At 40.3% G+C, this 72,089-nt stretch overlaps 3 protein-coding genes across 7 annotated transcripts in view; 1 reads left to right on the top strand and 2 right to left on the bottom strand.

Annotated features, from left to right (window-relative positions):
- Positions 1–1,744: 1,744 nt before the first annotated feature.
- Positions 1,745–5,082, top strand: nkx2.4b (NK2 homeobox 4b). Of its 2 annotated transcripts, XM_039782188.1 has the most exons (3): positions 1,745–1,984; positions 2,114–2,314; positions 3,880–5,082. In XM_039782188.1, the coding sequence occupies exons 1-3, from the start codon at positions 1,825–1,827 to the stop codon at positions 4,536–4,538; spliced, it is 1,020 nt and encodes a 339-aa protein (XP_039638122.1). In that variant the 5' UTR covers positions 1,745–1,824; the 3' UTR covers positions 4,539–5,082. The 2 variants fall into 2 exon arrangements, with proteins under 2 accessions (XP_039638122.1, XP_039638121.1); XM_039782187.1 differs by having other exon boundaries at positions 1,745–2,314.
- A 406-nt stretch (positions 5,083–5,488) lies between these two features.
- Positions 5,489–54,914, bottom strand: xrn2 (5'-3' exoribonuclease 2). Of its 4 annotated transcripts, none has more exons than XR_005636999.1 (32): positions 54,691–54,914; positions 53,934–54,061; positions 52,354–52,465; positions 51,064–51,175; positions 50,481–50,539; positions 50,206–50,295; positions 49,780–49,852; positions 49,340–49,390; positions 48,998–49,155; positions 48,527–48,601; positions 48,209–48,342; positions 47,532–47,589; positions 47,316–47,423; positions 46,050–46,094; positions 45,682–45,813; positions 45,282–45,326; positions 42,197–42,291; positions 39,229–39,364; positions 33,680–33,787; positions 32,450–32,539; positions 32,158–32,230; positions 30,808–30,891; positions 29,558–29,655; positions 27,191–27,270; positions 26,993–27,049; positions 25,744–25,812; positions 24,322–24,450; positions 20,426–20,541; positions 11,282–11,342; positions 8,959–9,177; positions 6,197–6,218; positions 5,489–5,889 (listed from the first exon to the last, which is right to left on the bottom strand). XR_005636999.1 is itself a non-coding variant. In XM_039782186.1 (32 exons), exons 1-32 carry the CDS (start codon positions 54,763–54,765, stop codon positions 5,827–5,829), a joined length of 2,925 nt encoding a protein of 974 aa, XP_039638120.1. In that variant the 5' UTR covers positions 54,766–54,914; the 3' UTR covers positions 5,489–5,826. The 4 variants fall into 4 exon arrangements, 1 of the variants encoding a protein (XP_039638120.1); XR_005637001.1 differs by having other exon boundaries at positions 6,197–6,221; XM_039782186.1 differs by lacking the exon at positions 6,197–6,218 and adding an exon at positions 9,413–9,417 and having other exon boundaries at positions 8,959–9,164.
- A 10,998-nt stretch (positions 54,915–65,912) lies between these two features.
- Positions 65,913–72,089, bottom strand: part of LOC120546256 (bifunctional protein GlmU-like) — a 14,807-nt gene continuing 8,630 nt past the window's right edge. Inside the window, exon 4 of the mRNA XM_039781076.1 lies at positions 65,913–66,238. The gene's annotated coding sequence lies outside the window, so the exon portion shown is untranslated. The remainder of the gene's footprint in view (positions 66,239–72,089) is intronic.

Here is a 72,089-nt window from a genome sequence, read left to right on the forward strand (position 1 = left end):
TGTCTAATGGGGATTTTACACTTTAAATACATTTGATTGATTGATTGATTGATTGATTGATTGATTAATAACCTTGGATCTCATTTTACACAGTGGAGCCTGTCGTTTTCCTTTACTCCATTTTCCCCCTGTACAGTTAAAGGTCTGCTGTTGATGAACTTTTGGAGTTATTTTAAGTATTTGATTTCAGACTTGTTTTCTGTGAATCTGTTTATATATATATAAAAAGATTATTTTAAGGGCATTTCAGCCTTTAATGGAAAAGACAGACAGATATGAAAGGGGAGAGAGGGGAAGACATGCAGGAAATAGTCACAGGAATCGAACCCAGGACCTTCTGCGTCGAGGCATTAACCTCTATATAGGTGCGCCTGCTCTACCCACTGAGGTAACCAGGCCACTGAATTAAAAAAGTTTTTTTAACCTTCTCAGCAGTCAGCAACTCTGCGTCTTGACCTGAAAACAGAACGTTTTTTTCTTTTCTTTACTAATTCGGAGGATAAATAGTTTAAAACATTTTAATTATCTTGTCATTTATTTTCTTCCGAGCACAGTCTATTTTTTTTTTGATGTCACACAAATTAGTGTTTAATAATTTCCAAAATATATTTATGACTATTTATTTAGCCTGTATTAATTGCTGGATGGAAAACAAGACAAGTTGTAGTGTTTACTTTGACAACGTGCCACCGTTAACATACTTCTGTTTTTTTTAAGGCTTCTTCACATTAGTTCTTTCATTATTTTTAGGATAGTTTGTTATGAAAATTATTGGCTACAGATTTATTTTCCATATGTCTGTCAGTCTGATTCTAACAAAAGTTTAATAACAGTTTTAAACATTCGTAACATTTCGATTTAAAAAAAAAAAGTAAGACATGATTTAAATAGAGTTTAACCTCAAAACTCTTATTTTGTAATTATGATTTATTGATTTAGAGAACATTTTGGGACGGTGTTGGATGTCTGTCGGCCACAGAGACATAAAGAAATGACTGATATATATTCAAACACTATTACATTATTAAGAGTAAAATCCATTTTAAAAAAAATACAGAAAATTCAGTCTTTGTTTCGCTGCATTTCGACTTTGTCTGCTGATCTTTTACATGAATTATTGATTTAATGACTTTAATAGTCTGTTCTCCTCAGAATGATTCAGATCCAGTCGTGCGTAATTGGAAATGAAACCGAGACAAAACGCCCACGCGCAAATACACAAAAACAACAGGTGTCGGTGTTACAGCCTAAAGTTACGTCAGAGGGAAAAGTCCAAGTTAAAAGTCGTGGACAGCCAGTTCGAAACCATAACCTGCGTTTCTAAACAATAGAAGACAAATGTTATAACTATTTATAGTTATTTACTCATATTAAACTGGGATAATACATTGTTGTAATGTCAGGGTTCTAACAAAGTAAATCCCCGGAGAGTGATGCTCTCGTGTGGCTTCAAAAGAATTTGTGCCTCCGCGTTTTTGTTTTGGGTCAAACCTCGCAAACCAAAAAAACAGCAGCAGCAGCAGCAGCAGCAGAAGTAAGCAGGTCCAAACCATTTTCTCCACTTACCTCTGAAATGTCAATTGCCATTGTTGGCGGCTGTGTCCGCGTCGCTCCGCCCATCTCCTCCAGTCTCTCCCTGTGCGATGGGAGTCGGAGTCCGGCGGAGTAAGGGCAACTCGTCTCCTCCTGCCTGCAGCCGAACAGCTGGACTTCTTCCCAGGGAGACAGAAGACGCAAAAAAAGCCGGGAGGGAGGGAGGGAGGGGGACGCAGGCAGGCAGACCCGACCACATCCAGCCAGAGCACGGGGTGTCCACTCCGCAACATGTCCTTCAGCCCAAAGCACTCCACCCCCTTCTCAGTCACCGACATTTTGAGCCCAATGGAGGACAGCTACCGGAGGTTTGGAGGCGTGGATCCCGCTGCGGGGAGCCTCGGCTCCCATCTGGGCTCCTACCGGCAGCAGCAAGTCTCCCATCAGCCCGGTATGCAGCATCATCAGCACCCGGCGCAGCAGCAGCAGCATCAGCCGCCTCATCTCCATCACCATCACCATCATCATCACCATCACCACCTGTCCTCCTCTTCATCCACATCCTCCTCCTCTTCCTCAGCCGCAGCAGCAGCCATGGGACCCGCCGGGCCCTACCACCATGTGCCCCACCACGGGGTCCCGCAGTTCTCCGGGGCCGTAGGAGGGTTCTGTAACGGCGGCATCGGCAACGTGGGTGAGCTGCCGTCCTACCAGGAGACGGTGAGGGGCGGAGGGGCGGCGGCAGCGTGGTACAGCAACCCCGAGCCCAGATACCCGACAAGTAAGAGGAGCGTCGTTTTTTTTTTTTTAATCTGAGAATTTTTAGAAAGTAGGTAGAAAATGTGACGGACTCACTTTTACGCACGATGGAATTTTGTTGTTTGACCGGAGACCTTTTACTGTTCATTTTATGGGAAATAAATTCCTGCTTTCATCTCCCTCTAGTTGGTCTTCAAACTGCATGGCCTTTTCAGAATTTACTTTTTAAACACTTAGTTTTAAAGTTTATTAATTACGCGTGTGCTTTTACGCACGATCGAACGAAAATGTGCCAAAATGTGTGAACTAAATAGACTAAAGTGAGCTTTTTGTTTTTTTATGTCATGGCACTGGAATTTCTACGATTATCTCCCTCTATTAGAACTTAAACTGGCCTTCTCAGTAAGAGAAGAGTCAATTAAAAGTTTTATTTTTTTATCTGAAAAATGTGACCTGGATACTCTGGCCTGCAGCTTTTACGCACGATGGAAAAATGATCCAAAATGTGTCTGAACTAAAAAGAACTCCGTGAGATTAAAGTGACCCTTTACTATTTATTTTATGGCATCTAAAAATTAAACTTTTCCATCTATTTATACTTCAATCTGGCCTTTCTCAGAATACACTTTAAAACACTAAGTGTCAAAGTTAATAGTAATTTATTAATTTCGCGTGGGCTTTTATGCACGATAGAAAGATGTTCCAAAATGTCTGAACTAAAAGAGAACTCCGTGAGATTACGGTGCCATTTTACGGTGTATTTTATGGCACCGAAACGTCTTCTCATATCTCCCTGATAGGACATTAGACTGGCCTTCTCAGTCAGAGAAGCTTTAATTACATTTTTATAAATCTGAGAAGTTTGAAAAAAAAAAAAAAAAAAAAAAAGTCATTCTACTCTTTATTTTATGGCACCGAAATGTCTTTAATCTCCCCATATTAGGATTCAAACTGGCCTTGTCAGAATTCAGTTAAGTCACGTTAAAACAATTACTTTTCAAAGTTTATCGACTTAATAACATTTTTAATCATTATATAATGACTACAAAGTGTTTATGGTGCGCCATCGTGACTTTAAATGTTTTAAATCGTTAAATATAGTCTATATAACGATTACTTTTAACTCCCTTAATTAGAACTTCAAACTGACCTCAGAGTTCCGTTTAGCGACTTTAAAACATTTTAAGTTACTTAAAGTTTCTGTGTGTTTAATAATGTAAGTATAATTTTTAATCATATAACACCGCAACGTGTTTATGGCCAAATTAACTCTTTAAATTCATAAGTTTTGTTTTGATATTGGGATTATATCCTAAATGGATTCGAAGCTTTTACAGTAAAACGCAAAAACGCTTACTTTTGTTCTACTTCGGCTTATTTCATTCTCAAATTTAATAGTTTTAAATAAAAAAAAATGTTTTTCAACAAGTCAACAAATTATCAGCATTTCGATAAAGACCATGTTTGCTGATAGATTTAAAGATGAGATCAAAGATGTTTTCTTGGATTAAATGTCGACACTTAACTTCAGCAGTGAGCGGTTGTATATTTTTTTCTTCTCAAAACGTTGATCATTTGTTCGCCAAGTTTCCAGATTCATGGGCCCCCCCGGCGGGATGAACATGTCCGGGATGGTGGGCAGCTTGGCCGGGATGGACTCCGGCGCCAAGTCCATGGTGACGCTGCACGCGGCGCCGCGGAGGAAGCGCCGGGTGCTCTTCTCGCAGGCGCAGGTGTACGAGCTGGAGCGGCGCTTCAAGCAGCAGAAGTACCTGTCCGCCCCGGAGAGAGAGCACCTGGCCGGGCTGATCCACCTCACCCCGAACCAGGTCAAGATCTGGTTCCAGAACCACCGCTACAAGCTGAAGCGGCAGGCCAAGGACAAGGCCGGGCACGCACAGCAGCAGCAGGAGGGAAGCGGCGCTGGGGGAGGCGGAGGTCTGTGCTCAACGAGCCACCGCGCCTCCTCCGTATCCCCGGTTCTCTCCAAGAACGGTAAGGGCTGCCGGAACGACTCCAGCGGCTCCAACCAGACCGGAAACCGACAGAGCAGCGCGGGGGAGGCCATGACGGCGACCCCGCAGCAGGTGAACCAGCTGTCGTCCACGGAGGAGCTGGAGGATTTGTCCCCAAGTCCACCGATGGGACTGCACGGTCAGATTAACATGACGCAGGCGGACGCGGCGCTAATCGAGTACACAAACAGCATGATCGGCTCCAATTTACTGTACGGGAGAACTTGGTAGGAATACCGGGAGGACAGACGGGGGCGGGCCTGTGGGGAGGCATTCTCGGATGGAATTTTGAAAGAACCGGCTGGAGGACAAAAACGAGCACCAGACGTTTTTCCTTCTTCTTTCCGTGCGTAAAGTTCTGGTTCCTTTACGCACACAGGGACTCAAAGAACACAAGAGTGGTTTTGAGCAACAAGGCGCAAAGATAAACTGTATATTAGAGCTTTGAGCCTGGTCTGAATGTTAATGTATTTTCTCACTCTTCATTAAAATGTTTTTTTGTTTTTGTAACGGACAGATGTGTCTGCTGCTGCGTTTAAACCATCACATCTGATTTGAGGGGATTCAGGATGGAGGCACGCGCACTGTGCTTCCCATTCATTTCCAGACAAATTAAATTATTGCGGGTTTATATATGAAGTTAATACAAAGTGAAGCAATAGAGGCCGGTTTGAAAAAAAATAAAATTATAATTCCAGGCGGGTTCGGGATTTAACAAATGGAGAAATATTTTTGATTGAAAGTAAATCAGCAAATCTTCATTGTCACAATTTGTTTCCAGTATTGAATAAATGACATTTTCATTTTGGACATTTTAAATGCTTTTTTGTGGAGCCTGAAGCCCAAAAAAAAAGAAAAAAAAGGGGGTTCTAAAATGCATTTGGAGCAACAGCACAATTACAGTTTATAGTCCGAGTGAATGGTATAAAGACTGCATTTGGATATTTAAACCGTGCTATTTTTGGCCCCTTTGACACTTCTATGTACCAGAATATTCATCAGAAAATGCTTCAGATCATATGCAGTTTAATCTAAAATATCCCTTTTCATTTTGTGATAACATTTTGATTCTATTGGGAGTTTTTTTTTTTCACTTCTTTTAAATTGAAGTACATTTTAAGTGCAAAAAAATAAATAAAAAGGCATTTCCTTTATAGACTACCATTCCTGTCAGACAAATATAACCCAAACATTATGGTTATTGTTTTATTACACATGTTTGTTACCTTTTTAAACACATGAACCACTTTTGGAGAGATTTATCTCAAAAAATAAACACAGCGGGACACTTTGTCCTTGACTTACTTGTATTTGACAAGTTTTACAGGCCGTTTGTCTTAAAAATCACAAGTTACATATTACGATTTTTTTGTGTAAGAATAAAAAGGAAAAAATAAAAACACAATTTCATTGTTCAAGAAGACAATACACTGGAAAAAAGAAAAGAAAAAAAAGGGACATGTCTCCCCTAAAAATATCCGGGCCCACACCCTGAAAGTCCCAAAGTCAAACTTTGAGTTTAGTTCCAGTTGTATCTTCTGGATGGAGGAGGCGCGGGGTAACCTCTGCCAGAGCTGTAGGCCTGAAACACAACAGCATCACAACGTTACAACAACGTTACAACAACGTAACCGACTAAAGACACATTCTGAATAACACCACTGCTGCAAAAGCTGCCAATAAAATCTAAATTAAAACAGTTCCAGGCATAGCCAAGTTGGAGCAGTGTAATTAAAATCAATTCATTTTTATCTGCAACAGTGATTTTGATATTATGTTTGTCCTCTTCTTAGCTGGAAAAGTCACATTTTGCTTCACATCAAATAAAAAAAATAAATAAAAATAAATAAAAACATATCATTCAAAGCCATAAAAACCAAAAAACAAACCTTGAATTCACTGACTTTAATTCTGCTTTCATGGTGACAAGGGGGGAAAAAAATGGCGACATTTAGTATTTCATTTGTGCTTTGATTAAAACTTTTCATGCAATGTGGCGGCGGAGTTTCACAAAGCGCCGCGTTTTAAAAACATAACGATCCTTTAAAGGAATTAACACGTTTGTCAAACTTAGCAACGTAAATATATCTTTTTCCAATTGTTTGGTTTTTGGCCGCAGCTTCATCAAAAAAGGGTCAGTTTACACCGATTACACTCATCCAGTGCAGAAATAATCCTTTTTAAAAAGCCAGGAGACCCGCTGCCGTTATGTTGGGAAAGGCATTTTAACCCTGGCGCCGTCTTCCCGTCCACCACGAATCGGTCGTCCTTCAGGGTCAACATTGAAAACAAACTTCCTTTTTTTTTTTTTTTTTAAAACAATGTTTTTGAGACTTCACACGTTTGACACTTTTCTCAACGCTTTTTTTAAATTCATGGTCATTAAACCTAATTTAAATGACATTCTACTTAATTTCTGAGTAAAAAAAAAAAAAAAAAAGCAGAAATTCTGAATTGTTTTGACTACTAGATGAGATCAGAGGATGTTGAGTGAATCAAAACTTTAGTCAGGATATACGGTTTTGAAATTTTTTTTTTTTTTTCCAAATGCTATAAAATTGAATAAAACACCCCAAATTCAACGAATGTTATATAGGTTCCATACAACGTACATTATGCATACATGTTATTTTTGGGTAATTTGGTTGTTAAGAAACCCATATTTCTGATATAAACTTTGGAAACGGGTCAAATTTGACCCAAGGACAACCCCAACCTAAAAAACCTGGACAGAAAAACCCTACACAAGTCATATTAAATGTGTGAACTGGCCCTTTAATGCTGCCGTGTCACTGGTTGAACTCCAACAGACTGGGTTTTAGCCAAATAAACCAAAAAAAAAAAAAAAAAAAAGGTTTTTAAATTTGAGATTTTAAACACTGAACTTCCTCTAAAGTCTCGTCAGTTATTTTCAAAGTTTGAACCAAAGCAGAGAAGTTGGGGGAGAAACTGACAACCTCCACATTTGAATGTTCAAACTTTCTTCAAAAAAAATAACAGAGGAAGTAGCCGTTGACCAATCAGAGCACAGTCTGCATGTGTGTTTCTGGGTCTCATGAAGGTCTGTTTGAAATATCTTCATCAGTTAGTAGATTTTTGGATTCGATTCTTTCCTCATTTTACTGTAAGCCGAATATTCTTTAGACCGTCAGTAGGACAAAACAAGCATTATTTTACAATTTCCTCACACTCTCTTATAGACTAAATATTTAACGAATCCTCGAAAAAATTTACAGATTCATCATTTGTATCGTTCAAAAGATAAATAAAACCATAGGAAAAACAATATTCGGCGTAAATCGAGCGCTTCTTAAGCCATCAGCAACATTTAACATCTTCCAAAGAATAAATCACGAATCAAAAAATGTAAAACACACGATTAAAAAGTTAAGATTACGAGAAAAAAAAAAAAAAAAAAATGCTTTCAAAAAAAATTCACACTAACCAATCGCAACGATCACCTCAAAAAGGAGTTTCATTAATTTCACAACAAGTTGAGTGGACTGGCGTCACCATCCAATCACATTAGTTTTTGCTCTGTCCGTAACGGGACGGCTGCCAAACTTCCGCTTTTCACACCTTTTATTAAAGCGTAACTCTCGCCAAAATGAAACCTAGGGTCTTTTTGTGTGTATGTACCAGAGTACAATTTTCGTTTTAAAAGCATAACTGGGCCGGAAGCAGCACTTAAGATTTTAGCGTATTCTCGTTTTGGGTCAAATGGCCTTTTGAATGGGAGTGGTAGGGGCACTACTACGATCACATCAAAATCACTATTTTTAAAACACTAAGAAGGCTCGACACAACATGATGTATCACCAGGGACTCTAGCTACACATTAACTCCAGCATTGAGAATATTGTGTACAGAGTTTACTGAAAATAAGTGTTTTGAACAACTCACTTTAGCAGTTGGCTTTTCCGCTCGCCGCCATCAAAAGTAGTTGATCTCCGAATGCAACGTAACAGGGAGCAGAGTAAAGACGGAAAGCTCCTAAAGCTTAGCGCCATATAAATGCACGGATTATTTGTTGTTTTGTCGTTAGTGGAAAAAAAATATTGACCTTGTAGCTGTACAAGGAGCCTCCTATAAGAATGACATTTCCTCCTATGGAGTCCGTTCATTCCTATTCGGAGATCGCCTATTTTTGACTGCCGAGGTGGTAGCGAGCGGAAAAACCAACAGCTGCAGTGAGTCGTTAAAACCTTTTTTAGTAAACTCTGTGAACACAACCAATGTTGTCTATGCTGAGTTCATGTGTAGAGGCCCTGGTGATGCTTGGAGCAACGTCTCATGTTGTGTCGAGCCTTCTTAGTGGTTTTAAAATGTTGATTTTGATGCGATCATAGCAGCGCCCCTAGCTCTCCCATTCAAAAGGCCATTTGACCCAAAACGAGAATACGGTAATCCTAAAAGTGGCGCTTCCGTCCTAAGTATGCTTTTAAACGAAAGTCTGACTCGGGAACAGTCACACAAAGACCCCAGGTTGCATTTTGGAGAGAGTTGCGCTTTAATAAGCGGACAGGAAAATCAAAGTTGTCTTACTCAACGTATCGAGTTTAATCGCCGCGTGTTGATGATGAAACTCCGCCCCCCCCCCCCCCCAGCTCGTCAGCACGGACGAGCTGTTGGTTTGATTTCAAGTGGTTACCTGATGCTGTGGTCCCCGGGTGTCCCTGCGACCGCGCCAGTCGTCTTGGCGGTCGTGGTAGCGCTGCTGGTAGGTGCCCCCCGCCGGCGCCCCTCCCTGCCCACGGCTCATGTTCTGCTGGTAGGCCGACTGCTGCGACTGCGCGGCCCGATCCCAACCGTGACCCCGGCTGGCCCCGTACTGCTGCTGCTGCTGCTGCTGCTGCGCTGCGGCTGCTGCCTGGAGACCGCCACACATCAAACGTGTTTAAGCAGACTTTCACCAAGGATTCAATCAATACAAATATTTTAGTTTTCTGTCAGAAGAGGATAAAGAAAAGACCTTGGAAGAAGAATTACCTGAAATTTAAAACATCTCTGAATCTGTTAATGCAGTTAAAAACACGTCACCTTTGGTTGAAAAGCACGAAATAAAAAACTATTATGGCACATTTCTCAGGTAGTCTCAGAAATACGTTGCCTTTTAATTGATTTCTCACGACTTTATGCTTTACTTAAAAAAAAGTGACACAATGGACACTTGTATCCAACGAGGATTAAAAGAGCAAGGGGGGCATCGATCAAAACCAGAGACCGTCTTTTGACTCATGACTCGTCCAGATTGTAGTTCAAAATTAAAAGCTCTACTGGCTTTATTGGCAGGGCTGAGTATCATCCAACAGGAGTTCTGGTACTAAAATTAGACTCTTCAATATCTTCCTTTGAGTAAAATCAACATATTGTTCCAAGTAATAAAACCGACCTACGCCTTCAGTTATTTAATCATGATTCATGACAAACTATTTTGATAATCGATTAACCGGTTCAGTGATTTTTCAAGCAAGAACAGAGCTTCGATCAATATTTGGTTGTGGCTTCCCTGAGGTGTTCATTCTCCCACTTTTTATATTATTAAAATCTGAATCTGACTTTTAAAATTTGTTTGACTGTTGGTCAAACAAAAAGATGAACATTTTCCTTGATTTTCTGACATCATGTGCAGTCATTAATAAAAACAATAGTTATGAGTTGCAGCTCATAAAAAGAAATGTTATTTAAAAAAAAGAAATAGAGTTTAAAGTTATGGTTTAGATCAGGAAGTGTTTGACCATAAAGTAGAGGAGATCAACTTTCCCTAATTGATTCTTTAACATTTGTCTTTCACTCAGCATGTCTTATTTTATTCCTTAAGAGACAAAAACAAGTCTGATTTTACCACTGAAAAAGTTTACATCTATCGGTGTTACAGGGATGAAATTATGGACCTTGTGCTCAAAAAAAAAAAAAATGAGGCGACCTTTAACTCCGCTTTAAAAGTGACCTCGCTAAAATCCCCCTCGACTGGCGTTTACCGAGGGATCGAGCTCTCGAAGAGATAAAACAGCCTCTCCTCTCAGATGACTTAGCAAAGATGCACATGAAAGAACAGAGCATGAAATAAACCATATTCACATATGGCTCGGATCGTCCTCATCCCTGAAATGAGGCGAGCCGCATTGCTTCCGTGGGACCGAGAGTAAAGTCGGCACGCCACGGCCCTCCAAACCGCCGGCTGGACAATGTGTCCATGCAACAGTGATATTAAAAGTCTCTTCTAAGTAACAATGAAGAGAGAAGAAGCTAAGAGCAACAGCCCCATCCCTCATTACTGAACCATGTCACACTCTGGCCAGCGCCAGACTTAACTTAGATAATCCCCTCTTCTCCAAGTTCCTCCTGCATTTCATTTGGTCCGGTCCCGAGTAGTTAAAGAAACTGTTTTCAGTCGCCGCTAATAACTACTGACCCGAGGTGACACGGAGCCACAATGGGCCTGAAAAGTTGAACTAGAGAACCTGATTGGGACTTTGGAGAGGGTCTGGATCCAGACTCAATAGCTGGACTGAGCGGGCAGCGACGTCGGCAGCACAGGGAACGACGCAGCCTCCTACAGCATTAGTGATGCCTCATTAAGTTGCACAAACCTCCTCAAGAGAAATTTGTTTTTGAGCGTCAGGGAAAAATCTTAATTCAGTAGCAGCAAAGCCCCCGATGGAAGGAAGGCAGAGCGCTGGTGTAGAAAGGCTGGAAATCTGCTACAAAGACCCCAAACCAAGGCCTTGACATGATGTTCAATGCACTATTATTGTTAAAAGGAAACACAGAGGGAAGTTTAATGAAAAGGATGAGGAAATCTTCTTGCTATATTTCTTTTAATATATATAAAAATAAAAAGGGAGGCAAAATGTCTTTCACAAGAATGAGGAAGACGTACATGCCAGCACGCTAACCATGAACTTTACTTGCAACGACGAGAAGAAAACGCAGATTTACAACAAAAAAAGCAGACAAACCGGCCGACTCACCTTGGATACTGGGGCTGGTGGTAAGAGGGAGGCGCTCCCAGCAAACTGTTCTGCCTGGAATCTGCGGAGAACAAAAGACGACATGTTCAGAAGTGGTTCCGCTGAGCTAGGCTTGAAGTTTGGGAAGAAAGAGAGGAGAAGGAAGGGGACTGACGACAGTTTATCCTAAATTTGATCTTTAAATACACTATTAAAAGCAGCAGCGGCGGTACGGAGCAGTTTGTTTATATTACGTCCGCCAAGGAGGTTATGTTTTCGGCTTAGATTGTTTGTCAGCAGGATTATGAAAAAAAAAAAAAATAAATAAATAAATAAATAAAGCTACTGGCCCGGGGTGGATATACAATTTGTCACTTTTCGTTAACATTGCTTGTTGGAGGTCTGCGCTCTCCGAGTGCCCTTCTAGTTCTTTTAGGTTTTACCTAAAACTTTAACATGTGATTCACTTTAAATACTAAACTGGATCATTAAAAAAAAAATAAAAAAAGGGAGAAACCCTTCACATTTACATTATCCGAGTTGACGAAATGCGACGAAACCTGAAAAAAATCCTGTAGTTTAATTGTTAAGAAGCCAAAACTTGAAAGATTTGACATTAAACATGGAAACTAATTAACCCAACTGAAATCAGCTTTAATCTTTAATCTAAAATAAAACCAAAACAGAGTAAACACCAAAATATTTAATTTCTGTCATTGACACCGAACAAAATCAGTTGTCATGACAAAATTAAGGTTTTTCAAACGCCGACTCACGGCCGGCTCTGGAGAGGAGCGGTGGAGGAGGAGGGGGTGGCAGGAGGCGAGGGAAAGCAGCGGCGCCACATTTGCATTTTTTGTTCAGAAAATGAAATAAGCATTCAGCCGGCAGCATTGTGGACACCTCAAGTACCCTGGTTCCATCGCTGCAAGCCCTTCACAAAGACACACTTAAAAAAAAAAAAAAAAAGAAAAAAAAAAAAAGGAGCTAACGGCTTCTTCCAGATTCACTGTTGCCAAGGCGATGACCAGCTGCGAGCCACGGACTTGTTTGTTTATAGGGGGCAGGACTGCTGAGTGGCTCAGCTCAGGGTGGGTGAAGGGTGCCATGAAAAGGACCCAGAGGCCCAGATTCACGAACCTGGGAAGAAGTCGGTCTAAAAATTTGGACAAATACGAGTTCACAGAAGTCGAATCTGACGATTTAGGATTGAAGTATGAAGCGAGTGTAGATATTAGAGCTGGAGCAGGACGCGTTGTTTAGAAGTTAGACGACGTCTCACCGTCGAAGCCTTATGTCCCATCAGGGACCAAGAGGATTTTGAGAGAATGTTTGTTTATCAAACACATCACAATAACTTTACATATTTACAACTAGGGGATGCGACTAATTATTCATTTCAATATTGATGAATCGGTTTAGAGCTGAAACAATTAATCAATTAGTCCATCCACAGAAAAATAATTACTATAACTTGAAGGGCTTTTTCTTGAAATTCAGAAGATTAATATAGCAGTAAACAAATGTGACTTGGGTTGTGATCTGAGCTCCTCTGTGCTGTGTTTCACGTGTGCATGCGAGTGCCTCGTGCATCGGTATCCGTGACAAAGTGTTCGGTGTTTGACGAGCGGGGAGCGGCCAGCGAGAGCCGCGTGGAGGCAATCCCAGACCACTTGGTTTTCTGAATCGAGTACAGCCCCTTTGAGCAAATATTACAAAAGGTTCTCTCGTTACAGCTTCTCAAATGTGAATATTTGCGAATGTAGCGTAAATTTTAAAATAAATATCGGAACCTGAAAAGTTGTTTCCCAGCTAGAACCAAAAATAAAATAAAAATAGCAGGTTTTCATTGACCTGAGGTGCGAACCGTGGCGACATTAGGGTCATATTCCACAGGTTGAATAGAAAGGATGGAGAATGCAACAATGAGTATATTTTCCACTATTATTCCGAATATGACAATATTCCTAATATGATACAGGTCAGTTAAACAGCATATCCCTGTTCTGGTATTATTCAGGTTTTAGAGGCATTCTTTGGACATGTATACAGCGATCCGAATACGTGTCTCAATGTGGGTTTTTAGCCACAGTTTACGGCCTCCTGCCTGTTCACGGCTTAAGGTCAGCTCTGTGCGTTGCTGTGGTTGTTGTACACAAACCAACCAGCCAATAGTTTGCAGGGCTGCAGACCGGATATGAAGGAGAAACACAGCTACTTTTAAACATGATCAAAGACTTGGATATCAACAGGTTTTTGGATATGCGCACACATCGCTACGCCGACCTTTTCAAGAAGCTGGTTGAAGGAATGAAATAGGGACGCTGTGTTCGCACGGTCCAACAAGTCCGCCACTGCTGGAAAAATTTGAAGAAAAATTTTTTTTTTTTAAAATTTCTCATTTTCCATGGCTACATATCAAGGGGAATATTCAATTTCATTAGCCATATAAACATCTTAGTCGGAATATCGTCTTTTTCAGAATAAGGGCAAAAAACTGAATATTATGTGCATGTAAACGTAGTCAGTGAAGATTTCAAGTGAGAAAAAAAAAAAAAAAAAAGTGTGTAGTGGTCTCATGAATAGTTGGTCCATTCTTGTTTTTGGATGACATCTGTAATAACTGAACAAAAGCCAGCAGGTAATCAATGCGATATCTTGCTACTACTGTTGACTTCCATTGCAACACCCTTAAATTACAATGTTCCACTCATAATTGGTGGAAAAGCGGGCTTGTTTGCTAGATAGCAAAGCTCAACTCTTTTGGCTTTCCATTAGCAAGTTGCGGATAGTAGCTGGTACCAACTCAAGACATCCTGCACAAACCTGCCATTTTTAAATAGCTGACCTACTGTCAATAGCAACTGCAACTTCTTTATTCACTCACGGAATAAAAACAAGGATTTAAATATAATAAATAAAAAGGCAACCTGCAAAACTATGCCATACCCTACGTATACTAGCCGTACAATCGATGTGTAGATGTTCCTCTTTGGTTGCTGATAAAAGGATTTAATCAGAAAAGTCTTTACTGCCACACTAAGTTAAGGCTGATTTATACTTCTGCGTAAAATCTACGCCATTGCTACGTACGTAGGTACGTGAAGACACAAATCTACGGCGTAGCCTGACGTGCACCTCTAAAAATTTAACTACACGTCGTGGCGACGCACGTCGCTCGGCCGTGGCGTGGTAGCATTGCATTCCCCCCCCACCCCACCGACTCATTTCCTGGTTCTCTTTATCCATAAACAACATGAAATCAAGGAGCGAGTTAACTTTTCCTGGTACACATTTGGTCAGAAAGAACAGGGGAGACACTTTGTTTCTCTCACTAGGACTCTAGAGTCACTACTCTCTCACTTCTCCCTCGCTCTACCACACACACACACACACACAGGCTCGACGCACACACCAGCGCACAAGTCTAAACATCAGGCCACTTACGTAGGCTACGGCGAGAGCTCCGTGTGGAGCCTCCGCAGAACCAAAAAACAGCCTTTACACTTACGTGGAATTTGCCTTGGTATTTGGTGCATACATAAAAACAAACCAACAAGCATGTTGAACAGTAATAAGAATAAACAAAAATAGCTGTTCAGCACAGAAAAAGGAGGACGAATAGGTTGAGTGCAGAATGTAAAAAATATACAGCATATAGTATGTATAGTCCAGGAAGAAGGTCAGTGCAAAGTGTGGTGACTAGGGTTGGGGGGGGGGGGTTTGAGAGTCCTTGACAGTGGCGGTCCAGGGCCTTGTTGGTGAGAATAGGTGTTCAAGATGTCAAGGCAGTTTCACACCGCGTTGCTATGACGATCAGCCGAGATTACCGCCTACCCTGAGGGAGTACTATCTACAGTGGAGGACGCAAAGAGAAAAGAACTGGTACAAAAAAAATAAAGAGTCGATCAGAGGAGCAATGCAGTGGAAACACGCCATTAATGTAGTGCTAATTAGCTAACGTCAGCGTGCTAACAAACTACACTAAGATGGTGAACATGGTAAACTTCAGCATGTTAGCATTTAGCTCAAAGCACAGCCGAAGGACAGCCTCACAGAGCTGCTGGCATGACTTGTTTTTCTCTTATTGCCCTCGCCGACATACTGCGTATTTGAAGTCAACCCTTTAAAGCTAAAAAAAACAGCTGATTTGTCATTTGTACAGACATTCAAAATCCGTAAATTCTTAAATAAAATTTGTTTGCTCCATGAACACGAAGTTTCCAACATAACGTGCTTTTGAGAGAACATAAAGCCTAAACAGCTAGAAGCATCGTGGGACACAAAAATGTGCCAATCAAACTTGTTGAGATTGACAACACTTGACAATCAAAGACAAACTCTGGGCTACATTAGTATCCTATTGTACATTATTAACCTTAACCATTTAATAGAAATGTAATGAAAAAAAGAATGATATAAAATGTCACAGTAGGTTTTACCGATCTTTTGTGAGAAAGGAACCTCGATCATGTTGGACAATCTGATAATTGATAGTTATAAAAGGCTAACTATCAGGAGAGTAAAATGTCGGCACACTAATGGCAAACAGTTAAGCATTTTGGAACTCCTAAAAAAATCATTAAAATGAAAGAAAATACTGAAATAATGACCTGATCACTGAAAGGGAAGTCATGCAGGAAATATTCCACCGGTTTTCTGCTGCAAAAAGTAGTCAAAAAGGTACAATTACCAGCCAGCAGGCAGACTGCTGTCGGCGCATTATCATTTTGTCTTTGTCATTCAGTTTTCATGTTTGATTATCTCCTCCACCAACAAACTTTAAGTGGACCACCCAGTTGGGCTCCAATTATAACTCCACAACACTCTGGTCTTCTTTTCCTCATCGCCTGCGATGACTCAAAAGAGAGAATTACAAGTGGACACCTGTCAATCTCCTTAATTAACAATGATCTGAAAGTGTATAGACCTCCAGTCTGCGCCGGACAAAAGCCAACAAAGGATTACGCTTTAAATCCTTAAAACACGCTGTGGCCACTGTATTAATGCAGGGATTACAACCGCGCTAAACAACTAAACGTCTCTCTCCGCCTCTTTTCAATTAGCTCAGCGACTATTTGACTCAGCTCCCGTCCAGCCGGCTCAGATCTGACAACAGAAGCAGGACAGTAACTTTTCGGACTCCCAACACTTCATCTGCCACGGTTGCTTCACAAGCTGAGAATACATTTTAGAAAAGATTAAAACCTCTGAGGAAACCGCAGCTGAGGGCGCTTGGATTAAATTCAGAAGAAGATTTTTCTGGTATCACCATATATTAAAAAAATAAAAAATAAAAAAAATAAATAAATAAAATCGTACGAAACTGGACTTCCAGTACAAAATAAGCCAAACTTCAAAAAGGCACTAAAGTTAAGTAACGACGCAGCTGTACAAGACGTCGGTTTAAAGTTGTATTTTTCCAATCAAAGAATAAGCCAAAACAACACATAATGTGACAAGGAATTTGGGTATCAAAAAGTATATAATAGTCAAGTAAATAATTTGATGTGCAAAGCATTCAACGTTGTTCCACTCTTACGATTTCAACCCAACAAAATTCATACCAAGGTTAGATGCTTATATTTTAAGCACTGGCCCCACAGGCCACTCAGCCCCTAAATTTGGTGGCCAAAGTAAATTTTTGGTGGCCCAAATGTAAACCAAAAAGACAATTCTACCCAACTTAACACAGCCTTCCTTAACTGTAACACTTCCTTAAATGAAAAAGAGATTAACAGAATGAAAGTATACAATTCTTTAAAGTTCTTTGTAAACGGATGTATTCTCTCAGTCTCTTAATTAAGTGTGTTTCAATACATACATCTGAACTCATTTGTTAGCTTTTAATTACAATATCCTTGGTGTCATAAATATTAAGTTATTGTCAAGTCCTTGAATACCTTCTAGCCTCCAACAGTAAAAGTTTCTGATGAACCGTTTTGAGGCTGCAGATCTTAAATCCATGTGGCAGTATCAACACCAAGCACCATTCTGACTTGTGTGAATGTTTTTAAAAGACACATTCCCAAGTTTTATGAAAACTAAGAATACAAACCCTGTTACCACCAAGGCTACATGTATCTGGTGACTATTGTTGAAGTTGGTCTACCCGCCAGTGTGAGCAGCCATTATGTGCAGTTGTTATTCTCAAGTGGCTGGGGAGTTTGGAGGCTTATCAGCCACTGTGGCCGCTGGATGAATGTGTTACTTTGCTGCCCTGGTTAAAATTTGGTGTCACTGCGTGTCAAAGACAATAATGGCCACCAGCAGAGACTCCCCGGTTGGTTGTTAAACACCAGCTGGTCTGGCTGCAGCGCACAAAGCCTTGCGGTATGTTTCAGAGGCAGCGTGTTGATACATCACCACAGGAGGTAGCAACACCGTCAAAGGGGGAAGTTAACTTTGGTTTCAACCCTCTTCAGAGCGCATCACACACCCAATCAAACAGGATCCTCCCGGATGCTTTTATCAGAGGGGGCCACTGTGTCCAGCGGAGCCACTCGACAGTCTCATTACTGGCCCAGGTCTCCCACAACGCTAATCAGGAACCAACCCCCCCCCCCAACACACACAAAAAAAAAATATTCACAAAAGCACAGAGCAGCAAAGCCTGCAGTGATTACTGGCCAGGCAGAGGATTGGCCCTGAGAAAGGGTTATCTGGACAAAAGCTAGGCTCCGGCCTCCTGCTGCAGAATAAGGCCTACTTGTCCGCATAATCACATTCCTAGGGATGCCAATATTTTAGTTGGTCAAGTCCAGATTTTACCACCAATGTTAAACCGAATTCAGAAAGTTACCCGAGTCACTTGTGTTGTTGCAAAAAGTTGAATAACTCCAGCTGTTGGTAGCTTAAAATCTTATTTTAGACCGAAGCTGAACATGTGACTCACCGCCATAGAAAAAAAAGTCACAGATTTACAACATTAAACCGACAAAAATCAGAAGAAATTAAATCCGACATAAGCCCTACCTTCGACAACACCAATGCCTTGGCCATTCACAACAGAATGTAAGCTCCAGGTGCTTGATTTAACCAACCTGATTGTCAACGATGATGATCAAAAAATCCCCAGGATCAGGCTGGGAATCAGAGACGAACCATGCTGAACATTTACAAAGATTCCTATTTGTTAAAGTAATCATTTCGCAAACGATGATGGGAAAAATATAGAGATTAAAAAAAAAAAAAAAAATAGAATATCCTGGATGGCTAATTGGCAAGTTTAACATTAAGAACGAGCAACAGAGGCCAGGGGAGGTGCTACTGCAATCCGGAGGAGCCAAAAAAACAAAACATTTGCATCAAGTGCCACCAGAATAGCTGCGACTCCCCCGCACGCCATCAGTGGGCAGATGAGATTATTCATCTACTTGCAAATTGGCACATCAAAGTCCAACTGGAGAAGCGCTGGCAGAGGGCTGCGGGGCCAAGGCCGAGCACACACCGTGATTAGAAGCCGGAGGAGAGATTCTGCATCCATATGTGACGACGTTCAACCAATCCCTCACGTGATGAACAAAAGGCAGCTTTTTAAAAATCATATGGCAATTTGGCAGCTGTGTATACAAAGTGATGTATACGTTTGTCCTTATTGCGTTTTAGGCGTTTAGACGATGCCGGTTATAAAGAGGCAGGTTCTGTGTATTGGCTCGAGGACACTTCGGAAGGTCACAAAACAGCTGATGAGAGGAGAGAAAGGGGGATGCTTCAGTGCTTGTATACTAGTGGAGCAGTTTGCTGGAGTTTATATTCAATAGTTTTCCTGCTTGATATAGTTGATAAAACTTGTTCGGAGGAAGAAAGCTGCATTTTATCCGATATGAACATGACAAAAGATGCGCCAACTTTGTCCCACATCCTTTAGAGTACGATAAGTACTATATTTTAGTTTCTGTTGTATGTGCTTTATCAATTATGGGACAAAAGAAAAACTACTGAAAGACAGGGAACTGACTGAAAGAACCACATCACAATACCCGCTCTGATTTATCACTCTAAGCAGTAATACTTTCATAGCTTCAAAGTGACCTCCCTTTCCATGACCGGTAGAACATTTCAAAGAGGCAGAAATTGTGAAAAGGAAACGTTATAGCTGCTTCTAACGGGACTGGTATAATAAGTATAGTTGTAATAAAAATAAAGAACATCACACTGCATTGTTCAGTACAAGGCTACAGGTGCGAATCCAACAAGTCGCACAATTTTAGAGTTCGTTCACAGTCTTGGAAGCAGAAGTTTAACAAGGTCTACCACGCTTTTTACAAAACTTTTAACCAATAAGTTTGTTTTCTTTTTGTCAAAGTCTCCAATGTCCGTTCAAAGCTGATTATGATAAACCGTTTCTGTCACCACATCTGAATCTGTCCGGCTCATCGGAATACGTTTGTTACATTGTAAAGTTGTGTTGGTTTTGCCATTTACTCCTCTGACCAGAACAAACAGGTGTGGCAAAATCTCGAATATCACACTTCTATAAAGTTGCATGGTTTGTTTTTGACATCATTTGATGAAAGACAATGTGATAAAAGAGATGCAGAAAGAGTGGGCAAGGTCCAGTAGCCTTTTGAGTGAGTGCAGCAGCCGCAAAACGGGCCGCAATGTAATCCATTAGAGCATGGTGCAACGTCAATGTACGCCCACTAAAGGTTTCTGCCGCTGACAGGCTCAGATCGTTATTATAAGCGTCAGACTACATTCTGAAAGGGACCCTACAGAGATATGGGAAGATTTTTCTGTACCGGTCGCTTGATCCGGTTGGTTTTTTATCATATCTAACCAACTCTCACTCATGGAGAAGTCCCATTCTTAAACCTTGTGAGAGGTATCTTGTTGCCATAAAACAGCAGTTAAAAACAGTGAGTGAGAGTTAGAGAGAGAAATGGCAGGAAGTGTTTGTTGTGGTGGGGAAAGTGTAGCTTAATTTTATCTAAAAGATTTTCAATGTCATGCGTAAATATTTAGCTAATAGACAATGTGTAGAGGCCACACAAGATTTTCGAACCAATAAAATGAATCCCATGTTAATCTGTGGTTCAAATACAGCAGAGTATGAATTCAAAGTGTGAGTGTATGTAAGTAGTGTGTGTGTGTGTGTGTGTGTGTGTGTGTGTGTGTGTGTGTGTGTGTGTGTGTGTGTGTGTGTGTGTGTGCATTTCTTACGTTGGAAAGGTTGGTGGCCGCCCCTATGTGAAGAACGGTAGTTTCCTTGTTGGTAGTTGCTCGGCGGCGGGGCGTTGCTGTACTGTCCGCCGTGCTGGTTTCTGTTCAGACTGTGGCTGAAGGAACAGAGAGAAGAAGTTGTGCTGTAAGAATCAAACTCACAGCAACAAAAGATTTTTCACGTTTTTAATCATCTTTATACACAAACGTGTTTATAGTAGTCAGTGTTTGCACTTCTGGTCAGGGCAGAAAATCCTCTAAAATCGGTTTTCATTTTTGTTTTTTGTTTGAAATAACTGCGAACTGTAAATATATTTTAAAAATATATATTTATTGTATTTAATTAAAGTGCATCAACATGAACAAAATTGCAAAGGCAAACCCTTTCTCTAACTGAAAAGTCATTGTGCAGTGTGCAACAAAGATTGTTAAACATCCAAGGTGCTGCGCCACAGGGAGCGTGCTACGGAAAACATGAAGGAAGATCTGGCGAATGCAAAATGTATGTACTATACTATATACTATACTGAAGAGGGGGAGAAAAAAAAAAAAAAATCGATTTGACCTACCAACTCGATTTTTAAATCAAATCGATTTTTTTCCCAGCACTACGTTGAAGCTTCTTTTATGCTTCAACGGGTGGACGGTTTAAACCGTGTGTTCAGACTGAAAACTAGTATTGTGAGGATCGTGAGGTAAAGAGTAGTAATACTAATACATTCAAGTTACACAGTAATCTACCAGGAATGAGCGCTTGCATGTATCCGAGTGATCACAGCAGCGCCCTGCCAGATGACACAAGATACATGCCTAGACTTTATTTTTTAATTGTCAGGGGTCAGCAGGTCAAGGTCCGCGCAACTGGCAACACACCCTGAGACCTAAACGCCAAATAGGGAGAAGATTTCTGACAAACTTGTAAGGAAATGTTTTGACATTTAAAAGGGTAACTACCGTTTTTTTCAACCTATTTTCCTATGTATTTGTGTCTAAGTGACTGAGGGAAACAACAATCTTTGACATTGGTCCAGTATTAAGCGAGATCGCAGCAGTCGAAGCGGCGAAACAAGCTACAATGTAAGTTAACAGGGTAATTGTCCAGCTTGTATTTACCTTCACAAAAGTGCTCGTTTTGCCGCTGACAGACTCAGATTATTATTCTAAGTGTCTGACAACATTATGAAAAGGATCCCTTCATAGATAGACCTTTAAAACCTCTTTGAGTCCTTTCTGTTTAACCAGAAACAGCTCTGAGGTTGCTAGCACTAAACCCACCAGACTCCATTTAAAAAAACAATACTTTAAGCGTGTATAGAGCAACCATATTTTCACATGTAAATCAGTAAACTATGTGTTTATTTCAACCAAAACTAGAGTTGTGATGGTTGGAAAAGTGGAAAGATGACCAAAAACAACTTTTCACAGTTTTATTTTGTTTCTGTTGACTTTAAATGAAGTGTATTTTACGATGTTAAAATTACTTTGAGTACATGGAGTCTGGTGTGTTTTTATGGTTAAAAAAAGGATCTTACTCTTTAACAGAAAGATCGACCTCCTTAGAAATCCTTTCCATAATGTTGTCAGACTCTTAGAATAATAATCGGAGTCTGTCAGCGGCAAAACGAGCACTTTTGTGAAGGTAAATACAAGCTGGACAATTGCCCTATTAACTTACATTGTAGCTTGTTTCGCTGCTGCCGACTGCAGTGATCCCTCTTAATACTGGACCAAGATCAAAGATTGTTGCTCCCATCAGTCACTTACAGTCCAGGTTGGACTGGATATTTGTTGAACTAATGACATTGTGATATTTTTTTAGATTGTTTAAGGATACTGACAGCCCGGAACAAATAAACTGGTGCAGATCTTACAATAGGATATTCTTAATATTCTTCTTAAACTACTATGAAATTTCAAATTCAAAGTTATTGATGTTTGTATTAATCCTAAACACAGTCCTGCAGATTTATACGATTTGACATAGAAGGATGGCTGTTTGATTTCCAGCTCTACATGTCCACATGTCGTTGTGTCCTTGTACAAGACACTGAATCCCAAATTGCTCCTGATGCTCAGGCCCGCAGCTGATAAAAGCGCTTTATAAAAAAGGCAGTCCATTTACCATTTAGTTTACGATACTTAATTACAAATATATACAAAAGATAACTGCAAAACTTGTGTTTCTTCAGTAGCTGTTTCCAGACAGAAGTCTCCATCATATCCGAGGTGTACAAAGCTGGCTTATTGCCTCAGACTGGACTTAACACTCATCCCTCAGTCAATTGTTTGAAATCAAAGAATTAAAAAAAATAAAAAATAAAAAAAATGATCTTTTTCTTAACAGGTTCTTTCTCCAGGTTTTTCTGCTCACCATCCTCTGAGCACCTGCCTGTTTGGCCCCATCAAGGCACATAACTGCCTGAATTACTGAATTAACGACTTAGTTTTGCAGGAAAAAAAAATAAAAAATTGGAATACATTCTGTTTCTTCAAATCCCTGCATAATTAATTCCCAAACACGCCACAGTCGGACCGAGCCAGATGTTCAATTATTCGCATTTCCTTAATGATAATATCAATGTGTGGAGGAGAGAGCTTAGATCATAATCAAGGATGGCTGGTTAATGGGGAGCGTTCGGAGGGTGGGGGTGCAAACATTTCAACACATTTTCCATTTTAAAACACTGTACTCTTCTCCCAGATATGAATACTGAGTTGTTTAACACTTACTATCAAATATCATCATACCCTGCAGGCTGGTTTAGAAGCAGGTGTGTGTTTGTGAAAGCCATTTTCTATATAAACTACTGGGTTTCTTTGGATGCATTTCATAAGCGTGAAATCATCACAGGTGACATTTCAACTGTGGATGGACAAAGGAATACCTTCAAAATCTGCTTTTTGTGGAGATTATTTTCTGTGTTCAAGATGTTTCACATAGGGTTGTGCAATTGAGCGAATTTTGATCGCGTTTTTGGCTCCTCAGGATAACAAAAACAACCTAATCGAGAAAAACAATAATTTTGCACATTATGTTTTGCAAGTAAAGCTGCAGACACACCGACCAGAAGGCCGACCCTCAGCAGAAAAGGCAGTGTGACTGATCGGTCTCCCCGAGTTGGTCAAAAAGTTCCTCAGAACACACCAAAGAGACGTAATACGTCTCAATAACAGCAGGCGGCGCTAATCTGTATTGTCGCCCCAAAAATGAACACTGGCAGCTGATTGGATGAACGCGTCACATTGGTCTTATTTCTCCGGAAATTCAAAGCCAGACTGTCATGGCGGCTCGTTCAGAATACGATCTCCTATTGTACTAAAATAGTTCACCGAAACGTGTTTCTGAAAACATTTTAAGAGAGAAATAGGCCGTGCAGTTGCTGAATCTGTCTTCATTTCAAATCGACAAAGGTCAGTTTAAAAGATTTGTCAGATTTTGAGAGACTCTAGTCACGCTCATCCCGCTCCCCGTTTCGGGGTTAGAGCTCTACCAATCAGATGGGTCATTTGAGTCCGACTGCCGGCAGTGCCCACCCCGCCGATTATACATGTCAAATCTGCCAGAATGAAGGCTGACGGCCCCTCGGACGGACGACGGCACGGAACACACTCGAGTCACCGACCTCACCAGCCTGTCCGACGGCCGATTATCGGCTCGGTATGTCAGCGCCTTTTACTCTCATTTTGATTCGTCTTCTGAATGATGTGCACTTCTGCCCCTCCAAAAAGGCTAAACTCACTCAGCTATCATACATTCATGTATGTATGTATGTATGTATGTATGTATGTATGTATGTATGTATGTATGTATGTATGTATAAATAAATATACATACATATTTTTTTTTTTTACTTCCGCAATGTTTTAATGGCTGTAAAAGTAGCAGAGAAACTTACCCCAGAGCACGGAATCCGGACTGGTCCAGGTGAGCCTGCTGCCTGTGTTGGTTGAAGCCCAGCTGGGGCCTCCATGGTTCCCTGTTCCCCTTCTCCCAGTCCCCTGGCTTCAGGACCTTATTGGGCATCCTGAAACAAAAACAGAGTTAAGATGCACAGAGAAAGATTTTTATTTTTTTTTTTTAAGTGAAAATACTTTAAAATCACAGAGAGAAGAGCGCCGTCATCTCTAACTGAAATCCTGCAGACTCTTGTTTGGCTAAAGCGGATCTTTCTCAATATACCAATAAATGTCAATTCATTGAAAAAGAAAATTCATTCAAATTATGATGAATAATGAATATGAAATTATTATCCCACAAACAACGTGTTGGTGTACTTTTGTCCCACCCCGGTTATTTTAAACGAAAGACTATTTTAGGTAAAAATACACAATAGGCATTTTGAAGACATCACTGTGGGCTCTTCTAACTTATTATTTAGACCAGAGGTCTTTAACAGGGGGTCCGGGACCCCTAGAGGGTCCTCAGAATTATTGCACGGGGGCCGCCAAATTATTTATATTTTTTATTAAAAAAAATAAAAATGTCTTCACATGAATCAAGCATATTATCAGCAAATATAAATCAACCTATTTGTGAAAAAAGCTCACTGATGATAGGCTTACTATCCACAGATACAGTTCATCCTAAGGATTCACTGTGCTAGCTAGCGAGAGAGATTTTTTTGAAAATATATAATATATATATATATATATATATATGATGACAAGTTATTGTAGTTTAATATGCAACTTAATTTTATACAATATGTAATAGGGGGTCCCTGCTCCGTCTCGCTTTCAGTTAAGTGGTCCTTGGCTAAAACAAATGTTGAAGACCCCTGATTTAGACATCTACATGGAATAAACAATTATCAAAAAACAACAACAACTGATGGACTATTAAGTAATAAAAACAAAAATTAATAATAGTGACAATACCATTAGATGAAAATTGTCCAAAGGAAATGATGCAAAAAACCTTCAAACTGAAATTCACAACTGCCTCTTAGAACAGCAGCAGGTGAGTAAAACTGGACACTAACTTTTTCACTGTCCCTTGTATAAAAGATAACCATCTAGTTAAGAGTAGCAGCAGTAGGAGTGTACTGCAGGTACTGTTTGGCGATATATTATTCTATACTCTAGTATTGTCAACAAATCCCATAAAAAGACCCAAAACCCACAATTATTGTATCCAACAAATGGATTTGCTCCAGTTTGTTTGATAAAACTGACATTACTGAGACTTTTAAATATCTCCAGCCTTTAATAACGATGGGTGCAAAATGAAAACCTCTTTCCACAGCTGAAAAAAAAAGTGGCTTAATATTTGGATGAAGCATTACTGAGATAAAGTTTAACAAAGAAAAATCCCTCACTTGGCTCCAGAAAGGAGGACCGCCTTGAACACAAAGCCATCTGCAAAGTGGGGATCCTTGAACTTCACGCTGGAAAGCAGAAGAAAATCATTTTCAACCGAGGAAAAAAAGAGCTCCATGAGCTCACATTTCTAAAAAGGAAGAATCTTCCCTTTCAACACAGAGAGCTGGAGTTTGTGATGTTCGATGTAGTGGATTATTCTCGTGATGAGGGGTTATCTTTCTCAGCCTGCCTCATCTACTTCACCTCGTCATTTTCCACGTTCCTAAATTTCTTTTCTCTCTCAGAGAAAGGCTGCACACTTGTATAAGACCCCGTCTAGCTGTGTGCCAATTGGTGATGGGATCTATGATTGAACCAACTTACTATCAAAACTTAAATGTTAGTTGTTTTTTATGTTTTTTATTATTTCAGCAGTTTTATCAAGACAAAATGCCAAAAATGTCTCTGGTTTAAGCGTGTCAAATGTAAAGATTTGCTGCTTTGCTCCTTTTTATAAATCAAAATATTTTTGAGTGTCAGACTTCTGGTCGGACAAAACAAGACATTTTAAGACATCATGTTGACCTTAAACATTTACACCAATAATTGAAAAATAAAGAACAGATCAACCTATAATGACTCGTTGCATCGCCAATTATAAGCTTAAAAAAATAAAGGATTTGCTGTGTTCCTTTTTATCATGTCCACCTCCTGTCATATTTCACATCAGCTTTATACTAACACTATACTTTAAGCACTAGTTATTCCAGTCAGACGACCGCATGCAGAGTTGGCGTTCAAGTAGGAAAAAAAACAGCCCAACTTTAAGCATAATGTACACTACCGGTCAAAAGTTTGGGGTCACTTAGAAATGTCCATTCCACTCCATTACACACAGAATACCAGCTGAGATCAGCTGCATTGGTTTTTCAGTTTTCAGATTACTTTATGTGCTTACATAATTGCAAAAGGCTTCGACTGAATGGAAATTTCTAAGTGACCCCAAACTTTTGACAGGTAGTGCATGTATAAATACAACAGGATCCAGCCTGACAAGCTGCAACAGTATCAGTGAATTAACCCCAAACTGACATGATTACTATCTGTTTAAACATATAAATCAATTTATGATGTCTGAGAAGTGTGTTCAAATGTTGATTATTTCAACCTGGAACAAAAGTACTACAAATAAGACACATTGTTCCACTCCTAAGACTTTAACGGTCACAAACCGTGGAACTAATGTGGATGATAGACGGTGCTTACCCGATCGCAGTGTTCTGTGAAATGTCACGCAGCATTGGGATGGGTGAAGTGACTGGCCTGAGGAATAAATCAGAAAACAAGTAAATAAACAAGTCGGTGTGGTCACACTTGAACCGGATCACCTTCAGTGTGTAAACGTTTGTCAAAAAACATAAGACTGAATGTACAAAAGTGAGAATAAAGCAGTCGTTTCCTTACTTATCTGGTAAAATAGGGTTGTCATCAAGATTTAATGTACCTAGGATTCCATGGCACAGCTCTGCGGGGATCTCAGTGTCCTAACGGAGGGAAAAGTGGAGTTTGTTTCAAGTAATAAATGGTAATTAGATTTACTGACTAGCAGAATATCCAGCCACTTTAGCTTCAACACTAAACTATTACTCATCCTCACACTTCATTAGATAATGTGCATCATAGAGAATTACTTCATGGTGATTTTGTCCTGCTAACAAGAACATACTTGTCATGAAATTTACTGATCACATTTAGGATCCCCAGAGGATGAACTCTTTCGGACAATGTGTCAGCTTTGCACAGAAGATATCAATAATGGAACGTCGTGTACACAACAGGTGTTTCAGTCACGTTTTTTGTTGTTGTACAGGCTGTGTAAGGTCGGCCACACGCTGCCTGCGTGGCGTGAGCGTGGCGTTTCTGTTGCGTGGATTTTTCTATGTCTTTGCACACCAGAAACGTGTCTGACGCGGCGCTGCTGCTAGCCTCGTCTGTACACATACGTTTCTCATCGATTTACTGCACTCAAGCAGTAGTGTACTTCATGTTAAATCATAAATACATACTGATCTGATTACAGCTAAGACAACGTCGGCAGTATTGACGGCAAAACAGGTTGCAGAATATTTCGTTTTGTATTGACAGGTGCAATATTTGAAAATCGATAATTATTTTAAATGACATTTATATCTGCATTTATTTCAAATGTCGGTTCTATTTCTAGCATGCATGCGTTTTCGGCGCTGCTCGAGCCGCGCGTCACGCAGGCAGTGTGCAACCTGTTAACATGGGAGCCGAAATATAAACAGACAAGCCGTGCAGCTGACCCGCTCGCGCCATGCAGACAGCGTGAAGCCGGCCTAAGAGCGCGTATTTTCTGTGTAATCGTGACCCAACATGTGTTCTTAGGCTTTGAGTCCATTTTATTCCATTTTACGTGCGTATCTACAGATTGAGGCGGTAGTAAAAACTTGTTTGTGATATTTTTAGTTTCTGCGTTTCCACTCACGTTTTTATGCGCACATTGAAAAAGCAGCTGGATGGATGGAAACACACCAACTGTGTAATTTTACCCCAGGTTTGTGGAAGACTTGTATTGCACGTATTTTGCGGCAGGGTTTAGGGGTCCTCCCTCAAGAAAATAGTTTTTTAAATAATAAACACCCAAAAAAAAAAAAAAAAAACGACCCAATTATTATTAGGATTAGAATTTTAACCATTGGGTCCGATAACATTTGCAGCGTTGTCCCTAGGTTTGGGAACCAACTACAATCATTAGATTTGAGAAAAGTAATTTAGTTAGTTTTGATGCTCACATTGATTCATCAACCATTCTTAGGTTGATGCCCATAACTACTTGGGGGCTTTGCCTAAAAAACTTTGTAGGAAAAACCCTGCAAAATGTTTGATCCCATTCCTGCTCCTCAGAGAGTAAACTTTTTACATTTTGATGACCCTATAAAAAGGTATATCTGGTGCCTCCATCAGGACAAACTTTACAGGTTCAGCTCTACTTTTAGTAAAACTCTAAAATAGATAAGTCATCAGTATCTTGTTTGACTTAACAGTTGAGTAGATAAACAAAACTTCACGTGTATCTTGTTTTAAGAAAGAAACCACTTGATAATGCTTACGAATTTAAAAAATGCTGAATCCGTCTTTACATATGTGCAGTGATGTATCGGTCTCGTCTAGTTTGAGCCAAATCGGACGAGTCCTGGGTAAAGTTTGCAGTTTTACACGCTGCTGTATTGTTTTGAGTCACGGTTCAGAAATGCTCATTAAGAAGTATTCACCCAGTGAGTAAACATTAGGCTGAACAACAATTTGCTTTGGTTTACAAATGCATTAATCAACGAGACCAAATCCGACTCAGACGACACCTGCTCAGCTGCACAAACATCTGCAGCAGAACGAAGTAATGCAGATCTTTAACACAGAACCACAGAAAGAGACTATTATTATTATTACTACAACTACTACAGACACGTGTTAAGATGACAGGTCAGCTGAGACGGGAGGCTGTCAGCTGCACGATGCATTACACCACTTGAAAAATATTCAAAACACTGACAAGTCTGTTCTTCGATTACATGATTGGCCACCGCAGCGTGACGTGGGGTCGCGTGTGGTCGGTCTCAACTTTTCTGCCACAGGCTCGCTGCGTTTTTTTGAGTGTCGCCCCTGCGGCGCCCATTCAAAATGCATGGAAAGACCTGCATTTTTGCCTGACCGTCGGACGGCCAACACAGGCTGTCTGAACGCTGCCTTAAAAGTGCATCGACTGACAAAATTATTTCCTAAGACAGTTTGATTTGAATTTATTGTTACCTCGTGAGATTCTGTTCGGTAGAGTTCGTGGATGAAGTCGAAGAGCGGGTGAGACTTCCCGAGAAACATCACGTCGCTGCCCAGGCTGTTTCTTCTCACTGCAACAGATAACAGACAGCGGCTGTGGTCAGGGAGGGGAAAAACAGCCATTACTGGGCAGACCGCTGATATCAAATTGTTCTAGACTGGATGGTAGAAGAACGGAGAGATTATGAGATGAGAGGACAGACGAATGGAAAGATGAGAAAAGTCTCAAATACCAACATAAGAGAAACAGATAAGCAAAGTCCGCAGGAGAGAAGGAAGAAAGAAGATGAGCTAACAGTAAATGTTTTTTGGACATACTCATCATCCAAAACAGAGAGAAAACTGTCTTATGTTAAATAAATGAGGTACTTTTCATCGAATCAAATTGTTTTCTTCCCTGTGGTGACAGCAGCTCGTACAATCAAAGTATATTCAATGGTTGTTAGAGGTCTTGAGTTTGTCCCAATAAAACTTTAAACATTCATCTGAAATGTGTCACCGTACAGTTGCCCCATAATTAAACAATAAAATGTAAATGATTGTGGTTCATAACTAAAAAGAGAAAAGCTACAACTGAAGTTTTCCTATTATTAAAAGTTATAAGTTCTGGAGCACAAGATTCTTTAGTTTAAGACTTCTCTACATGAGTACAATCTCCTCTCAGTTATACATAGTAAATTCAATCTAATCTGAATAATATCAACTCTTAACATTTTTCTTCCAATTCGCTTTCAGGTCACCGTGCTTCACTGCTACATGTTAACTTCATGACAGACTCGTGTTGATACTTACAGTCAGTGACATTTAGGGCTGTCCCCAATTAAAGAAAATCTTAGTTGGGTAACACTCATACGATTTCGACTAACAGATTACCTGATTTAATCGACAGATCTGAGGTTCTACACAAAGGATCATGCAAAAGCAACACTTCAAATCTTTTGTTTAACAGATATGTGCTCATACGTTTCTTGGAAATAAATCATTCAGTATGAAAGTGTAAAAAAAAGAAGGCCTAATCGACTAAAGAAATCTTAGTCTACTCAGACCAATACGGCCGTATGGTCCACTAATCGACTACGAGAGAGGGCAGACCTAGTGACAATCATAAATATGAAAGCTACGTCTGTCAAACACCAATCACCTTTGAAAACACATTTGTTACAAAAGATTTAGTTAATTACAAAACAGAAAGCCAGAGTTTTTACACTGATGTTTTTACTCACCTTCCTCGGGTGTGAGGTCAGCGTAAACGTCTGCGAGAGCCGCCCTCAGCCGACGTTCATCCACGAAAGGCAACAAGGCCACGCCTTCAAAAATTAAGCACATACAAGGGAATTTAACGGCTTGTCAGACTGATGTCATGAAGTGGCGTATGGAGGACACGCCATTGGCGTGTTATCAAGACGCATAGTCGCTTTTTAGTGTTTATCACCGCTGTTTGACCTCCATTGACTTGCGATTGCGTGTGAAGTTACGCCGTTGCGAGTAGTATGAAAGGGGAAAATCTGCATAGGGGGTTGGTGGGGGAGGGAAGGGGGGGGGGGGGGGGGAGATGGGTCAAACACAGGACTTTCACCCAGGAGAACGGGGATCATTTCCCACGTGTCACGTTTCCTAAAGTCAACCGTTGCTTTCTTCTTTACCTAAACCCAACTGTCCCGTTCTTTTTTTCCTAAACCCAACTGTCCCGTTCTTTTTTCCTAAACCCAACTGTCCCGTTCTTCTTTACCTAAACCCAACTGTCCCGTTCTTCTTTTCCTAAACCCAACTGTCCCGTTCTTCTTTTCCTAAACCCAACTGTCCCGTTCTTCTTTTCCTAAACCCAACCGTCCCGTTCTTCTTTTCCTAAACCCAACTGTCCCGTTCTTCTTTTCCTAAACCCAACTGTCCCGTTCTTCTTTTCCTAAACCCAACTGTCCCGTTCTTCTTTTCCTAAACCCAACTGTCCCGTTCTTCTTTCCTAAACCCAACTGTCCCGTTCTTATTTTCCTAAACCCAACTGTCCCGTTCTTCTTTCCTAAACCCAACCCATTTGCCGTGATGCCAATTCCCCGAGCCGTCTTTCCTGCTCCGTCTCTGTGTCACTCTGACATAGCATAGGATCCCCAAAATAGTGTGTGCGGGCTCAGACACCTCCCCAAATAGTCACGTGACAGCAAGCTACCATGACATATGTCCTCATTGTCAGTAGAGCGTAGACACACGTGAATAGCTCAAAATGCAACGTGCTGTATACGGCAGACATACACGCGGCGTAGACATACATGCGGATAGCTCTCTAATGCGTACAGATAATACGCCATTTGGCTTTAGGAAAGTGGCGTGTACGTTTACACAAAGTCATGATGTCATGTCGGGCTTGTAGTGTTTGTTATATGCTCCACCCACTTGAGTGGCATGATGAAGAAACTATTGGATTTATTTTAACAAACAAAAACACAGCATGGGAAGGAATTAATCATGGGTCCCTTGTAGAATCCCAACGAGTGTTTATTCACAATAAAGATATACAAACAGCTGGAACTAGACCGTTAAAAATGAAAGCTGAGTTTTTGAGTGGGAAAGTGACTCACCCTGCCAGGCGTATTTCTTGCCGTTGAGATCAATGGCAAAGTCGTCGGGGTAGAAGTCAATGATGGGAGAATCCTGTGTCAAAAGTAGTGTTTAAAATAAAAAGGTGAAGAGACTTGAAAAACTACAACTTGTAAAAAGAAGAAACTATTCTGCTGCGAGAAAGTAAAAAGTAAAAAAAATATTTCGGTATCTGTATTAGCCGAACATATCTTGACTCAATTTTAAAGACCTCTAAAATTGTCACAAAAATGTCCGCCTCTCTCTGCACATCCTTCCGAACTCAACACTTACGGGACTGCTCATGAGGCTCCTCCATGTTGGGGGCAGGAAGTTGCCGCTGGCGGCAGGAAACACACCCATCAGCTGCTCCAGTGGCTTGAACTGCACACAACAACAACAACACAAGTAATTTACACACTCGTACTCACTCAGCAGTTCAACAGTCTGGTCTCGTTTTTATTGAACATCACTGTAACGAAGATTACTCATGTCCAGGAAAGGGAGAGAGATGTCAAATCACCCCGATTTATTATCAGCCAATATTTAACTTCTTACTGCGATCCAGGACACAATATCAACGCGTATTTGTGTGCTAATGTGAGGTGATAGTTAGGACTTCTCAGTTCAAGCACTGTACTTTTCTTTAAAGTATTTTATTTGGTGCCATTGGGCAACATTTCCACAATAATCTGTCAGCATATTGTAATTAAAAGTCATCAGATAGAAAACTAAGCTAGACTTGTGCATCTCCTTTTGGCGCGAGCGAGCGAGAGCAAGGGCGAGAGAGATCTTATTGGCTGTTCTACAAATTCACGTCTCTAGAGATACTGAAAGTTGCAATTCCACCATTGGCAACAACTGCCTACACTGCAAAGCAACCCGAAATAAAAGGAAGATTGACTTCTCAAAGAGTCGAAAAGAGTGTTTGACAATGAAAGGCAATAAAGGGTCAATATCAGGAGATGGAGAGAAAATGTTGCTAATAGTTCAGCCTTCCGCTAACCGTAGCTCACAGCTGCGGCTAATTGAAGTTCATGTTCTGTAGCGAGTTAGAGCCTCAGATCACAGTAGGTCACCTCAAATAGGCTTTACAAAGAAAACAGGTTATATAACAGCATCGGGATAACAGTGACAATGGGGATGATTGAAATGAATGACTAGTACAGGTTACTGTATGAAGAGAGGTGCTGACGACAGAGGGGAGAGCTGCAGGAGGAGGGAAGGGTTTTACAATCCTGTCGTTTATTTTTGCCTTTCCCCGAAAACTACCAACCCCAGCTTTAAAAAGGCGGGCAGGACAAGCAGATACGTTTTAGTGGATCTTTAGAATAACGCCTCCACGATGGCATCACACAAAATGGCTTCACTTTGCAATGAGTTTACTAGCATTTGATTGTAATTATTCAACAAAAAAACTCTTCTTTGTAAGATCGTGATCTGGAGGTGGAGAGGAGACAAAAGAACAGGGACAACAAAAGAAAGAAGAAGTAGTAGAGAAGTAAGGGTTTAGTCCATTCTTACCGGTTTGGTGTCCTTCTCAAAGTCGGTGAACATGCCTTTGATGTCTTTGAAGTCGGAGGCGAACGGCGCGTAGTGGAACGGGAAGTACCACTTCCAGGAGGCACAGCCCTGCACATCAACACAGAAACAATCACACACTTTAATATCACTTCACACGTCAGAAGAAATCCCAAACAGGCCGGGAGCTGCACAGCCTGTGCATTTAGCATTTAACCAAGGCTGCAACTTACAATTAATTTTCAGAAATGATTGATCTTTGGATTATTTTTTTATTGTTTTAGTCTATTAGATGAATGTCAGAAAATCGGAAAACATTATCCATTATAGTTCTCCATAGCTGTCCTCAAATTGTTTTGTCCACAGTCGCAAGATATCTATTTTATAAAACAGAAAAGGAGAAGCTGACCCAGAAAATGGTTGGCCTTTTTTGTTTGATTAAAGACTTAAGTGATGATTTAATCACCTGTCAACTAAATTCTGTTTGATTTAATGTTGGCTCTACAGCCAACAGTTAGATGCTGGTTCTGATTGGTTGCTTTTCTCTTTGTGTTGCAGAACATTTTAAGTGACTTGGAAGCAATTTCCTGACCCCCCCCCCCAAAAAAAAAAAAAAAAAAAAGGCTTTTCTTTGCCCTTTTCCCCCCCACAAATGTCCCCCTGCAGCCCAAAGCTTTAAATCCAATCTGATCAGCAGACGTGGCTACGCTGACATTTAAAAACCTGAAACTTGATCAGACGGAGTGTGTTTCAAACTGTTATACTGCCTTTCAAACTTCGATGTCGTGGGGGGAGGGGGTGGGGGGGGGTCCCATTTATGTTGCTTGATCTACAGTGGAGCTGAAACCGATCCAGTCCTTGGAAAAATAGACTGTACCGTGAACCCTTGAGCGTCTGGGGGACAAAATATTCCCCAACACCTGCTGAGAGGCTCTTGCATCTCAAAAACCATTCTCCTCCTCAGCTCTGCGGGTTTTTTCAAATGTTTATGTGAGAGCAAAGAAGAAGAGGAGCGCTAGAAATCTAAAGCCTGCAGATCCAGCATTCGGGACCACTTATCCTTCCTGAATAAACACGTATCGCACTGAACAACGACCTTCACTTCCCACAATCCACCTCTGAGAAAAATGAGACCCTCTCTGATAAATCCACCAATCCTCACAGCTGAGCCAATCTCGCCACTCTATTATTAAAGATGGTCATTCAAATGATAATATGGGACTTTACCATGATAAAAGCTGGAGGAGGCTCCAATCTCCACGCTCAAAATAATGGCACAGATCATTTATGGTAATGTGACGACATGTTTTGTGCCGAGGAGAAATTCATTTGTGACCTTGGCCCGGCGGGGTCAAAGACCACAAACCGAAACAATACAAATAATAATAAAAAAAAAATACATTTACCGTCATGTTTCATAACATCTGACAAGTAGAAAAGCTCAGCATGTTATCAAAGGAAATCAACGAGTGCAATGAAAAGCTGTAGTCTCCCGTGGAGGATTTAATCCTATTGAGGCTTTGAGTTTAAAAAAAAAATAAAAATAAAAAAAACACTTCTGTTGCCCACTTTAGGGCTGCAACTAATACAATACTTTTATCATCAATTATTTTTGAGATTTATTAAGTCTATAAAACGGGAAGGTGACGGCCAACCAAGTGTCCAAAACCCAAAGATGTTAACTTTATGTCAATTACAACGGTAGCTAAAAAACGTCTTTGTTTTTCACATCAGTAATTCAGGGTATCAAGCTCTACTGTACTACTTTAACTGTATATCAGTTAAAAATAAAACTGAGCTATTTGATCAAATTAAAAGATTATAGGACTACCTGTAGCACACTCCTTTCAAGGAAGCTCACAATAATAGCATGCTCAGACTGGCCAGGAATATTTCAAATGACTCTGCACATGTTTTGCGCAGAGAATATCAGCTTCTGCCTTCAAACCGATGCTTTAGAGTTCATGCCTTCAATCGCATCAGACTTAAAAACTCTTTCATACATCAATCTATCCTATTGTTAAACCAGCTACATTAAATCCAGTGCAATATTTATTCAGGGTTACAAGTCTCCAAGATCTTGCCTGTGTGCGTGTTCATGTCATTTTCTGTTGTTATACATGTATGCTTGGTTTCCTTACTTGGGTGTTTATGTCATTTGTGATAATGTTTCATGGATGTCCTTTGGTGTTATTCATCTTATGCATGTCTGCATGTGTATCTATGCCTTTTTTATTTTATTTTTTAAATATGAGCTACCCAGGATGCAAAAAGAATTTCAGCCCTGGCTGACAATAAAAGTTGTATTGTATTTCATATATAAAAACAGAAACATTAATCATCACGTGAGAAACTTCAAACAGCAAATTTGACATGAAACAATCAATTGGGCATTAAATAGTTGATTAATTCTCAATCCATCTAATTAACAATTTCAGCTCTAGTCTTAATGATTTAAATTCAAATTTTAGTTAAATCCAGTGCTAAACAATAAAAGAAGTTGTTGTAAGTTTTATACATGAAGAGTTTTGTCGGATGTAACAGTGGAACACAACTCATCACGCTGAATATCAGTCTGATTATTTTATATATGGATCTACTGACGAGTGTCAAAACAGAAAATATTTGTGTTTCACACAGGTTGGCTAGAACTTTTAAGGACCATCTGTTATGTTTAAATTGAAACCAAGTGGCCTTTACAAACCAAATATAACCAAATGCATGATTAATAAGTCATATCTAAGCTGTCGATTAAAGTAGACCTGTGATGATCTGCTGATTCTATTTGATTTCGATCCAAGTCTAGATTCAATTTGTTTTAATTGAAATTAGAAAAAAGGTTTAAGTAAATCAGAATAAAACACGTTATCCCATACACACTTCTCAGATTGAGTGCTGGGAACCTAAATTTACTTTTACTCCACAAGAAAGGAAAACTTTTTGAACCTCTGAATATGACATTATGTTTAAAGTGCAAATTATAGATAAATCCTTGGAAAAGTGATGACATCTGAAAGAAATCCTCCTAAAAAGGTGTTGCTAATATTTAGTTTAAACACCTCTCACTATACTCTAATACAAATCAACAGTAGCACAAATGACCATAAAGTTGAAAAAATAAAAATAAAAAAAAATAAAAATAAAAATGTATAACCTTGATGATTGATTTTATTTACAGGCCTGTTGTGTTAGACGGCATTAGCTGCAATTCAGTGGACCCAATACAAAACAAAAGACCAATTAGGCAACCACAAACAATAAAGCTACCGTATGTAAGGAGGAACCACAGCCGGGACATAACGACACAGACACAAAGTCTGAACTTGAGATTTTAAGAATCAATGTTGGATCATTTTCAACAAAATTAGGATTAAAATCAGGAAAGTTGACTCTTTTGCTGCTCAGTCCTATTATTTAGTAAACTCTTCTCATTAGGGGTTAAACTTAAATATTTAGTGTTTTGGATAAACCTCGCTCGGATCATTTGGCGAGGTGTGCGTGACCGTAATTCGGGTGTGTGTGTGTGTGTGTGTGTGTGTGTGTGTGTGGGGGGGGGCGACAGAACCGTGAATGTGTTGCAGCAGAGAGCAGACACGTCCCCGTCCGGAGGGCCCGCTAATGAATTCATCCAGAACGGCCCCCTGAGAGGGGCTTTGGATTGGCGAACATGTGGAGTCAACACCGAGCGTGCATATAGACAGCTCACAATCAGCACGAACAAATCCCCCCCTGGCTCAGCCCAAGACGCCCCTGGCTCTTCTGAAGAGGGCCCACAGCTGATAATTTCATTTTCAGATGAAGATCAATATTTTACAACAATAAAAATGATTTAGTGTATAAATCACACTGCAAACAAAGTGGAGATAGTGATATCTCTGCGGTGTGGAGGGTTATTTGTTGAGACACTCGACAGTAAGGAGTTCTTGACTTTCAACCAAAAAAAAAAAAACCTGTCGCACGGTTGGTCGTCCATTCTGTGTCTTTTTTATTTTAGACAGAATGAGTCAGTTTGATCGGAGATGATCAACTGTAAACTGAATATGGTTAAAAACTTAAAGCGCTCATAATATGCTCATTTTCATGTTCATAATTCTATTTACAGGTTATATCAGAATAGGTTTACATGGTTTAATTTTCAAAAATCACCATATTTTTGTTGTACTGCACACTGCTGCAGCTCCACTTTTCACACTGTGTGTTGAGCTCTCGGTTTTAGCTACAGAGTGAGACATCTCACTTCTGTTCAATTTGTTGGGAGTCGCACATGAGCAGTAGCTAGGTAAGGACTACTAGCCAGTCAGAAGCAGAGTATGAGGGCGTGCCCTGACAGTAGCTAGGTAAGGACTACTAGCCAGTCAGAAGCAGAGTATGAGGGTGTGCCCTGACAGTACCTAGGTAAGGACTACTAGCCAGTCAGAAGCAGAGTATGAGGGCGTGCCACGCTAGCAGCTAGGCGAGCATTATAACGTGTGTTCCAAAGTGACCCCGTTTGTCTCTGAAGTAAAGGCTGGACTACAATAGAGCTGTTTGGAGCAGTTGGTGAACAGTGTTTTCTGTTGGAGATGGTAAGTCCCTTTGGGGGACTTTGGGGTTTTTCACTTTGTAAACTTATAACGTGCACAAAAAAAGATATAGAACACTATAAAGAAAAGGGGAAAAGCCAAAAAGCATAATATGAGCACTTTAAGAATACAACCAAAAACTTTGCAGCATGTTTTATGGATCTCTGAATACAGATCTATTTTGTGGTTGAGTTCCTCAAATTAACAAATCACTTTATTACTTTCTTTTTGAGAAGAAGGTCACAACTTTAAAAACAGTTTCTAACAGACATGCAGAAAAGTTTATAGCAGCTGGACTAGTTATATTTTTTCTAATTAGTTGCAATACATTTAGTGGTTCTGGAAATACTGAGAGGACAATTCCATTATGGTTAATTGTTTTGCCTGTCTTTTCTTTTATTGCACTCTTTTCATGTTTGTTTTAAAACCCGCTCAGGTCCCTTCCCTCCTATTCTAATCTAAACCGCACAGAAAATGCAAAGCATTCATGTTGTGGGTTAAGGAAGAAAACTTTTGATTTGCAAAGTAGCAAAGCTTCTGTGTAACGTGACAACGTTAAATAAAAAAAATAAAATAATAAGTATTCATTTTCATGGGGAGAGAGAGGGGTCCAACAAAGGTCCCTGGCTGGAACCAAACCAGTGACTTTATGGTTATCCGGTAGGTGTGCTATATGCACTGTTCTAGATGGTATGTCACGATTGTCATCTTTGTTCAAGTAGTTCCAGTAAAGTATATCTGCGTTCTATGATGTCTTCCAACTTTGATTTTATCTTTGTGTACCGTGAACACTAGAATATCGAGCACACACACACTCCACAACACAAGGTGTTTCATGTAACATACTGATGATTTCACCATTATTAGAGCTAGGATAGCGTAGGTCACCAGAAACATTGGGATAGTTAAAAAAATATATATAAAAGCCATTTTAAAGTCTGTACCACTGGAGAACATGTTAATGAAGCCACAGAGTGATTTCAGTGTTACCTGGTAATAGTAGCGCAGCACCCAGCAGAGACCCTCCACGTACGACTTTACCACCTTCTTCCTGAAGTCCTCATCCTCCACGTCCACGTCAAACTTGGTCTTGTAGTATCTCTGCTTCCAGCCGTCCTCCCACAACCTGCAGCGCACATGGACACAAATATTAAAAATATATATTATGCTTTAATGATCCAAACTATTCAGAAGATGGAACTCGTTTTCTTCACAGAAAGCTGGAATAAAAAGCATTTAAGCTTAGCTGTGGCTTTAATATTAGTTTTCCCAACACTTTTACTGTTTGTGACCTTGAAATGTAAATGTATTCCACTGTTGAACGATCACGTTTGTGGAGTAAATGTATGTACCTAAACGATCCATTTGCTTATCAAAATGCTTCTCTGTTCATCTATAGGCTGAAAAGAAAACTGCATTAACTTTCTCCCTGCTGCTGGAATAGTTTAATGGCTTTGACTTCTTGGTAGATTTGGGGCGGCGATGCCGTTCCGCACACATAATCAAGGCCGTCCAGCATCTGTCTGGTCCGCAGGGAGCACCGACTCCTGAGAGGAAAGCCTCCATGAATACCAATTTAGCCCGACGGATTTAGCAGCTTTGACGAGTGTGTCACAGAGGAATTTATTCGAATATTCCTGCTTTCCATATTAATCATGTGCAGAGGGAAGTGGGAGCTGTTCAGCAGAGGTGTGTGTGTGTGTGTGTGTGTGTGTGTGTGTGTGAGAGAGAAGAGTTTTCAACAGCTTGTGCTGCAGCACTGTGGCAATGAGTGAATCTCTCTGCTTGTGTTTGTTAACGCCATCTTCGCTGGTCTGTAAAGACTTATTTTAAAGCCATTTTAGTGACTACATGCACACAAGGGTCGAACAATAGTACGTTGATCTGGATCGATATATCAATTCAATGATCAACGATCCAATCTCATCGACACAAAGTGAAAACATTGATACATATCTTTAAGATGCACCTGTATTCTGAAATTCCAACCTTATATTTACTTTTTATTAAATAGAAAAGTTTGGTTGTCATTTAAGTTTAGTTGCCTTTTGTGAGTTGATATTAATTCAATGATTGTGTTAAACGGGTAAATGGGCATGATATTGTCTCATATTAATCACTTAAATCTTATCATGGCAGAGTTTTTCATGAGAAATGATGGTATCGTTATAAATAATATCGTATTGTGATAAAACTTGTGATCTTAAAGTGTCAAAATTGATTATTTTTGGCTAAAATAGCAAGGCTGGTATTTGTTTTTCAGTGTTCAAAGTACAAAAAAACTAATTTTCCACAAAACGTCCCGACAACTTTAAGCAATTTCTTATCAATCCATTTCCAATATAAATTACTCTTAGTAGCCCTTACACGAAACAGATTTTGAATATTAATACCTCTTTTTATCTCAAACAACAAATTCTCTCTGCAGATGCTTCAAAATAAGCAATAACCGCATGCTGACTTATTGATTCAATTCAAGATTCAATAGTTTAACGCCATGCAACCAAGTTGCTAGGAATTTGGTGCAGTGTGCTACGGAAATTATTCATAGCAGACAGTCAATGCCTGTATTTAAAAAAACAACAACAAAAAAAACATGCCATATTATCACCGGATTTTAATGTGCGCCGTTAACGTGAAAGATTTCCAGTTTTAAGTTTTTACACATTGAAAAAAAAAAAAAAGAAACGGGCAACCGTTACCATGGAGCCCTGTAAATGTTTAAAAAGGTCAAGTGCCATGGCTGAAGAGAATCCTGCGAGTCAGAGCAGTCAGTCATAAAGTGTCAGTGCATTGTTTTCATGAGGAAACGTTATGTAAACGGTTTTGTTTTTGTACAGCGAGGTGAAAAAACAAAAAACAAACTAAAATCACATTTATAGACTGATCTAAAAATGTCATGGTCAACTTAAAAATCACAGTATTGTATGGTTGATTAAATAGATTTAGGTTTTTTGTTAAAAAGGTGCTCCAAGTGATGTTCTAACATTTTTTGTCACATACAGCAAACATCTCACTAGCAGCCTGTCCCCTGAACACACTGTAAAAAACATCTCCTCACTATCTGCTAGCTGTCTGTCCCCTGAACACACTGTAAAAAACATCTCCTCACTATCTGCTAACTGCCTGTCCCCTGAACACACTGTAAAAAACATCTCCTCACTATCTGCTAACTGCCTGTCCCCTGAACACACTGTAAAAAACATCTCCTCACTATCCACTAGCTGCCTGTCCCCTGATCACACTGTAAACAAACCACGGTTTCTGTAGACAGCCCAGGCCCCACAAATGGCAAAAAAAAAAAAAACCTGCACCACCAAACATAAACAGTGTTCCAGCCAAGAACTGACAAGAAGGAGCTGGTTGAGTCATGAATGTGCATTGTGGAAGTAGCCTATGTGCCAACGCTGCTGCAGTGATGGCTCAACCAGCTAGCAGATAGTGAGGAGAGGTTTGCTGTATGTGACGAAAAATGTTGTAGCCTAAAAAAACGTGTCACATCACTTAGAGCACCTTTAAATAAAAACGAATGATTAAAAAAGGACAGATTTATGGTCATGCTCTTAAGAACGGGGGAACAATCTACTATCTCTGCGGCGTGCTGCATTGAGGGTAATGTAGGCGCCAGGTTTTGACAAGGAGGAAGAAGAATGTGTGGAATAAAAAAAAAAAAATAGACAATGTCTCTGGTTCTGCTGCATTAAGTACTTTTTTTTTATAAATAGTGCAAAGTAACTCAGGCCCTTATGTGGACAAACTTCCAAAACACATGACTACAAATGAGACTTTGGAGGTGATAAAAAAATAAAAGGCCAATCTTGTAATCATCACCAAGAAGCAGATGTAAATGTTACTTCCACAGACGGCCGCTTTTATTCACTGTAAATCTAAACACAAGATGTGTCCACGCTTCCACGCCGGCCGACCCCCCCCCCCCACTAAGACCCCTCAGGTTTACCTGACGTTGTCTTCAGGCTCCGGCTCGCTGTCACTGTCCTCAGCTTTCCTCTTCATCCCCCGGTTGTCTGCGCTGCCGCTGGCCCCTGCAGACGACTGGGCAAGAAAAATAAAACCAAACAAGAAACAAAGTACAACATGAAAACTCAGTTTTTAAATCAGTGCAACAACAAACTTCAAAAGCCATCTTACAAATTTAAATGTGTTCAAAAACTAATTTGATTTTGAGTAAATAAACTACGGGTTGTAGCAACCTACACTAGACCGAAAAGATCTGTCTGTCTGTATGCGACCTTCGCATATCTCCAGAACGTTCATCCGATATACTTCACACTTGGCGGGTGTATTGATGGGAACTAGAGATGTTCCGATACCGATACCAGTATCGGTATCGGCTCCGATACTGCCTAAAACGCTGGTATCGGTATCGGGAAGTACTGGAGTTTATGCACCGATCCGATACCACGTAATGAAGCCCTAAAGAAAATCTACGTTAAAGTAGTTTATTTATGTTCTTTTTCATTAAAACTATAAAAGAAAGTTCTGGGGCATTCCTTGTTTGCGTTTGTTCATGTTTCACAAAGAGTTTAACCTGAGCCAGACCGACAACAAAGAAAGAAATCATATCACATCCATACAGAGATAGTAGTATACAAATGTTAAAACATAATGAAATATATGACACGCTGGTATCGGATCGGTACTCGGTATCGGCCGATACGCAAGTTCAGGTATCGGAATCGGTATCGGGAAGCAAAAAAGTGGTATCGGACCATCTCTAATGGGAACCCAAGGATGTGCCGTGTTGAAGTTTGTGCGATTTTGACACGGTACACATTCAATATTAATAAACTTTAAACAAAAAAGCAAACAATGTTCTGTGTAGCAGTGGGGGGCTGGACTTCGGGATCCTACAGAGAAGTGGAGCATGTCATCCGCACTGGGCTTTTACATAACTATTGCATTATGTGCTGCAATGACAGACATTTCAATCTAAAGTTCATACACATTTATACCATACAGATAAAAGAAAAATATTTATCTAATCATTTATCTAAAAATATTACAGTGTGCTGTATGCTTTATAGGATCGATTCAAAAGGAGTTTTCAGGATGTGTTTTATTTGACATTGACTACGTTTAACATGCAGCCAATAACCCGTTCAAAACCGGAATATTAGCAAAAACCCAGTCGCGCACGGCCATGTAAACACCGGCAAAAACCCGAATATGCTCATATTCCGGTTTTTAAAAACACGAAAATGATCCCTTTTGGTCATGTAAAAGCGTATCGGCATATCCCCATCACAAGGAACATTGATTTGTGTTCTGCGCAGGTTCTATTCGCAAGGAATCTCGGTCTTTTGAGTAGAGGAACTTCTTGTATGTGCCAGAAAACCTGCGCGCAATATAGCGGAAGTAAACAAGAAGTAGAGGTAAACATGGCGAGACGCAGCACAGCACCACACTTTTGGAGCGAGGAGGAAACCAATTTCTTCATTAGTGTGGTGAAAACCATGAATATAATGTCTTTTGTTGACGGCAGAAAGTACCGAGATAGTGAGATTTATAAGAAGGTGACCGAAAAGTTACGCGAAGCAGGGTTTGTCCGTACGTCCAGACGCTAACCGTGCGTCGCCGTTTACATCGGGATATCGCCAATTGATTACAAATGCCATGTATACAGGAGTAACTCTCTCTGCTCACGCATGTAAACGGGTTATTCCGAATGTTTCAGAAACCCGAATAGTGACCTTAACCCGACCATAACCCGAAAATTGACAGCTTGTAAACGTAGTCCCACATAAAACCTTTTTACTCAAAAGAGGATTTCTCTACACTGCTGTCTGTGATTTGTTTGAATGAACATGATAGATAGTAAAAAAAAAAAAAATCAATCACAACTCTAACTATTTAGCCTTCCATTTTCTGAAGCCTTTGTGCTCATTTTATTCATGTGGTAATGCATGGTTGGCAGTACAGCCATAATCCAACTTTAAATATACAAAGAAAAGGCAACGGCATGAAATTATAAGAATACTAGAGATGTTTCTCAAGGATAACGTTTCCATAGTTTGCTAAAGGAAAGATAAGCTTTTGGACATATTGTGTTCGATCTTTGGTTTAACCTTTTAACATATATGTTCTATATACATAACAGTTCTCTGCCAGTGTGTGTGTGTGTGTGCGTACACTGTTCCAAATTATATCTTTCACTGACTTTCCTAAATAGTCGATGCAAATGACAGTATAATTTTCAAGTCACCAACCATTAGGGTTGAAGTCGAATTTCGTTGAACAAACCACCCAATGAAAACAGTTTTTTTTTTAAAGATATTTAAAAATAAAAAACAACTCAAAATGCACTGTTCCAAATTATTACGCACAACAGAGTTTCAAAGCATTGTATAGGTTGAAAAACTCATGGTGTGGCCCCCATCCTCAACCCTATTGGGAACCTTTGGAGCATCCTGAAGCAAAAGATCTATGAGGGTGGGAGGCAGTTTGCATCAAAACAGCAGCTCTGGGAAGCTATTCTGACATCCTGCAAAGAAATTCAAGCAGGAGCTCTCCATCAACTCGCATGTTCAATGGATGCAAGAATTGTGAAGGTGATATCAAAGAAGAGGTCCTATGTTAACATGTAACTGGCCCCGTTAAGATGGCTTTGATTGAAATAGCTTTTGATTTCAGTAAATATGACCTCCTAATGCTGCAAATTCAGCAAATGACCATTTTCAGTTCTTTACAACCTATACAATGCTTTGAAACTCTGTTGTGCGTAATAATTTGGAACCGTGCATTTTGAGTTTTTTTATTTTTAAATATTTAAAAAACAAATACTGTTTTCATTGGGTGGTTTGCTCAATGAAATTCGACTTATACCCTAACGGTTGGTGACTTGAAAATTATACTGACTATTGCATTGACTATTTAGGAAAATCAGTGAAATATTATCATTTGCACAATAATTTGGAAAACTACACACACACACACACACACACACACACACACACACACACACACACACACACACACACACACACACACACACACACACACACACACACGTGTATGTATCTTACATTGCCACCGTTCTTCATCGTGGCCTTCAGGAACTGAGCAGCATCCTGGAGAAAAAAACAAACAATTCATGTCCTCTCCAACACATCAATTCAAAATACTGTTGTAACATCTAAGTTTTATTGTCAGAATTCTAGGCATCATTTCTATATTATATTTCATAAGAATATTATTCTCATCAGCAACTCAGGATGACCTATACATTTTGTGTACAGTGCAAATGGATACTAATCTTTATAATCACGCAAGTAAAATACAATTCTACTATAATAATATAAAATACTTTAAATACTTTTGTTTGAACTTTCAAGTGTTTTAAGAACCTGGAATTTGTCAGAATCATATTCCAGATTTCCAGAGCTGCACAGTAACTCCATGTCTTATATAAACAGCCTGTTGTACCTTGTTGTGCTGCATCCTCATGTCGTAGGCCTGGTGCCGGGCGTTCTGGACGGCCTCGGGTCGGTCTCTTCTCCCCAGGGCCTGAGGGGCAAACTGGCCCGTGGTCATGTAGGCGGGACCCCGCTGCTCTGCCTGTGAGAACACGGAAGTAAAAAAATAAATAAATAAATAAATGAAAAACTCATCCCTGTGAAAAAGTCAGTATATGAGCGATGAATATCCGATTTATCCTGTTTAAATGCACAATCGATGAAGAATTCCTCAAGTCTTGCTCATACAGTTTTTTCAGGTAATAGTAGCAGTTTACATGAATGCCTGTCCAGACTCGTATAATGTATATAGTGAAGACTTTAAAGCAATTCACTCACCTTCATCCTCTTTCGTTTCTCTTTCATTCTTCTCTTAAAGCCTTCCTAAAAGAAAGAACATGTGAATCAATCACAGAAAGAAATTCATTAAGGTTGGAATAGAAGTAATTACTAGTGTGGTACACTGTGGACTGTCGTTAGCTGTGTGTGATCCAACAGCAGTTTCTGTCTCGGAGGGCTGGGGATCATTTCAACCTCACTTTTGGAACCAAAACAATACTTTTTGCATTACTTTAGATTGAGAAATATATCAACCAAAAACGTTATTGTTGTCTTAAACAAACCTATTGCATTGTGCCGGTTTTGGTACCAAAAACTACTTTTCCCACTTCTTTAAAATTTGACAAATATAAAACAAAAACAAGTTCTTGTCTAAACACAAGAAGCCCTGCAAGAACTTAAAATAGTCTGACAATAGTCTGCAAAACTTTGATTTAATTTAGAAACTATCTTAGAATAACAATTAAAAAAGGTACTTTAGTTTCAATCACTTTGTGCTGCAGACACATTTCATCCCCTATCAAAAAAGGCTTGATACAACTTCATACTCTTAAAAAAGGTCCCGTGATATGGTGCTCTTTGGATGCTTTTATATAGACCTTAGTGGTCCCCTAATACTGTATCTGAAGTCTCTTTTATATAGGCCTTAGTGGTCCCCTAATACTGTATCTGAAGTCTCTTTTATATAGACCTTAGTGGTCCCCTAATACTGTATCTGAAGTCTCTTTTATATAGACCTTAGTGGTCCCCTAATACTGTATCTGAAGTCTCTTTTATATAGACCTTAGTGGTCCCCTAATACTGTATCTGAAGTCTCTTTCCCAAAATTCAGCCGTGGGTGCAGAATTACAGCCACTAGAGCCAGTCCCACAATGAGCTTTCCTTAGTCTGTGCGATTTCTGTGTGATTTCTGTGCCTGTAGCTTTAAATGCTATTGAGGAGGAGAGAGGGGGGGTGGGGGGGCAAGGTGGAGGTATGGCCTTGACCAACTGCCACTTTGCTCGTTTGAAAGCCATGATGTCTCTCTCTCATTCCAGATTGGTCCATCTGAGCTTTAATTTTCTCAAAGGCAGTGCAGGATACCCAGGTCTCGGTTTACACCTATCCCCATTTCTAGCCACTGGGGGGGCCATAGGCAGGCTGGGGGAACTCCTTGTTAAAAAAACCTCAAAGTGAAATTTTCATGCCATGGGACCTTTAACTTATACATCTATAACATTAGCTAAAAAGGCTAATTATCCCTGTGTGAAGTTGCAGAAAGCTTACGTCGTCCTCTTTGCGTTTCTTGAAGATGTTGTCCTCAGCCACGCCCACCGCCTGCATGATCAGCTCCACCCTCTCCAGGTTGACATAGCCATTCTCTGTTAGGTAGCCCTGAAGACAGACACCGTTGGGGTTAGGTCAATGTACCAGGGCTGCTTTAAAAAGATAAATAATCCAGGAAACCACTGAACGGCACAAACGGTTTGTGCCGATACTCACTCCAGTTTTGTGCACAACGTCTTTGTAGATGTTGACCAGTCGATCTATCGCTCCCTCTCTGTAAGGAACAAAAACGCCATGAATAATTAAAAGGTGAGTCGTTCAGAGTAAATTTAAATGAGAATCAGGATAGGACACTGAACCGACACCAAACTCTGAATTATCTTTAACACCAGGAGGATATTTGGCTGCCCTCTCAGACAATTTGGCAGCTAACCAACAAACATTTGGAGCTCTATTTTATCCTCCTACAAATAAAAGAAAAGTATTGAAACAGATCAATAGAAGTCTGAGCTTCTGCCAGTTTTCAGTCTGATCAGTGTTGGAGGATAAAGTTAAGTGATGGCAGGATGACCACCACTGTGAAAGAGAGTAATGAGGCTTCTTCTATAGAGTAAAGAAAACAGCTGCACCGTCTAAAGCAACATTATACCACTTAACCCTGTTTTTGTAAAGCTTAATGAAAGCAGAAATATCAAAAAAATAATTGAGTTTGAAGGAAGCATAACAAAATCCTGTAAGTGTGTAAGTAAATGTATTATCACTCAGTACTTTTTAAAGTCTTGAACTTAAACTGAGAGCTTTTGAGTTTTTAAAGGACCAACGGATACAACTGCTAACAACTGCTCTAATATTCAAACCAGCGTTCAGCATAAAAACGGCGTGTTGAAGCCCACCTGATCTCCAAGGACGGCAGGTGCGGCAGGAAGTCATTTCCCACAAAGAAGCACATGAATACCCAGTCGTCTATGCTCCTCTCAAAGTCAAAAGGAAACGGCAGGCTGGCCATGGTCAGCTCTCTGGCCAGGTACTGGAAACACAGAGGGAGGGAGGGAAGAATAAGTTAGCCACTAGGTGCTTTTATTTCTCAAGGCAAAAGATGGAAATTAACAAACATTGTAGTGCACCCTTCGGCAAATCAGTCACTTTTCAAAACAAAGGAAGCATGATTGACAAGGAAAAGATGTATTCCCCAAAGTAGATAAATATTGTACCTCCCGCAGCACACACAATCTGATAAATATGAACTCCTGTTCAGAGACTGGCATCGTGTCTGCAAACTCATCGTGCTGAAAGGGAAGAAAACAGAGATCAAGTCTCACATGTGGCACATTTCTTGATTCAGACTAACACTAACAAACGACATTAAAATATACGTCAGATAAAAAGGTAAAAATATGACAAGATCACAAGATTCATTTTTTCCATTTATGTTGTTGTGATCACTAAAATGTCCATATTGCTTCACAGCACTGGTTGACTTTTACTGATTAAAACTCTTATCAATCAGTAATCAATCACTACAAAATGTGTCAAGCCTAATGCAAAAAGAAAATATCTCACTGCTTTACTGTTTATCTTTGTAGCTCCAGTACAGTGTAAAATATTCCATATATATGGTATTCAAGCAAATGTTCTGTTAGCATAACAACACTTCCTACTTCAGAAGTCCAAGCTGAGCTCACCTCTCCCTGTTTCTCTCTGGCTGCCCCCTGGCAATCTTTGATTTCGTGACCGATCTGTCCGCACAGCGCACACGGGCGGGGTTTGTTGGGTTTAAATTCCTCTCTGATGATGGTGAAGTTCGGCTCGTGGGTGGCCAGGCCCAGCATGATCAGGTCAGCTAATCAGTCGCCACACAAAGAAAAATATGTTATTTCAGGATGACAGAGTTGTTTACATCTTTCAAAGTAGTAGCAAACAAATAGGCATTACTTTTGGCTCATAACATTTAATTGTCTCCTACTTTATTGAAGTTATTCATCATTTCTTTTACATTTTTTCCAGACTGAAAGGTAAAGGCTTACCATCAGCTCCACACAGGCAGTGGTGTGTGTTGGGGTCGTGGTTGGGCTGAGCTGTCAAAGTGAATCACAAACATGGAGTTAATAATGTGTCCTACTATTTTTGACCCTTAGATCAGAGTGTCAACATGACATTCAACAACACTTTCATCGTAATCTGTGTATCAGTGTGTCGGTCTGACTAAATTCTGCCAGGTGCAAATAATGTGCGATATTCATTATGGTCTAATGTTGTGAGCTTTATAGGTTTTTGTGCATTTTAGATGCACTTTGTATTCACTACTATCTTTTAGGTTATTTTATGTGCATAGTTGTTGTAAAGGTATGACTGTGGTAGGTGTCATTTATTGTTTGTACCCTGCAACAGTACATGTGGTGTAATGAAATCCTTTGTATCACAACAGCATCAATTATTAAAGTGTATCAGTTCAAGGGAGCTGTACCTCTCTGTCTCCTGATGTAGTCCATAATCTTGTGTTCGCCTTCCCCGGGAACACTAGCATCAGACAGAAGGACCTGGATATAAAAATAAAATAAAATGTAACTGAAGGTTAGTGACTGTGAACACTGCCCATGACAACATACAACCAGGGTGCAACATGGTAACTACCAAGAGCTGAAAGTTTAAAAAAAAATAAAACTAGGTTAACAAGGTTATTATGTTTAAGCTATCTGTAGCTAAAACAGAGACCTGAACACAGGGTGAAAAGAGGAGCTGCAGCAATGTGCAGTACAACAAAAATATGGCATTTCTTGAAAATTAAACCATGTAAACCTATTCTGGTACAACCTCTAAATACAATTATGAACCTTAAAATGAGCATAATATGGGCACTTTGAAAGCCTGTGCAGCAAAGTTACACACACACCGTGACGTTTTTCCATCCTGGATCATTGCTGAGTCGTTCTGCAACGTAGTAACGAAGACACTGTGCCAGGTTGTCCATGAACTCTGTTCCCTGGAGACAAAAGAAGTCACATCATGTAATTCTGCTGTTGCAAGTAAAACATATAGGCTATAAAGTCTTTTACACTGGGAAAAAACATGCATCATAAAAACAAACAGTCAAAATACATGTAAACCACAGGTAAAAGATACTGAATAGCCGGTAGAAAAGACTGTAAAAAGACTTATCCCACTTACTGGAGTGATACAGTTGCTGTCAAACCTCTCTTTAATCTCCTCAGGTGGAAGATAACCTCCTGTAGAGGAAATATGATGCATGAAGGGTTAACATAAAAAGACAGATAGTCACATAAATACACAGTGAAACATCTACCAGACAACACCACAACTCAACTGTAATCATAGAGTAGAGTATTCATTTACTCAAGCAGAGTGAGTTCTGATTAATTCTGCTATTTTTAGCCAGTGAATTTTTAAAATGGCTGGCCTAGGATTAAGAGAATGTTTCCTGTGTAAATTCTTCAAATAAATTAAAACAACTGAACGGGGTAATATCACTGCACAAAGAGGATCAAAAAGGAACAGATGAGTAAAGTGAAAAATGTGTGTTTTATAGCCTGGAACTTTCTGTACAAGTTTGCCTAAAAGCCCTTAAAGAACACAAAAATGAGTCCCAGTATTTTCTGTCCTGGACCCTAGAGAAAATATCGTCCTGCCAGGAGGAAAATGTCACATAATGCTGCAATGCTCCGTACCATCTGAGGTATAGGTCAACATACATTCTCTGAAGAAAAAACATCACACACATACACACACACACCTCTCTGAATGACCTCCTCCCTCATGCGAGCCTTCTCCTCGGTCAACTCCACTCCTTCTTTGGAGGCACGAAAGCGCCGAGAGCGCTGCTGGTTCATTTTGGCCCGCGGAGCCTGGTGGAGTTAAATAGGGCGTTAGTCCTACTGCACCGCAGCTGATTTCAGGTCAGTCATCAAAGCTGTTTCCATGTCTATATTAACCCAAATAACATTGGATCATTTTGAATGTGATAGATAAAAGGAAACAACTATCCAGAAGGGGAACTAGCAATCAGCTCTGGTTGGGCCTGTGCATTATTATTATTTTTAAACATATCTTTATTTGAATTTCCATAGGGCACATACAACATAAAGTAAGACAGCCAGTTGAGGCATACTCAACGTAATCATTCAAAATAGGTTACTTAAGCCATTGTGTGTTATCTGGAAATGTACTTCGAGATCTCAGACCATGCTATACACCATAGAGGCCACTCCGAAGGGTCCGTGCACCATCCTCCCCAACATAGTCCAAGAAGGAGTCCCAGATTTCGAAAAAGCACGTCTCTGAGCCATTAGCATCGCAATTTTTTTAACGTTATCGCAGTTTGTCTTCGTAGCCGCAATTAATTGCTAACATTAGCTAAGGTCCTTAGTTATAGGATTGTTGATTTTTAAGACTGTTAAGCGAAATCTATGCTAGCTACAGCGGTCACTTGTTGCTATAGCAACTTCAAACATCCTGGGCTGTAACTGCCTCAAATGTTTTTATCCTGGGCGCCCTAACCCTAGCTCACCTGGTAGAGCTCGTGCCCATATACAGAGGCTCAGTCCTCGATGTAGCAGCCGCGGGTTTAGCTCTTGGCTGCATGTCATTCTCTCTCCCCTTTCATGTCTAAGCGGTCGTGACACAAATAAAGGTCCAGAATGCCATAAAAATAATCTTTAAAAAAATTAAATAAAATAAAATAAAATAAAATGCATCCTGGGATACATTCAAAACATTCAATTTGTTTGAAAAAGTAAAATATAAATACATATTTTTTTCAATTTGACTGACAGAGACAATTATATTGTTAATCACAATTATTTGCACAGCAACATTTGGAATTGTTACAGCTCTACCTTTAGTCAAAGTGAGTAGTGCCCTACCAGCCATGTTTGACCGTATGAAAAACAATAGCTGACTGATGGGACAGGTCAAATCTAATAAATGCTTGATTCTCCGGCAAATGTTTTAACGGGCTTTGTTTTTGTTTTGGAGCCAAACCTCTCTCTCTGGCGGCAGGTTTCCATCACTGAAAGTTACTTACCACTCCATCGATGGCCATGTAGAGAACTCTCCTGGGTCGAACAATATTGAACAGGCGGTCGATGTACTCGAAAATGGCGACCATCATCTCATCCTCATTTTTTGGAGCGGCTCTGTGGACAGCAGAGGTCAGAATGAGAAGTATGCAGGGGGTGTGAGGGCATGCTATGTATTTTTAATCACTTATTTATGTCATTCTTAAAAGTGGGGGTGTACTGATCATCAATCGTACCAAATTCATAAAAATAAAAAACTGCCTTTCATAGTTCCCGTTTGGTATGAGCAGATATCCTCTCTGTGAAACAATCCCACAGACCAACACTCAGATTTGCAACTTTTACCATCTCAGCAACTATGTCTACCTATTATTGTTTGATTTGTGTTTATCAAAGTCCCCTTACTTCTCTAAATGTTTTGAATTCAATGTCTAGAGCTGCAACTACTGTTTTTTTATATCACTTAATGTATTGATTATTTTTGAGATTATTAACTTATTTTTTAGTCTACTATGTCAGAAAACAGTGAAAATTTGTATCACAATTCCCAGAGCCCACAATTACATCTTCGGTTTGCTTGCTTTGTCTGACCAATAGTCCAAAACCCCAAAACATTTAATTCACAAAGATATAAAAAAGGAGAGAGAAAAAAAGAAGCACCAAATCACCACATCGGAGAAGCTAATGTAAATATAACACCAGAATACATCATTGTGACCTTTCAGGGACAAATGCATATCAAAACAGGTACCTATTTAAGTTTTTAAATCAGCTGGCAATATTTATGTATACGTATTCTAAAAAAGGTCAATCTCACAAGGATGATTTGTTTGGCTTTTTCTGTCATACCTACAAGAAAAAAGGGGTCAAACCAAACCTTGACTTTATAGAAACATAAAAGTTGGCACTAAAACAGTGGTGCAGTCTATGTGATACGCAGGTATACGCAGCATACCCACTAAGAAATCTCCAGGATTCCCATATACCCACTTAAAAATGTGCAATGATACGCAACAACATAGTTCTGTGACAGAACTTTCACTTCAGATATTTGTATTCGCAAATACGGGGTCAAGTGATGGGACAGCAAACTAAAGTAACACTGCAAAACACGCAGAGAGACTTTTCTCATCCTTCATCGACCCGCTCCTCGCTGAGAGCAGTGCATGCATAGCGACCGGGCCCAAATGCTCCATCTACACCAACGCCAGTATCCTCCCTTCACCGCACATTTAACACAAATATAATTAGCCTATTTTATTATGTCCTTGTTGCTTTGGGGTCAACTTTTGTGATCCAGGCTTAGGTCCCTGATGTGAAAGCCCCCTTACTGCTTTATTTATTTATTTATTTATTTATTTATTTATTAATTATATATATATATATATATATATATATATATATATATATATATATATATATATATATATAGTGAATGTCATCTGTGTTTTCTCATAGGATGTGTGTGTGGTACAGTAAACCCACTAGAATACATTAGACTACACCACTGCACTAAAATAAATTGCAAACAAAGTAAAACATGTGTAAAACAAAGTGTCCAAAGTGCGCAGAGAGGAGTCCCTACTTGTCTTCTGGATGTGTACAGGGGTGAATGATCCCGTTCATGTCCAAGTACAAGTTGTCGAATTCCACCTCGTTGGGGTTTGGCTTGGTCGTATCGACAGGAATACGGACTCCATTACATTCTTTCCCCTGTGAAGATAAAACGGGACACCCAAACAATTCACTTTGTTTTAGAAATCACTCGTTTTTTCCTTAAAAAAAAAAGTTTTGCAGCGGCCTAAACATCTGTCAAACTCACTACACACACTTGAATTAAAACTGCGCAATTTTGTTAACAGTCTTAGCTGGTTTCAACTGTTCTGCCAACGGTATACCTGCAAGAGCGTCTCCCAAAAAGCAAAGCGTTTTTGGAGCGGTTCCTGCCGCCAGAAGTTCAGCGCGGTTAACTCAGCAGAGCGGAATCACAACACGTTTACGTGAGCGGCAACCGCTTCATACGCTTTCCACCGTGATCAAAACCGCTTTCTCTCTGCCGCATTACACTCGTTGAAATGACTAGGGACGGCGAGTTATCACGCGGCGACGTGAAAGTCCATTTAAGACACCATACGTACTTCGTTTTGTCTCGTTGCCGGTGACGAAAGGAAACTTTCAAAACACCTACGACGCGGCATTAACGGCTCAGAAGAAACATACCCGGCTGTAATCACTAATAATATGTATTTATGAAAACATCACTCCTTAAAATCTTCCCTCTAACGTTAACGCGACATGTAAACGTTATCGGTTGCTAGCTAACATGCTATCTATCCACTTACCTTTTCCTCCACACAATGCACAATGATTGACGCATATTTTCGGCTAAGCCAACGGAAAAACGCCGGGACTCCCATCTCCGGTAAATATTCGCTTCTCTGTCAGCTTGTAAAAAAACAACGTGAACTCGTAACGGAACAGTTAAAAGAGCTGAATTAAAACACAAGAGTTGTTGTGGATGAGTGGCCTACATGCAGTTGGCCATCACCATGGCCATTATGTACAGTTTCCGGTTCATATTGGCTTTTTCCGGAGCATTACGGAGAGCAACATGTGCCCACAGCGACCCCCAACGACCATAAATGGTACTGCAGTGGTCCAGAGTGCAGTAGAATCTGGAATAAGGTTTCAGATCCTTTACTTAAGTGAAAGTAGTAATACCACACTTTAAAATACTCGGTTGCAAAATTCCTGCATTGAAAATGTTACTTAAGTAAAAGTAGGCTATGTGTTTTTGTTTGAGTAACAGAAAAATAAACTATATGCTTAAGTAGGCCTACAGGAAAAAAGTATAGGTGAAGAACTCAGAGAACAACATGTTTTAGATAAGACTATAGATTCTGAAAAGTGGAAACAGTGATGGATGAATAGAAATCATGTCGATGTTAAATCTCCTCTGCAACTCAGGCTGGACAAAACTTCTTATTTTGAAAACTAAATGGCTAATTGAACAAGCAGGACTCCCAGTATACTGTATCAAATGTTTGCAAAAGCTCCAAAACATTTAAACAATTTGCTTCAGTTTTCAGTGAAAATGTAGCCCTATTGTAGGCCATCTTTACTACATTTCAGCATTTAGATAGCTCCGTCTATTCATGTATATTGTGCTATATGATCAGCATCACTATATAGTCCACACTTCACACAAACTGTACATTGACTCTTTACTTCATCTCAGCATTCTATTATTCTTACAGTGTGTAGTGTTATTTCTGATTCTACCTCACTACCTAGACAAATATAGTATATTGACTCTTTACTATATTCTGCATTTAGACTGTTCATATTCACCGTGTTAATACTGACCCACATCACTAACTAGATTACATCTTGCACTATCTGTATATTGACTTCACTCTCAGCACTCATATAGACTATTTATATATACTGCGTTATAACCACAATTTAATTTGCACTAACTGTATTCTGACTCTTTACTACATCTCAGCAATGTTATAGATTGTGTATTCATGTATATCATGTTATACCTTTCCACCTTCGCATTTCCATCGACGTACTTACACCTCACTTTGCGGCGGCTTTGAACTGCCTACTTCATCTGTACATTTGTACCCTATTATATTTTGTTTTCTTGTACTATGTTGAATGTGAAACTATATGTTGTCTTGTACGCTTACACTTTTCTTTGCCAGGTCGCTGTTGCAAATGAGGACCTGTTCTCAACGGCCTATCTGGTTAAATAGAAAATAAAAAAATTGCGCTGGTCAATATTGAGTTTTTGCGCTATTTTGCTTCCATAACGTAAGGGTTTCAACAGAGGTGTTTTCCATATACAGTATTGTTCAGAGCCTGATTTATAAATTTGATTCCGTGTGAGCCTTGCAGACTCGTTTCCAACTGCAATTGTGTTGTCGCTGAATCTCCATCATCCACAGTCTGATGTTACATAATGTTCCTTTAATGGGGACTCTCTGAACAGATGCCCTCTCGCTTCCCAACCCTGCAACACCACATTTAAGGTGAATTAGATATTTTTTTCTCTCCCTCGTATTCTCTCTGGTTCATGCAAGGGGGGAGGATGGAGGGAGAGAGGGCCATTAGCCTCCTCTCTTCAGGCAGGGTGGGTCTGACATCAACACTGCAGTATTATTACTGCAAAGAGCTGCTGATGGAAAACACTTGGCCTGCTCCGATGGGCCATTTCCATAAACATTTACGCTAGAGTTGCAGGTAATAGGACGAAGCCATCATTTCAGTGTTTCTGAATCTGATGCAAATTGAGAAAAATCTCTCTCAGACCGAGGTGTTAAGCTCAGGAATGTGACATGAAAACACATTTTTAAAACTGCAGACGATGCATTCACTGAATTCATGTAAAGAAATATATATATATACACGCGGACTCTGTGCCATGGCCTGCTGCAGACTCATTTCCATAAAGTCCTTGTTGATTAAAAAGTTGCAAATTGAATTCTCCCAAAACAAACATTGCCCTCAAGTTGCAGTTTTAGGATTCCAGGAGTTAGAACTTGTATTTCAGTCAAACAGCTGAAAGCAGCAACAGTTTTGTTTCTTCAAACAGGATTAAACCAAATCATATCCTGCAGGTTTTCTCAGTTTAGTGGTTGGTTTGTATGTGAGCTGATTTCTCTGGTATTCCCTGACTTGATTTCCTCCAACATGAAGATGACTTAAAGAGAGAGAGCGCCCTCACCTGGTAGATCATCACTATTATAACATGAATGATCTCCACTCCAGCCTCTGTGTGTGTGTGTGTGTGTGTGTGTGTGTGTGTGTGTGTGTGCGTGCGTGCGTGCGTGCGTGCGTGCGTGCGTGAGTGTATGCTTTGGCATTTGTCCAACACATCTCAATTTCTAATGTGTGTTTTTCCAGCTGTTTCACTGGCAAAGCTACTAACATAAACTGCAAAAGTATTTGAATATCACATGTAGGCCTATAGACTACTATAATCAATCATTTAATTAGCATATTGACTTATACAGTCTATACAAAGTCAAAGTTAAATCTCAGGAGTTAAATTAATAACATTTACAATTGCATTATTATAATGACTCCATTCAGAACTGAGAAATAATATTGGCGTAAAAGCAGCACACTTGGCCTCTGCTCGCTCACACACACACACACACACACACACACACACACACACACACACACACACACACACACACACACACACACACACACACACACACACACACACACACACACACACACACACAGGCATTGAATCTGAACCAAAACAAGTTTCTGAGGATGAATTTGGCACAAAGACGCCGTTGCAGCTCTCGCTTAAGTATTCAAACAACATTTAATCTCATTTAATCTGCGATCCAGGAGTTGATTTGCGTTAATGCTCACACACCAGGAGCTTCAGCACTTTTACACACCAGATATGAATCATCTGATTATTAAGAAGTTTAATGAAAGAGCTCGTCGAGAAAAAAAAAAAAAAAGAAAATCTCTTTTTCCTCCAATTCAAACTGCAGTGTAGTTTCATGCTAACAAAGCTGCCGGCTAACCGTGTAAGCGCTCCTTCCCCCTCGCGCCTTTGATTAGCTGCTGATCCCTTTAGCCTGCACATGAAAAGCTCAGCAGGACTTCACATAATATAATGCAGCAATTTGTGTCTCCAGGGTTGTGATGTGTCCTCGGCGGCCCGCAGAATGTCTTCACATCTGAGCCTCTTTGAGTCCGTTTCTGCCCATTGTGCTGCAGGAAGAAAGAGTTTTTCATCCCTCCTTTAAAACGCACACAGACTTACATTTTACTTCTCATTTCTTCCTAGGGGACAGTGTGATTGGTGCCATTTTGTTTTGGTTTGTCTGGGTGGAAAAACTTGACTACCATCTTATAGGAACAAGACAGACTTTTTGGGTCTCCTTGTAGTCTTTACACATCTCTCTATTGTCTGGGGTCTCTTTGCAGTCATTGTGTGTGTCTTTGTAGTAGTTTTTTTGTAGTAATGGTTTTGTGTAGTCCTGTAACAATTATTACACAATTGTCTAATTGTCAATTTTTTTTTTTTACATTATCCCGGTTTCTTTGTTTAACCGTAATTAATTGCTAACATTAGCTAAGCAGTTGTTGATTTTTTTTATATGCCAATTTTATAAGCGACTATTATACACGTTCATAGCAACAGAAATGACAAAGGGGGCTTTTTTTCTAACTGCGGGTACAGTTAGAAAAAAAGTTTTTATGATAATAAAGAGGCGTGGTTTACTTCATATAACCAAAAGATGTATCCTGGGATTCACTCAAAACTATAATTTGTTTTTTTAATTATAAATATATAACTGAAAGAGACAATTAGGTTGTTAATCACAATTATTTCTGAGACAATTAATTGTACGGCAACATTTGGAACTGTTACAGCTCTAGTTTTGTGTCTCTTTGTGATTATTTTTGAAGTGATTTTGTGTCTCTTTAGGGTTGCTTTGTAGCCTGGAAATCCAGACCCAAATCCGAAAGACTAAGGGTCTGGCACTGAGTAATGAAAATGGCCCAACTCGAGGGGCGACACCATTGACATATATAAACTGGACCAAGACACCGTTGCTCTGGACGGAGACCAGTGAAGGATATTAGAAGCACTTTTCCGGTGATCACTTGCTTTACTGAGCAGCCTCCGACTGAGAGAGACGACGTAAATGTGACGTGAGCAACCTGTCTGAAAGTGTGAAGTCTTCTGGTAGCTGTGCCGAGAGAAATCTCAATCATTCCCAATCTTACAGAGACGGAGAGCGTAGGTATATGTAAGGAAATAACATAGGCACAGGCTAATTACTGATCACTAACATGCTAGTTAACATTAGTAATTAAACTTAAACAGCTAATGTAAGTCCAAACTGCCTGCGAGCTTCTCCTGTACTATACGGTAATTCCTCTACTGTGTTACAGTAAGTCTCGTGGTTATGACACAATCGTTAGCCTATTTTTACAAAAGCGTCTGCTACGGAGCCATAACGTGAGGTACAAGGTAATGGAGCCTTTTATACATTGTCGTGTTTCTTTAGAAATGAACAATGGACAAATAGAGTCTTTAAACGCTTCAGATGTAAAGTTATTCACTGTCAACGTGACGTCAAAATGAATGGCAGTCAGTGGAATCGCTTGTTAGCATCAAAATGGCGCCATAGGAGCTACGCATTCCAGACGCTCGCTTACCCCCTTGGGCGGCACCAAGCATGCATTTGAAAATCTCACTGCATGCAATTGGCTAACACTACGACCAACCACAACAATACACGGGGTGACGTATCCAGAGCCCCATACGCTTAGCCACCAGTGGAGCTAACTGGTAGATTAAACTCTTAGCTACCAGAGGAGCTAACTGGAGCTAACTGGAGCTAACTGGTAGATTAAACTCTTAGCTACCAGCGGAGCTAACTGGTAGATTAAACTCTTGCGTCCTTCTTGCAAAGGAACGTTTTGAGCGCCGTCTTCTTTTCCTCTTTTAGATAAAAAGCCAAGTCTAACTCGTTCATTGTAGCGGCCAAAGCCGTTTCAAACAACTGGTGTTCATCCGTAGCCATCTTGCAATGTTTACTAATGACTTTGACGTTGCAGCGCTGTCGTCATCTGTTTAGCTCGCCTCTGGCCCGCCTATATCAGATACACCGATGTGATTGGTGCAGCTCGGCTGCAAGGGCATAGTTAATGAGCATCATTACTGAAGGCCAGAGGGACTCGCTGAGCAAATTCAAACTGTGCTCTCGCAAGAACTTTGGGTTTCCAGGGTAGTTGTATTGTATCTCTTTGCAGTAATGTTTAGGTGGTTTGGGTCTCTCCGTAGTCGTTTTATTTTCTTAACTTTCATCCTCTGTACAAAATTTCGTGACAATCAATCCAGTAGTTGTCGAGAGATTTCAGCCAGTCCTGACTACCTCTCAATCAAACACTACCTTTCCTGTTTTTTAATTTTCCAGCTCATTTCCTTTCCTTTCATTTTTTTTAATTTTTTAGTCATGTGTGTGTTTGTTTACTCGTGTTTTAAACTGAATAAAAACATCCTTGATCTCCATTATGGTCGCCGGAGGTTATGTTGACGGAGCAGCCGCCGCCACAGTCACAAACCCAAACAGTAATAGGATCAGTGGTGAGTGTGCTAATTGAAAAGGCAACGCCGCTCGGATGATGTGAAACACTCTTGGCAGAGGTAAAGCGCTTTAATTGAGCTAAATTTGTCTCAATGAAGGCGCTCACTTAAAAGCGAGAGCCGGGCCTGGCAGCGGGCCGGGTGAGACGCAGCGGCGAGGGGTCCTTATACCTGCACATTAGAGGAGAAGGCATTTTAATAACAACACACTCCTCCCCCCTCCTCCTCCCCTGTTAGCATCTCACTGGAGTGGGACTCAATTATTGTTAATGGAAGTTCACTGCACATTTTCAAATGGGAGCTCTCGTCTGCTGCAGATCTGTAACGCTGAGTCTCACTTACACAAACATTTCTCAAATGCAGGAATAATCTTACTGGTGAAGTTAAACGTCAGTCGGACAACCCCGAACAAAAATGTCCCGCTGTTGTTTTCTCTGTTGCAAAGTTTACAGACACATCTGGCAACTTATGCCTACCAGACACTAGAAGACTGGACAGATTTGGAAAAGACTAAAGTCTGGCACCAGCTCATCTCACATCTACGGCCTTATTTAAGCGATCTAAGTGCACAGCGTGAAGTGAAGGCGCAGGTGCGTTTAGGGAGTGTCCAAATCCACTTTTGCTAGTTTGAAGGCGGAAAAGAGGGTCCGTGCGCCGGGTTCAAAATGTTGTTCTAAGTGTCTTCATAAATTCATAGGTGTGTTTTGGGCGTAACATGCAATAAACCAATCAAAGTGTCATCTCCCATTCCCTTTAAAAGCCAGGTGAGTTTGGACCTTGGAGCAATGCTATTAAGATGGCGGATTAGCACCGTAATATTTTTATTTTTAATCTTCTGCATGTTTGTGCTACTGCGCTTCTCTGTGTGTGTAACAAGCATAGTGTGCACGCGCTGTGCACGAGCCTAGGAGCATTTTACTAATTTCCTGCTAAAATAACAATGAAATGCTGGGTTATTGACTTTAGACCAGGTTTATGTTGGTCAATGGCGCGATCACTTCCCGCTGCCTCAAGATAGCAATACGCCCAGAATGCACCTGAACACACCTCCCTGTAAGACCAGCACGCCCATGGGCACAGGTGAATTTGCTATTTAAACGACGCGGGCTCTGGACAGGAAATTGACACTTGCGTCGGGCTTTGCGGCGCTACTGTGGGTACAAGATAGGGCCCGTAATGTTAAAGACTGTAATAATATGTAAAGACTGGAGATCTTGCAGGGTCACACACATTGCAAGACTACAACTAGACTCGTTTTGAAAACTTTAACCAAGCTAGCTAGTTACCGCTAGCGTTAGCTGGTAACTTGAGGGAAAGTTAGCAGATTTTCTGTTCTTCCGTCCATGCAAATTAATGTCTCCAGTACCTGGAGGGCCGTGTTTATTCGCCGGTAAAACTTCCCGTTGGATAACGCGCTTCAGAAGGGTCTCAATCTCATCCCCACCTACCACTCGCACTACGGTAAACCTCCCAGGGAAGGTGGACCTCAGCACTCCGTTCAAAACAATGCTGTCTAAATGCAAAACCTTTTTGAAACGTAAAGGAAAAACTTCTCCTTTTTTAGCGGGACTGTTGTCGTGTATACTTAGCCTTAGTTTCTCAAAATCAAGTGCAGCAACAACTTTAGCAACCAGGGGACAACTGCGAGGTGGTGTAAGGGGTGCTCTCATGCTACATCTACATCACTAGTTTCATTTTTAAGCAGCGTTGTGAGACAAAAACGCTTTCTGTCCACACTAGAGTTTTAGCTCCTGTAGCAGAACAAATCTCCGTCCATATATAGACGTCTGACAACACATATCACATGACCATTCACACACACTGGGCATGTGCGTGTAAACAGGAAGCATTTTGTCTGCCGTTACTCTGCGGTTGAAAATCATGGATGTAAAAGTTAAAAAATACAGAAAATACTTTGGAGAACAAACAGCAACGGTGAAAAGTAAGAGCAGGGATTTATTAGCTTAGACTGACGACGAGGTGGAACTATTACTGAAAGGTCTGTAAGCCTACCTAACTGATAAGACTGACTGACGTGTGTCGTCGTTTCCAAAGGTCTCCGTTTCTGTCCGTCTAGACTACAAAGCAACCCCAGAGTTTTCAAACCAAAACGGGGCCAGCAGTATTTCCAAATGTCTCCGTTTTAGAGGCTGAGAAACACCGGAGTAGTCCGGACGTGAGGCTCTAACATAGCAAAAGATATTCATTTTTAAACCAAAACGTAGCAATGTAGCCTCAGCATCATTGTTGGAATGTCAGTACATTTACTTACATACTAATGTGAGGTACTTTACCTGAGTATTTCAATCTTCTGCTCATACTTCGACTCCACTAGGCCTACGTCTCAGAGACAAATATTGTACTTTTTCCCACTACATTTATTTGATAACTTTGATTACTTTGCAGATTCCGGGTTTTACATAGAAACACTTGTACTTAAAGGGATATTTTGCCGATTTTATCCAGCTCTGTGTCATCTTTGTGTGGGCAGTGGGTTTAAATGAACAGATTTTGGCTTCCCTCCATGGCACCAGTGCACGGAGCTCGGAGCAGCCGACTGACAATACATCCATGGGACAAAACCTTTTGTGTTTGGAGCCTCTGAGAGTCTTTTCATACTTTAGACTGATTTATTCTCATAAATGAAGAATTTAATATTTTTCATGACCTCGAGCCAAGAATGTTTAACATCTTTTCAGTTTCACCAGAACTCGTTTAATGCCTTTGTCCTTGGCAACAAGTCATTAGGCTCCGATGTCTTTTTTCATTGCTCAAAATAGACTGCAGACTGGATTACATGATGAACAGCGATTCAACAGACATCCCATTGATGATACTTCCCCCAAACAACAGAGCAGCTCAGGCCTTGGAAAACATAATGCAGTTAAACAGGAGAGGGCACTTGAAGTAAGAGCTCTCATTAAATGCATCACACGGTTAGTTTTTATTTGTTTATACTCGTGTTTGGCAGCTTTTTAGCTCACTGAAAACATTGTTCTTTCTCCAAATGTATAGAAACAGATATCATAATGCAAAATGTGTGTGTGTGTGTGTGTGTGTCCAGCTGTAGAAGAAATTACAGCAGACACAAACATTTTACTTTTCCACTAAAGAATAGATTAATCGAATGTGCAATATTTATTTGAATGTTTGGTGTAACATTTGGTTTAACATTTTTGATTCCTCTTTTTATTATTATATTGGCTGTTTTTTATAAGATAAATGTTGAAATAATTTTACATGTCACAGATTGTTTACAGAAATGTCCTATTTTCAGTGGATCTTTTCTAAATTAATTAACATGATGGTAGATGTAGATGGATGGTAGGTGCAATATGTAGATGCTGCTATTGAACTGAGGCGTATCAGAAATTTCAGTTTACAGCAAAGTACTGATATTATTTTATTGGAATTATTTTTATTATTTTAACTTTAGCTTTTGTGATAAATGTTCTGTGTTTGACTGTTCAATGTTCCACGCTTATTAAAAGAAAAACACTTATTGCTGGCAGTTCATATCTACTGTATGTTCTCATCCCTGCATAAGAACATAGAGCAGTTTTGATGGTGTCTCATGTTATAATGCTCCATGACATGTTTTATGTGTTACACAGGGAATATTCAACCTGAGCTGAACTTTTAAAAACAAATCGCAAATTGAATCGTAATCGCAATATCTTACAGGAAAAAATAAATAAAATCGCAATTAAATTCAACCCCCCCCCCAAATCGTTCGGCCCTAATTTCCACCATTCTTCTCTAAAAACGTTGCCGTCATAATTTCCAGTGTACGGAGGGGGTCAATGAAAATTTGGCACTATGTTCCCACAGCCCTATTGTCCCACATTTCTAAGACATTCTCAAAATTAGGTCTTGTGTTCCTACATGTCCCTTCAATTTAAGCCCTATCCTCCCACAAGATTTTTTAGGGTTAGGGGTTAGGGGGATAAAATCCGATACAAATTTATGAAAAAGTAAATGTGGGAACATAGGGCCTAATTTTGGAACAAAATCTTAGAAATGTGGGTGCTGTGGGAACATAGGGCCTAATTTTTAGTGAAAGAAAAATTCTTAAAAATGTGTGAACATAGGCACGCTCCCGTACGGAGGATGAATCCTGCATGATGGCACTGCCTTCGTCAGGGTGAACTCTAAATGTTTGTACCAGTGGTGGTAAAGATCTAAGGGTAGCACAGATGTCTCCTCAGGTAAGTGCTCTCTCTCATACTCAAAGATTACACCTGCACATACAAGGTCTTTCTTCACTGTGTTGTGCCGTGAATTTGTAGTGTTTATTTTCTCCAACTATTCTATTAATTCTCTGGGATCTAAGGGCATTTTCTAGATTTTTACATATCTTCTAAATTCACCTTTTCACTGATCCCCATGTGTTTGGTGGGTGTAATGGTCAGAACAAACTCAGCTTTCTGTGCAATGAGGCCCAAATCTATCCAAGAGCAATTTGTACAGAGATAATTTGGACCTAAAGCTGAAAAGTTGAAGTTGGCTTTTTGAAATTCTTCAAATCTTTTCTGAAAAACACCTACACTCATTTTCTTTTCACAAAATGGACAACGAACACGCAAGTCCAGCAACCATACACAAAAAGACAGATGATGAGTATCACAAGCCATCTTCCTTGTCTCCTAATTCGGCGCGTGAGTGATGGATGATCAACCGATAAAAGGGCGCCGAAGCGAAGATTCTGCCAATTCCGGCAATATCTAAACCACATTTCTGTGCTGTATAATTGCTTCAATATTAATAGAGAATTAAAAAAGTTGTTTTGATGCACTTGTGCGTCCTTAAAATGTAGCTCCTATAACAGACATGACAGTGATCTGAAGAACTTAAACTACATGTTAAATTCTTGATATTACAGAGCGCTCCTCCTGCACTCCTGTGCCCTTCAGGGACTCCTTGTCTCATGCTGCCCCCTAGTGGTTAACAGCTGCAGTAGCCACATCTGCCCCCCAACCGAGGCTCTGAGGCCACTCTGGATGGGTCCTAAAAGGTCACAAGTGCAAATCCTGGGCTGCATGAGAGGGATTTGGTATTGTTGAATTGCTTTGTGGCACCATCACTATAAATGTAAAGATGGGTTGTAATTGTTGTATTTAAAGGGTGTCAGTCATCCAGGTCATAGTTATTCAAGGAAGGGGTTCAAGGCAGTTCAAGGGTTTAAGGCAGTGTTGTAGTCAGGACCATCTAAACCGAGACCAAGTCATCACCAAGACCAGAGTGTATCGAGGCCGAGTCAAGACCAAGTCTTTGAGGGGTTGAGACCGAGTCAAGACCAAGACCTGGGCAAAATGGAAAATGCTAACCATAGGCACTCCTCACATTGATCTGAAAGATCCAAATTCCCATAAAGAAACACTCACAGAAAACAAATTAAGATTCTTCTACATTCACCTCTTTTATTGCCTCAAGTGTATCATGAGAAATGCCTTGATAAAATAATCAAAAGTCAGTTGTGGTCTTGACCGGACTTGAAATAAAATCCAGTGTCCCCTTAAGGCCCTGACACACCAACCTGATAATCGGCCATGGGACAGTCTGGTGAGGTCGGTGACTGGAGTCGGTTTGGTGTGTTCTGTGCCATCGTCCGTCGGAGGGGCCGTTGGCCTTCATTTTGGCCGACCTGACTTGCTGGGTCGGAGGGCGGTCAGTCGGACTCAATGACCAATCTGATTGGTGGAGCGCTAACCCGGAAATGGCAAGCGGGATGAGTGATCTTTGTCGATCTGAAATGAAGACAGATTCAGCAACTGGACGGCGTATTTCGAACAATCCGCCATTACTATCGGCTGGAGAAGCCAGACCCACGTGACGCGTTCGTCATCCGTTATTGTTTTGGGCAACAATACAGATTAGTGCTGCCTGCTGTTATGGAGACGTATTACTACTCACGCACGCAAAGAACGTACGCTCATGTCGGCGTTGCTTCAGTGTGTTCCGAGGCACTTTTTGGACCTCGAGACAGAGACAAGACAGAGTAAAAGTGTAAATTTTTTTTTTGTAAATTGCGACTTTTTCAGTTCTAACTAAACGGTGGGGAAACCCAGCATTTTAATCATTTTATTTTAATAATCATCTCAGTTGGGTTGTAACTGCTGCTTGAACAAATTAGTTATGGGGTCTTTTTCATTCTCTAAATATCATGTATCTCCGCAACACAGGAACAGTTTTATTACAGCCTGATACATTAAGACATTTAAGACATTTTCTAAAGAATTTAAAAGCGTCTTTTTTATTTTTTCCTTTTTAACTTTCTTTCTGCATTTCTTTTATTCTTGTATTACTTTTTCTGTTATTTCCAGTTTTATTTCCTTCCTTCTTTACTTGTCAACTCAACTGATCGGAAAACGTGCAAATCTCGGCCAACAGTGGAACTAAACCGTAGGCCACTCCTCTTCATCATGAGTACCTTTTGACTGTAGAACATTTGTTAATGAGTATTGCTTCAACTGTTGTACTGACACTTTTACTTTGGTTAAGGATTCATGTCCTAACTCTGAAGAGAAACTTTCTCTAATGGATGCGTTTGTGTTTACAGCCATTTTGATTCAGTCTTTTCATTCATTCTCTTTGTGTGTCTCAATGCAAGGCAGGAGCTAATGAGGATCCTTAATAAACAAAACCAAAAATGTTGTATAAAAACTCACTAAACTTGTGACAACTTCCATCTGCAGCGACAACGGCAGCTCGGATGTTTTGATGTGTGTTTTTCGTCCGGCCCTCCGCCTCATGCTGCGACCATTCAAGCAGAGCAGCGTGTCATTAGCATGGGAGCTCTTTGGCTGCCACATGAAAAGCTGGCCGATCAGGCGCCGGCGGTGGCAGCTCCCCAGGGGGGCAGCTGCTTACAACTCTGCAAAGACATGCACAGGCCACAGCTTCTCTTGTCCCCCCCCCCCCTCCCAAACAGGAGGCCGTTTAGCAGCCGACTTACAAATGACCTGGGTTGGCTTTGTTTGAAGTGAGGCGGAGAGGGGGCGGCTCACCAACAGCAGAGTCCCTCCGCCGCTCACACGGCTCATTACTCACACAGATCATACGGACAAAAGGCGGCAGGGAGGAGAAGTCACTAATGAGGAAAAGAGCAGATACTAAACGGAGTAATCAGGAGCCTCCTTACCAGCTTTTCTGCTGCTTGTGTGTCACTCAGAGACAAAGGGAAGAGATTAACCTGAGCAGAGCAGGAAGACAGACACCACAGCTGCTCGACCTGTAAGGGCCAGGTAATGCCAGGAAACACTAGTGCCTAGGCTAGTTTAATAGATTTATAGATACATTCAAAGGGTGAAAAGCTGGCTGATGTGATACTTGTTTGATTAGGATACCTTTTCAGACATTCATAGTGTTGTACTTGGTTGTTCACAGAAAAGGTGAACAGAAAATAGTTGTGTAAAGCACTGATTCCCAACCAGGGGTTACTTCTGCAGTTGCCAGGGGGTGCGTGGAAAGATTGTAGAGTAGAAATTATGATTTGATTGGAAGAATATCCCCATATTAACATGTCATTTGTAACACCTGAACACTACATCTGCAGTTATGTAAGAGTGTGTGAAAAAGTTAGCAAGCGAGCACAGACGTTTAACTAAAAGTAATGACTAAAAAGTTTGAATGATTAGCTAAAAGTAATGTAGAAATGGCTAAAATAGCCTAGTTAGCTAGCGTTTGAAATAGTTAGCCAACGTTTGAAATAGTTAGCCAATGGTTGAAATAGTTAGCGTAGTTGGCCAACGTTAGCTAACTATTTCAACTGTTGGCTAACATAATAGTTAGCTAAGGGTTGAAATAGTTAGCCAACGGTTGAAATAGTTAGCCGACGGTTGAAGTAGTTGTAATAGTTAGCTAACAGTTGAAATTGTTAGCTAACGGTTGAAATAACGGTTGAAATAGTTAGCCAACGGTTGAAATAACGATTGAAATAACGGTTGAAATAACGGTTGAAATAGTTAGCTAACAGTTTAAATATTTAGCCAATGGTTGAAATAGTTAGCTAAAAGTAATTGCTTAATGTAACGTAAATGGATATATGGTTGAAACTTTCAGCTTCACTCCAAGTAGTAGTAGTCTAGAAGGCTTGTAGTAGTACGACTGCTAACCAAACCAACCTAAATATTGACAGTTCAATTGAAAAAGAAATTACAATATCCACTTTAATATAATAAATATTGTTAGGCTACATTTGGAACATACATTGTGAATTGATGAAGGGGTGCGTTCATCTGACAGTGGTGGGGGTATCAGACAAAAAAGGTTGGAAACCACTGGTGTAAAGAGTGACGGGTGAGAGCGAGAAGTTCAAACCAGCTTTACTTTCTCACCTTCGCACACAGCTGACCAATCACAGCATTGAGTGGGCGAGAATGTCAGCTTGTCGGTTTCGGAAAGTGCGGGCATGAAAGTCAAGTCTTTGTCGAGCAAGGGTCTCACAGTCAAATCTAATTGGTGCATCACAGAAGGCGAAAACTGCTAGCGTTGCTGTGAAACAATAGACAACTAACTTATTGTTCGACGTTTTATTTTCTTCTGTTGACATGGAACAAGTGTGCGTAAGCACAGGGAAAAACAAGCCTGCCTGTTAAGGTTTTATCATCTCTGTCACATGAAGACGGCATTTAAATAAGGAGAAAAATAACTGAGAATGATCTTTAGATCAAAAGCTATATATTTCAAATCGAGAACATAACCTTTTGGCTGCGGCATCGCCTCCCAATTTGTCAGCCAACGAGAACTGAGCTGCTTTAGTTGGATGCGTAAAACTGCCTCCCAGGGAGCACTGGGGCAGACCACCAACGCTTTTTGGCCACCATGCTGCTTCCACACAAGCAAAACAAAAGCACAAAGCTGCAGCGGCGACGCTTTGTAGCTCGGCTTTAATGTGGCCACAGGCCGGCTGCCCCACTGACACGCACAAACACGGCAAGACCTGCAAAGCGTTGTTGTCCTGGAGGAGAGTTTTCATCCCGACCGGGACCGTATGGGTGGTTTGGGCATTACTTTATTAATTGATAACAAATCACACACTTTAAACTCCTGCTTACAAACTTGCAGACTCTCTGATACCATCACAGTCAGCATTTAGAAAGCTTTATTCTTTTATTTTTTATTATTATTTCTTTTAAAGTTGTCTTATCAACACGTTTTTATGCACATATTTGTGCACAAAACAACCCTGAGTGGACGCTCGAGTTGATAAGCGGAAAAAAACCCACCAAATATTAAAGTCCAATTATCGGGGTCTACAGCTGGAAATTTGCCGTAGAGGCTAAAGCTGCTCCTTTTACCTTACAGTTTATTAAAGGGGGCTGTCCACGACATTATAAACTAATAAACTAAACTAAATGTTTTAACACTTGGCTGAGGTGGAAAAGTTGATGTATCGACAAAGTGTGACGAGTGTGACTTTAACGCGATGAGGAGACTGTAACCTACCTCACATTAACACCTGAAACAAACATCACAGCACAGGAGATGAACTGTTTTCCAGACAGCAAGTCAATGGGACTCTAGTCGATATCCAAGACGTTCCACCTCTGGGATTGCTCTCTATAAACTGAGGACCAGAAAGGAACCAGAAATACTGCACATTCTTTGTCACATTTAAAGTGTTAAGTCTGTCTCTCAATGTCTCTCTCCCGGTCTGTGGCTCTCAGCCTCAAAAGCCCATTGATTATTTTTTCTAAAACAGCGGGTGACTCTAGTTTTTATCAAACCAACAGGAGGAAACAGTACTATTTTCAGTAGTGGATTAATCCACATTTGGTGCTCTATAGCGAGTATTTGTGGCAGCAGGACGATGTGTGTGCGATAGTCAAAATAAACTACAGTGTGTGTGTGTTCATGGTAATGAAGGAACATGTCACCCAGACTGGAATCAGTCAGCCTGAGGTCCAATTAAACTCAAACAAACTGGATTCCATCAAAAGGCTGTTCCACTCTCCTCTCCCCTCAACCCCTCCCCCCTCCCTCCGACCTGCCTGCCCGCCACGCGGCAAACGGAGCCCTTCCTTTCTTCGCGGCAGCGGCCATGACCGAGCCGAGGTCATGGCTAATCCTCAGAGGGTTCTCGCTTTGTTTTGTCCCAACCAGGGGGGGGGTCAGAGGCTCTGAAAGGCCGCGGCTCAGTTTAACATCTATTAGCAGAAAGCTGCGACCCCCGCAGAGCCGCTCCCATTGGCTGCTGGGGCTCAAGACAAGCTGCACGCCCTGAAAATGTTCTTACAGCTGGCCAGACGCCGTACGATTTTATTCATCTTGGATGTGAACTCAAACTACATGTTTTAATCAAGTCTTTCTGCACAGCCAAAACATGCAACATCTACACGTGCTGCCTTTGTCCGTTGGCAGTTTGATGCAATGTTCAACAATGTTGACAATGAGAGAGAGAGAGAGAGAGAGAGAGAGAAAAACCATGACTTTGTGCAGTTCTACTAAGAACGTAAATCTAGAAGAGATGCAGACTAGGGCTGCAACTAACTCAGTTAATCGATTAGTTGATTGGGCTATAAAATGTCTGGATATTGTGAAAAATGTGGATTAGTGTTTCCCAAAAAGCCCAAGATGACGTCCTCAAATATCTTGTTTTGTCCACAACTCAAAAAATATTCAGCTTACTGTCACAGAGGAGAGAAGAAACTAGAACATATTCACATTTAACAAGCTGGAGTCAGCATAAAAAATTACTCAAACTGATTAATCGATTATCAAAATAGTTAGCGATTAATTTCAGTTGACAACTAATCGATTAATCTTTGCAGCTTTATGCAGACAATATGTTCTGTTCTGCTACACGCAAAATATACAACGTTCTAATATTAAAACAGGCTGGCCACGGTTAGAGGATCTTTTGACAGTCGCCATCGATCGCAGATGTCCAACTGCAGACCGGCGATTAAAATCCAAAACATTTCACAGGAAGAAGCGGCTGAAAGGAGTTCCATTAGCAGGTTTCACCAAAAACTTTGCACGTTGCGTTATTTTGGACAGTTGTGCGGAAGCCAATGATGAATTCATGCTGTTTCTGATGAACTAGGCTACTTTTTCTTAATAAATTTCGAATTCTTAATACCCGATTATACTAAATTAGATAAAAGCTTCTACACTAGATGCCTATCTGACAGTGCTATAGCTAAATTTAAGGAAGCTATTCCAACAGCACTAAACTCATTAATAATAATTTATGCTGTTTATTGATCCCCAGTGGGGAAATTACAATTTACACTCTGTTTGTTAGAAATCACTACACACAGGCCTGAAATACACACACACACATGCTCAGGACCTATTCATGCACAAATGGAGAGATGTCAGAGAGCACAGTCATTTAAAGTAGCTGTGATAAAACCTCTTCTGAAAAAACCACCCTCGATCCTGAGGTCTTAGGCAACTATAGACCTATATCTAACCTTCCCTTTCTCTCCAACATCCTTGAGAAGGTAGTTGCCAATCAGTTATGTGATTTTCTACATAGCAATAGCTTATTTGAGGACTTTCAGTCAGGATTTAGAAAGAATCATAGCACAGACACGGCACTGGTGAAAATGACTAACGACCTTCTAACTGCTGCAGACAAAGGACTTGTTT

Source organism: Perca fluviatilis, chromosome 18 (assembly GCF_010015445.1).
Source record: "Perca fluviatilis chromosome 18, GENO_Pfluv_1.0, whole genome shotgun sequence".
NCBI classification, from domain to species: domain Eukaryota; kingdom Metazoa; phylum Chordata; class Actinopteri; order Perciformes; family Percidae; genus Perca; species Perca fluviatilis.

What these genes read in the sequence shown, in the direction of transcription:
- xrn2 (XM_039782186.1), bottom strand. Translation starts at nt 54,765, where the DNA reads ATGGGAGTCCCGGCGTTTTTCCGTTGGCTTAGCCGAAAATATGCGTCA. An exon ending in ACAGCAACTGTATCACTCCA is followed by an intron (nt 50,296 to 50,480) that starts GTAAGTGGGATA and finishes TTTTGTCTCCAG; the next exon opens with GGAACAGAGTTCATGGACAA. An exon ending in GGAGCCTCATGAGCAGTCCC is followed by an intron (nt 32,231 to 32,449) that starts GTAAGTGTTGAG and finishes CTTTTGACACAG; the next exon opens with GATTCTCCCATCATTGACTT.
- nkx2.4b (XM_039782187.1), top strand. Translation starts at nt 1,825, where the DNA reads ATGTCCTTCAGCCCAAAGCACTCCACCCCCTTCTCAGTCACCGACATT. An exon ending in CGAGCCCAGATACCCGACAA is followed by an intron (nt 2,315 to 3,879) that starts GTAAGAGGAGCG and finishes TTGTTCGCCAAG; the next exon opens with TTTCCAGATTCATGGGCCCC.